The 72,089-nt window shown below is 45.4% G+C and overlaps 1 protein-coding gene across 1 annotated transcript; it reads left to right on the top strand.

Moving 5' to 3' along the window:
* Window positions 1–20,363: 20,363 nt before the first annotated feature.
* On the top strand, window positions 20,364–63,328 carry GPX3 (glutathione peroxidase 3). Its single transcript, XM_085617693.1, has 5 exons — window positions 20,364–20,821; window positions 49,660–49,813; window positions 50,706–50,823; window positions 57,149–57,248; window positions 61,981–63,328. Exons 1-5 carry the CDS (start codon window positions 20,735–20,737, stop codon window positions 62,221–62,223), a joined length of 702 nt encoding a protein of 233 aa, XP_085473819.1. The 5' UTR covers window positions 20,364–20,734; the 3' UTR covers window positions 62,224–63,328.
* The last annotated feature ends 8,761 nt before the right edge of the window (window positions 63,329–72,089 follow it).

Raw genomic sequence — 72,089 nt, 5'->3', positions numbered from 1 at the left:
ACCCCATTAGTGCTAATGAAAAAATCACAAAAATAAATCATAAAAGAAACAACCTGTTCTTCATTGGAAGTGTACTGAGTTTGCTCCTCATCCTACAGCGTTAATGCCTTCAAACAAAGTAGGAAGCTAAATACTTAGCTCTGTGAAGGGTCTTCAGGTACAAAAAGTGTACACCCTGCTGTAGATACCTTCAGGCGTTCAAACCCACAAGACTAATCCTGGTTTATGTCTTGTAGTTCATTTGAGTTGAAGTGCTGCTAAAGAAGGTGATGAAGCCATGTGATCAGAGCCTTTTGTCAGCCCTTGGTGCTCTTCAGCCCGTTCAAATAACAACAATATAAGAAAATGCAGGAAAGGAATGTTCACAGAATTCTGAGTCCTTCAGGCCGACTCCGTTCCGTGTTCCAGTGCGTGTGTTGGCAAAACAAATGTAATTGCCCTTCCTATTCCGATCCTTTCAGGCGGCTCTGAGACACGCTCCAGCACGTGTATTCTAAGATAAACAACAAAAAGAAAAGCAGGGGAGAAGATGTGATCCGAGCCTTTCAAACGGCTCTGAGACGCACTCCGGCACGTGTGTAAACCTGTCACAGGGTTTCTGGTAGAGTTTAGTTGTATGTTTCTTCTGAGCCGACTAACGGGCTCCAGGACGCGCACCAGCGCGTTTGATTCCAAAAGGATGAGAGTCCAGGTGCAGCTTCGTCATTGAGAAGCACCGAGCCTCCTGCAGGCGGTGCTTATATATGACCCAGATACAAAGCCAGTTGAGGCACCCCACTGGATTATGAGAGATGTAGTGCTGTTATACTCATGCATTCCTAGGAGCTGCATACATACATCCCTAAATGTATCCCCAACCTCTATCTACGCCGGAATGTGACACTTTTATGAGTCACCGAGGGCAGTAACCCACATACCCAGCACTTCATCATGTTATAGGCATTGTGGGTTTGTTGCAAAGTTTGGATGAACACATACTCCTTATAAGACTTTTGGTGCTCCTCTTTATGAGGTGCCAGGGTGACAAATATATGCTCAGAGGGGACAGGCGTCGTACCAATCAAAGTATGCACAGGATATTGAGATCAGAATCATTTTTACAAAAACTATTTTACTTTTAACAAACCAAGTGGACCAAACAGGCCCATCCCGGACAGAACGGAGGGCTGCAAAAGGCTGTTCTTCCTCCAGAATGGGGCACCCAAAGGGATACATTTCTCTTTCTTTCAGTTTTTTAAATTATTTTTAATCAGAGGAAAAGACTTTTAATGGAGCCCAGTGGGGGTAAAGCAAGGGAATGGAACAATATTACCAGAGTCCATCTGAGTCCCCCTGGCAGACTTCTAATGCTTATCTAGCGTAGGCTCTGTTGAGCTCCGCCGATGGTGCTGTTTGTCTAGCTCATATCCAGGTCCCACATTGCAGAGCAATGTTTTTCTTCCTTTAGAATCACAGTTCTGTTGCCCTGATCGTTCACTGTCCGGACAATGCACCAATCTCCCTTTCCCTAAACTATCGTTGGTACCATGGGCAGGGTACGTTCGGCCTATTCTTCATCAATGCAGTCCATCCCTACTAACCTGACTTTCCCTTTGGTGCATTGTTCCTCTGTCGGGCCGCAAATTGTACCTTGTCACCCCAGGCACAGAGGGGTCAGGAAAAAGGAGGTCTGGCTCAAGGGGACCAAGGGGCAGAGACTCAAACACAGATGAGCCCACAGGCTCAGGCTCAACGGGTTGGGCCTCAAGCACAAGTGGACCAACAGGCTAAGGCTCCTGAATGGCCTTAATCTGAGGTGGCACCACCTCAATCAGCACAGCGTGGCTCTCTTCTTCAGTTGGTACCCACATCAGGTGTGCATCTGAAAAGGGAATGAAGCATGGTACCTGCTCCGTCTCAGAGTCGCCGATCCCATTAAGTACCCAGTGGTCGTAAGGTAACGGCAGGGGCGTCTGTTTGTAGTGGGTGCTGTGTATCCAGTTTTTCCGGCTGTCGACTTTTACCGCTGTGCGGGTGGCGAGGAGGTCCTGGAGTGGTTCTCTCCAGTGCGGCTCCAAGCTGCTTTTCCTCTGATAGTTCCTCACCAGGTCCCAATCGCCAGGGCGGATGTCATGACCTGGCGCCTCGGGAGTTTGTGGCAGTGTTTCAGATATCTGTTGGTGAACAGAACGTACATTTTTAGTCAAATCATAGAGATAGTCCACAAGCAGAGGATATTCTTTTTCAGAAAACCTAAGAGGTCGCAGGTAGCCCCAAACATTTGCCTGGGGACCAAACACTACCTCGTACGGTGACAACCCTGTTCTAGAGTGGGCCGTGGCTCTTGTGGAAAACAGCGCTAGGGGAAAAAGCATCTGGCCACTGCAATCCTGTGCTCTCTTTGATCTTTGCCATTTTTAGTTTGAGAGTACCATTGTACTTCTCAACTAAGCCTGCCAATTGGGGATGGTTACCAGCCCATCACACACCAGCTCGATAACTTTTGAGTTAAAATAACTTCCATTGTCACTCCAAATCATACAGGGAAAACTGAAGCGCGGGAAGAACTCTTTCAAGAGTACCTTCGCCGTCACCATGGCTGTATTCTCTTTAGTGAGGTAAGCTTCAATCCATTTACTAAATGCACAGACAACGACTAACACATATTTCAGACTGCGGACTCGTTCCATTTCGATGAATTCCATCTGGAGAACCTCGAAAGGGAAGGAAGGCGGTGCAAAATTGCCAGAAGGTGTAGGGGTATCTTTCCCAGGATTGTGCATCATACATACCATACAGTAATTCACTGGGGGCGTGGCTTGAGCGCACGGCAAGATGGCCAATCTTTAGAGAGGCTCTGCCCGGCTGAGCCCTTATCCACCCAATATCCGGCTATTGCGCAACACATATATGCTGAAGACGAGTGCTCCTCACATTTGGGGAATCCTGCCTGAGTGGGAGCCAATTTTGGCACCTTAAACTGCCGGAGCGACCACTGACGCGGTGTGCTGCGTCCTGGTGGCCTCCTTGTAAAATGGCAGCTGCTGCGTGGCCCTGAGGTCGGCGCGCCTCGGCAGCTGCTGTGTCTCCCTGTACCCGGTGGGAATTCTCTTGTTGCCTGTGGGACTGGCCCGGATTACGGTGCACGCTCGGTGCTCGCTGCTCGGCTGTGCCCCTGCTGCTGGAGGAGGTGACAGACTGTGCCCCTGCTGGGTCGGGGCTCGTGGACCCTGCTTTGCCTGCCTTGTGCTGAGAGGAGGAACCACGCTGACCCATGTGCGCTAAGCGCCCGCGGCAGTGAGTGGGGGAGGTCTGGCCCGGGCCAGTGACTGTGGAGGCGGTGCGGGCCGGGGTTCAGGCCATGGCCCGTGAGCTGTGGCTGGGCGCTGGTGCACGCGGTAGGTGCAGGATGTGCTGGATGGTGGCTTGACTTTGCGGCAGGTTGTGTGGCTGCACAGCTGTCAGTACTCCTGCGTGTAGACATCTGAGGAGTTCGTCTGGCATTTTATTGGGGCTGCTGATGAAGTTCTTTGTGCAGTGCTGCAGCTTGGTATCCTTGGGCCCACTGTTGGATTGCTGACCGCCGCGGTGAATCCGCTGTGGTCCGTGGCTCCCCCTAACCTGCTGACTCTGCTGGAGATTTTCTCGTGAAAGGCTGAGCACCTCTATGAATCCCTAACCCTGATATAGACAGCACTGCGCGGGCCTTTCACTTGTTGCGGACTGCTCTGTGGCTGGGGGGCCTAAGCATCTGGCGTCACCGCGACCTGGTGTAGTTGCGGTGCATTTTTACTGCTGTGGCGGATTTCACCTTCCTTATTGTGGCTCGGAGTGCTAAATTGCAGCTTGCTTATCATCACTGGTGGCCTGCGCATCCCTGTGCCCTTGGACTGTGGGGATAGTTATATCTGGGTGCATTGGGCCTGTGGACTCACGTTTGGATTCGCTGCCACCATCATGGGGAGAACTGATAAAACCCAACCTCGCCTCACGTTTGAGGCCTGTAAATCCTCTAAATCTTCGCTAAGGGCGGCTTCGGACTCGGAGGCCGACGCCCCAGCTGCGGGGCCCCCCACCCTTGAGACAACGCTGTTGGCCATGCAGCGTAGTCTACAGTCCATAGAGGGGATGATGGCAGCCGTGAACCACCGATTGGCCCATATGTCGGCACAGCTTGAGAAACAAAATACCCATATGGGAGAGGTAGAACAGCGTGTGTCTGCAACAGAGGATGGACTAAGTAAGGTCGCCGGGAAGATGCTGAACATGGAGAAGGTCCTATCTCTCATCCAGGCCAAGAACGAGGATTTGGGGGCCCGTTGCCGGCGCAATAATATTCGGATTATGGGACTGCCAGAATCCACGAATGTTGGCAAAATGGAGCTGTTTGTGGAGAACTTGATCAAGGACATATTTGTCACTGAACAACTGTCCCCCTTGTTCATCGTCGAAGGGGCACATCGCTCCCTTGTGGTGAGGCTGGTCCCAGGCGCTCCTCCCCGTCCGATCATCGCGCGCCTGTTAAATTACAGGGATCGTTATGTTATTTTGCATATGGCCCCGGCCAAGGGTAAAATTGTACATTAGGGCAACTCACTTTCGTACTTTCCTGATTTTACAGTCGCTGTGCAGGCGGCAAGGAGGGAGTTTGGTGCTGTTAACAAGTTCTTACACTCCGAAGGGGTTCCCTATGCTATACCCTGCTTGCCTGCGTATTGGTTCTGAAGGGGCCGTGAACATTTTCAAGGCCCCAACCCCAAGGTTGCCCTGGAACATGCTAAACATCTGAAGCGGTCACGGTGAGAATCCAAGTTGCCGTCAGACAATGAGGAACAGTAGGGGCCTTGCACAGTTGCCTGATTGCCCGTCCTCTATAATGTAGCTGTTGACAGTCTCCGTACAATGCTGTGATATTGTCCCTAACCGTTCTTTTTTTTCATGTTGTCATTTATGGGCCACTCTGCCTAGACTAATTTCTGTCTTGCCGGTGATTAGGGAGACAGTGTTAAAGTGTGACAGGCACAGCTACTAGGTCTGTTCGGCCACCTCCTACTTGATATAGGAGTACCCCATCTGTACTTGTTTGCTTTATTCTTTTGGTTGGGCAGGACAGGGTTGGGATGTCTTTAGCGAGTTGGGGACGCTGAAGTAGGTGGGGGGCTGGGGTTGAGGTAGGGATGACTAGCACTTCTTTTTTACAATGTCGATGCATTCACTTTATCATCCATGTATGTGGGCACATGCTCCTGATTTATCCATTTAGGGAGTCTGTCATGACTGTTATACTTAATGAGTGGTAATGTAAAGTTGCTAACATGGAATGTCCGTGGCCTGAATACCCACCCAAAAAATTAGATCTGTATTGGCCTATCTGGATAGGATGGACGTGCAGATAGCTTTCTGCAAGAGACGAACCTCACCAAACATTCTGAGCAGACTGTGGGTGCACGTTGAGCTGTGGTGTGGGTGGCGTCCTCCTATCCTACCATTTCACGTGGTGTGATGATCCTGGTAAAACGTGGGGTTCCCCTTTACTGTTATATGGGCCGAGACGGATGAACATTTTCGAGTGGCGATGGTGCATGGCCAGCTGGGAGGAGTGAGTGTACTTTTGGTAAATGTGTATGGCCCAAATATTGATGACCCGGCCTTTTTTGTGGATGTATGGCGCCGCATTTCGGGGTTTTCTGCTTTGGAGATTCTCTGGGGTGGCGACTTCAATGTATGTTTGGATCTGGCCATGGATTGTGTGGGACAGGGGCTGGCGCGGCCTAAGCATGCTTCAGAGGTTCTGCTGGGACTGTTGGAGGCAGGAGGGCTGCATGGTGTATGGCACTTGCGACACCCTGGAGTGCGCAGGAGTACATTTGTTTCTTTTGTGCATGGGACGTGTACACGTCTGGATCTGTGGCTTGTCACTGAGGTTGCTTACAAATGGGTAGTCAGAATTAGCCATATGGCTCAAACGCTGTCAGACTATTCCCCGGTGTCTCTGGAACTCTGGATACCTACACATGAGAGATCCCTCCATTTACATGGCGGTTGCAGGCCGCTTCACTGACAGACTTCGTCTTTAGGCATACTGAGGCCATCTGGAATTATTTTCGTGAGAATGAGGGTTCGGGTGATAGCGCTGGCATCCTGTGGGAAGCATTCAAGGTGACTATCAGAGGGGGGGTGTATGGGGGCACAGGCTGGTGTGCTGCAGGATCTCCGGCGTAAAATTAATAAATTAGTGGCGGAAATCTCTACTATCGAGTGGGCTTATGAGACGGACCCATCTCCTACAACGTTGTCCGTGATACAAAAGTTAGTGACTGAACACAATGATACAGTGGATCAAGAATTGGTCCACAGGTCCAGGCGGTGCACGGCATAATATTATGAAGAGGGGGGCAGGCCTAGCCACTCGCAGGCACAAAAGCTGGCAGCCCCACAAAGTCAGGAATACATCACAGAGATAACGAGGGGGCTGCCCATTACACCCGAGATTAGCAAGGCTATCCTTGAATTTTATTCTAGACTGTATGATGGCAAGTCCAAAGTCCCCGAGGCCAACATACACTCCTACCATGATGATGTTGCCCTTGGCTGGCTATCTCTAGAATATAGAATATCTTACACAACCATTTGACGTAGATGATGTAAAACTTGCTATTATGTCCCTCCCTACATGCAAGGCTGCAGGGCTGGATGGGCTCCCCAGCGAGTTTTATAAAGCTTACATTGATGACCTGGCCCTGAGGCTTCGAGAAGTTTATGAGGAGGCTTATGATGCTGGACATCTGCCCCAACCTTGAAGGAGGCCCTTTTGGTTATGCTTCTAAAGCCTGATAAGGCTGCTAATTATTGTGATTCTTACAGGCCCCTTTCAATTATTAATATCGATGCCAAGATCCTTGTGAAGATTTTTGCTATCCGGTTGCAGCCACTGGTCCCCCTATTGGTACTCCCTGACCAGTCAGGGTTTGTGCCCGCTAGGTCTACCACTCACAATTTGCGCATGGCTTTTGCTACCTTACATTACTTTGACCGAGACTTCCAGGCAGTGGTGGTGCTGCTAGATGCAGCAAAAGAGTTTGATTCCCTTCAGTGGGACTATGTGTTCACTGTTTTAGTAAGGATGGGCCTTCCACCGTTCTTCCTTCAATGGATTAGGGTGCTGTATATCGCACCCGAGGCCAGAGTGCGGGTCAATGGCTGGGTGTCTTCAGCCTTCCCAATCAGCAGAGGCACGTGGCAGGGTTGCCCCCTGTCACCGATGCTTTTCGCGTTAGCGTTTGAGCCTTCGGCTTGCAAATTGCGCCAGCTGCATACGTCGGCTGCTTTGCGTTTTCGGCAGCGACCCATTGTGGTCTCGTTATATGCTGACGACATGCTACTTTATGTTCGCGAGCCAGCGACCAACCTGCCGGAATTACTCCACGAGTAAGTTAAATTCAAGGGCTACTCTGAGTTAGGGATTAACTGGGCTAAGTCGACGGTGTTCCCACTGACAGCTGGCACACGTGAGGTTGAGCTGGACTTCCCTTTGACTTAGACCCGGGACCCGGTTAAATATCTGGGGTATGGCTGCATAGGGATCCTGACCAGGTAATCTCCATGAACTATGGACGTGTCGTTACACAGCTCAGAGATAGGGCGGAACGGTGAGCCCGGCTGCCGCTGTCGCCTGCTGATCGTATTGCAGTTACAAAAATATCTATATTACCCAAATTGTTAGATTTATTTGTGAATATCACCATTCGGCTGAATATCTCTCTGTTCAAGACACTGCAATTGGCCTTACTATAATTTGTATGGGGGGTAAGAAGCCACGATGTAGTTGGAATGTTCTGGTGCAGCCATTTGACCGGGGAGGATTTGAGGCACCCGATATGCGCATATATTATCTTTGCGCGGAGGCGCAATTTGCCTATTATTGGTTCTTTCTGCAATGATTCCTGCCTCATACGTCAATTGAGTCTGATGCGGCACTCCCGATGACTCTAGTGGCGGCAACACTCTCTGGAGGGAATGGTGGCCCCAGGACGGAAATTAATCCGGTACAGTGCACTGCTTGGGCCTGGCGGACTCTTGCCAAGAGGGCACAGCTGGATTACCTATACGCCCCAAACTTCCCTATTGCTGCACATCCGGACATCTCAGCAGCTCAGGAGCGACCCGCTCTATACACGCTGGAGACTGTTGGTATTATGCAAATGGGTGACCTATATGAACGGGGTCAGTTTCGCTCACTTCAAGATGTACAGGCGGGTTGGGATTCCGAATTGATACTGGGATTCACCTATGTGAGATTGCGGCAGGCGGTCAGGGCCGTTTACCCTGACTATCCCACTGAACCACAAACACTGCGAACACTGTAGGAGGTGCTGGCTGCGAAAGAACGTAAGGGTCTGATCACTAGGCTTAGGGATATTTTCGTTTACCACACATGGTCTAACAATATACTTATCCCTTTCATGCTAACGTGGGCTGGCCCATGCCCTATGGTAACCACAGGAATGACATATATATTGGGTAGTATCCATCTCTGCTTTCCTGACTGCTAACTCCCCAATCATTGCCTCACTCTGTATCTCCTTGACATTGTCTAAAGTGTCCTCAAACATAGTGACTTCAGGTACACATCTAGCAGGGCCTGCCACAAACATTCTTTTCATTCGTGTTCGGGCTGTCTCCTTAGCTGTTAGGTCTGCAAATGCATTTCCCTTTCCTACATCATCAGTAATTGCCTTGTGACCACTGCACTTCACTATTGCCAACTTCTTGGGAAGTGTTAGAGCTGACAAGAGGCTGTGTATCAATGGGCCATTTTGAATCTTTGACCCATGGAAAGTCAGGAATCCTCTCTGTGCCCAGAGCCAACCAAAATTATGAGCGACTCCAAAGGCGTACTGACTGTTAGTATAAATATTGACAGCCAGTCCTTCACGCAACTCACAGGCTCCAAAAAGGGCAACTAACTCTGCAGCTTGGGCAGATTGATTGGAAACTCGTGATGTCACAGCTACTGTGTGTAGAGTAGTTATGGCATACGCCGCAGTTGTCATGCCATCCACTAATTTGAAACAAGAGCCATTAACATAGAGCTCCCCTTGGGGTTCAGATAGGGGAACATTAGTCAGGTCTACCTGTCCCTTCATCTCTTCCTCAGTGCGGAAAAGGCAATCATGCATGTCTGTTTCCTTACTTTCAGAAGGGAGGGGTAGTAACGTGCCTGCGTTCAGTGTGGCACACCTTTTGATGAAGACGTGTGGTGCAAAAAGGGTCAATTCGTAACCAGTCAGACATGCATTGGTGAGGTGCTGTGTCTTTGTTCTGTTCAAAAGTGTATCCACAGCATGCGGTACCATGACTGTGAGATCGGTATCAAGGACGAGCCCTGCCGATTGTCGAATTGAGACGGTCATGCCCGCGACCGCCCTTAGACAGCTCAGGAGGGCTCTCGCGAAATTATCAAGAAGTGCAGAAAAATAAGCACACGGCATCTGCTTACCTCCAAAGGCTTGTGTTAAGACACAGAGCGCACAGCCAGCCGTCTCGTGTATGCACAACACGAATGGACTCTGGTAGTCGGGTGTACCAAGCACAGGCACAGAGCAAAGCACAACCTTTAGTTGCTCAAAAGCTTGCTGAAATTCATGCATCAAAGGCAAGGGTTCATGCACATCTTTAACGGTTAGTTACAACAGGGGCTTTGTTAGTAGGGAATAGTTAGGAATCTAGTGGCGACAATACGAAGGAATGCCTATGAAAGCATGCACATCCGTTTGAGTCTTATGGATGGGCATTTTGACAATAGCACTAATGCGTTCAGGTGTTAGTCTCCTTCCCTCCTTCGACAGTAGGTGACCTAAGTAGGTGACCTCCTGTCGACAAGATTGGAATTTTAAAAGGGACACTTGTAGTGCTAGAGGCACTCTTGTCTCTTGTGGTCTGACACCTTGTGATGACCTTTGACTACCATTATTTTAACTGACTTTGGTTTGTTATTTTACCCTAGTCTGAATGTACAAAGTCCTACATATGCCTTACTTCTCTTACAGGTTTATTTCTTGTAATCTTGCATTCTTTCAGTGGGAGCTGTCACAGAGTAGGACAGCCTTGCCAAGATCAGAGCATGTGGGATGTTCATTTGAAAGCGTGAGAGGTAGAGAGAGGTGTGGAAAGTACTTTTTGGTCTCGAAGTGCAGTGTTGTGGGCAGTGATGCACACATGTGCTCGGTGTTGTACATTGAGAGATGAAGTATGTGATGCTATAGAACATTGAGAGATGAAGTATGTGAATCTACAAGCAGTTGTGCACAATTGAGCATTGTGTTGTACATTGATGAGAATTATGAAGTTCTTACTATTGGCTTTGACTTGGCCTCATGTCATCCTAAATTCTAACTCTGCCATGCTTGACCTTTTTCTGCATGCACAGCAGCGTTTGCAAGTTGTTTGGGTTAATCACGTTCAAGGATTGTTTTTGTGAGAGATTGTTTAATGTACCCGGAAGGCTTTATGAGCTTTTTCAAGATAAAGACTGGAAAATGTGAGATTTGTAGAAGGGGACGCGGGAACTCCTTCCTTGCCATAAGAATGCTTGCTTGGAGCCTGGCCAGTTCCGGTAAGATTCTTTTGGTGCGGGGCAGGTCTCTCCTGAACCTTCTAGTGTGTTTTGAGATTATAAAGCTGAGGGTTGTTGACTTAGAAACCAGGAGTTTGGAATCCGAACGGGGACGGACGCGTCTGCTTTGGAGCGTGGAACCCTGGTTGCTGAGGCTCTCAACCACGGCTGTTTAACTTCCCCAGTCAGGAGTGGGCTGAGATGCAGTGTTTGCACCAGGTGGAGTATTGAGTTTTGACCAGTGCCATTGTGATACGTGGTTCCAGTGGCTGTGGTCATTTGAAGTGTTGAGTTTTGTTCATTACCATTGTAATATTTGGCCAGTGGCTTTGATCATTTGAGGTGTTGTCTTTGTGATGTGTGAGTGAGTTGAGGTGCATAGCCAAAGTAATCATTTGATGTATATATAGCTTTCTGATCTCTTGCAGGACGTCCCAGTATATTTGCTTGAGTTTTATCTCATATTATTTGCTACTTGTTTATTCATCAGTATTACTCATGCATTTAGCTGTTATATTATTGCTTGCATATAAACATATATATATATCTCTACATTTATTGGAATGTTCTGCATTTGGTATCTGGGAAAGCCTTTCTGTCAGAGAGCATTGTGTAAAATAAAACCCCAAGCCTTATTCTAAAAGAGAGAGTCCTTGCATTTTGTAAAATAAAACCCTTTTCTAAAGGTGTTGTTTGTTTTGTGTTAAATTTTTTTGCTTCGCCGAGTGTTGAGCCATCGTGTGGGAGCTGTATTATCTGAGAGGCGAAAGCAAGACATTTGGCGTCACTTTTCAGGATTCGAAAAGAAAATTAAAAGGGGAAAATGCTCTGTAAAATGCCTATGTTTTCAGTTGCAGAGACCCAGATGCCAACTGAGTTATTTGAGAAGGAGATTGCCTCTCTTAAAGAGGGAATACAACTTGGTATTTCAGAGAGAAATAGTGGTGTCATTTTGAATGCATTGCTTAGCATGTATCAAAAATGTGAACATTTAGAAAAAGAATATAGTGAACTGAAAGAGAGTTGGCTGACGCTCAGTTTGAAAACAAGTCTTTGAAAAAAGAGTTAAACATGTACCAAGCTCCGAAGCCATTTGTTTTGACCGGCTGTTCAGATAGCCAGCAGGGTGAGTCATTTGTGAGAAATGTGAACTTAGAGTTGTTGCCAGTTAATCTGCCGGTCTCACAGAAGGTTTTAATGAATTCTTTTGAGGACGTTGCTCAGCCAGAAATGAATTTGAACCGAGAAAATGTAACCGTGCAGGAAGATAAAGAGACCAGTCTGTTAGAATTAGCGATCGTTGGTTGCAGGTATAAATCAGACATGTCAGTGAATGATGAATCTTGCTCTACATGGAAAGAGGCAAATTTTGAAAAAAGAAATGCAGCAATGTGCTTTTGAATCTGCACAACAGACTGCGCAGTGTGCGTTAAAAGACTGGTCAATGAGAAAGGAGACAGTGTATCATGTGTGCCAGTTCAGGAGCAGTGTGCTATTTTTAGTTATTGTGAAGAATAGGGAAAGAAAAGTATGCTTTTAAAGTTGTGGACTGAAACATTTTCAAATACTGGACAAATACAGATGTTTTTGTGCTTTTGCGGATTGAAAGACACTGTGCAGATGACGATAAGACATAATGTAATTTTCACTTTTGAATTTTTTCAAATGCAATGGGAAGCAGCACATGTTGTCAAGTGGCATATACAGACAGAAACTGCAGTTTTACATGAACAGTTGGTGCAGATCTCAATGGAAAGTCCAGGGGTGGTGTTTGAGAAACAGGATTCCCCAGTGAAGTGGCAGATTGTACTATAAAGCACAGCTACTGTGCATGCTCATGGTCCTAAACATTCACTAGACAGAACGTTTAATTACCTTACAGATGAAAAGTCTAAAATCTTGGAGACAGAGGTGGTGACACACGATTCAGATTTGGTATGCATCACTAAATGCGAGCACCTAGGAGAGAAAGACCATACAAACAGGTGGGCAGAGAATGAAGGGATGAATATCCCCCTAAATTTACCTAGAACTGTGATTCTTATGTGTCAGGATGCACAGCGCAGACCAGTCTCACAGAAGGTGAGGGACGAGTTCAAGAACGGAAAATTACCAGAGCAGACAAAGCAGATGGATTGCCTTGGGCATCTGCCAATTGATAAAGGGAGCACATATTCAGCAGTGAGTGGAAAAATAGTCAGGAAGGAGACTGCCCCAGCCCTTCTTACTGTGCATGGAAAAGGTGAGTTCATCCTAATATCAAGAATTCAGAGGCTATACAGTGGGTAGAATTCTCAGATAATTCCCCCAGAGCCAGCAGAGAACCATGCAGACAGGAATAATGATATTGCACCTTCAAACTCAAAACAGAGAATGGAAAACGTGCGCTTTTCGAAAAATGTTTTTTGCAAGAAGAGTGAAGCTTGTTTCTTTTTCCAGGTAATCATACTGCGACGTGTTGGTGTACCTGATGTCCCTGTCCATGTCTGTGTGCCCCGTGTGGGTGTGGGACCCCTCCCCTCCCAACCCTGGAGTGATCACCGGACGGTGCAAGCTGACATCCTGTGGCTGAACAAACCAGACAGACCTACCAAGCCAAGAATCATGAACTGATTTCATAAACATGTAATAAAGCACAGTTATAATTTTGAGTGCAAGAAGGCTGTGTGTCTTTTACACAGAAGGACAATAATTTGTCTGTTATGAAAAAGAAAAAAAAGAACAACAAAAATGTTGTGAAATTGAAATTGAAGACGATGTTTTTTTAGTTTAAAGATGATGGTGTTGCCTTTATTTTGTAGCACAAAATATATAAGTTTAACTGCTTCAACAGTAGAAATTCCAGAATTAGCCATTTGAGACATTAGGAGCATTACTGAGTTCATATGCTTGATTCTATTTGTGTATTTATTTTGTGTATCCATCATACATTTATTCTTGATGAATATCCAGATATGCATGAGCTATTTTACATGCTTTGAAATGATGATTACATGCTTTTATGATTTCACTGCTTTAACATGTGTTTCAATCATAGTTGTGCTTTCAGTTAAGAAGTTCAGTTTTTCAATCTTAGTTGTGCCTTCAGTTAAGAAATTCAGTTTTTGATATATGTTTGTGATAATAGTCAAAGGTCATGGGGTGGAATGTAGTGCTAGAGGCACTCTTGTGGTCTGACACCCTGTGATGATCTTTGACTACCTTTATTTTAACTGATTTTGGTGAGTTATTTTACCCTAGCCTGAATGTACAACATCCTGCATATGCCTTGCTTCTCTTACAGGTTTATTTCTCGTAATCTTGCAGTCTTTCAGTTGGAGCTGTCACGGAGTAGGCCAGCCTTGCCTAGAACAGAGCTTGTGGGATGTGCATTTGAAAGCGTGAGAGGGAGAGAGGTGTGGAATGTACTTTTTGGTCTCGAAGTGCAGTGCTTTGGGCAGTGATGCACACATGTGCTCGGTGTTGTACATTGAGAGATGAAGAATGTGATGCTATGGGACATTGAGAGATGAAGTATGTGAATCTACAAGCAGGTGCACAATTGTGCATTGTGTTGTATATTGATGAGAATTATGAAGTTCTTACTATTGGCTTTGACATGGCCTCATGTCATCCTGAATTCTGACTCTGCCTTGCTTGAGCTTTTTCTGCATGCACACAGCGTTTACAAGTTGTTTGGGTTAATCATGTTCAAGGATTGTTTTTGTGAGAGAATGTTTAATGTACCCGTAAGGCTTTGTGAGCTTCATCAAGATACAGGCTGGAACATGCGAGATATGGAGAAGGGGAAGTAGGAACTCCTTCCTGCCATGGGAATGCTTGCTTGGAACCTGACCAAGTCTGGTAAGATTCCTCTGGTGCGGGGGAGGTCTCTCCCAAACCTTCTAGTGTGTTTTGAGATTATAAAGCTGAGGGTTGTTGACTTAAAAACCGGGAGTTTGGAATCCGAACTGGGAGGGACGCGTCTACTTCGGAGCGTGGAACCCTGGTTGCCTAGGCTATCAACCACAGTCAGGAGTGGTCTGAAATGCAGTGTTTTCACCAGGTGAAATATTGAGTTTTGACTAGTGCCATTGTGATGCGTGGTTCCAGTGGCTGTGGTCATTTGAAGTGTTGAGTTTTGGTTATTGCCATTGTGATGTTTGGCCAGTGGCTTTGATCATTTGAGGTGTTTTCTTTGTGATGTGTGAGTGAGGTGAGGTGCACATCCAAAGTAATCATTTGATGTATATATAGCTTTCTGATCTCTTGCAGGACGTCCCAGTATATTTGCTTGAGTCTTATCTCATATTATTTGCTGCTTGTTTATTCATCAGTATTATTCATGCATTTAGCTGTTATATTATTGCTTGCATATAAACATATATATATATCTCTACATATATTTGAATATTTTGCATTTGGCATCTGGGAAAGCCTTTCTGTTAGAGAGCATTGTGTAAAATAAAACCCCAAGCCTTATTCTAAAAGAGAGAGTCCTTGCATTTTGTAAAATTAAACCCTTTTCTAAAAGTGTTGTTTGTTTTGTGTTAAAGTCTTTTGCTTCACCGAGTGTTGAGCCATCGTGTGGGAGCTGAGAGGCGAAAGCAAGACAATACTTTATGTCCGTGATGATCCAAATGTGGCAACAATTTATTTGGTGCGGCTTTGCCACCGTCTTCAGTGTCAGAAGTGATCAGGAGATCGTCCCCAGACTGCAACAGTACATTACCTGGGGGAAGTATGAGGGAATCCAATTAGCCTTTCAAAGCTTGACTATAGATGCAGGGGCTCTCAGGATAGCCCTGAGGAGCCCTACAGAATCTAAAGCTTGTGCCGGCGTGGGCGAATCCAAACAGATACCTACTATCTGGGTGTATTGGGATGCTAAAGAATGCATTTTTCACATCGATGGCAGAAAAGTATTTGGCAGAGGTAGGACTCATAGTCAGAAGGGCAGTTATGTCGGGGACAACTGAGAACTGAGAGACAACAATCTTATTAACCTCAGGCTAATCAATCACAAACCGATAGACATCGGAATGATCACCACAGGAACCTGAGGGTGTCCTCTTAAGAATGGAAAGAATAGGACTATTACACACATTCGCAATCAAATCCTGTATAATCTGCAATAGCGCTCGCTCCCCTGCTTGCGATATTTTGTACTGAGGGATACGAGGGAGAACAACGTTGTCCTTGACTCTAATAGAAACAGGGGCTATCTGTAATAGGCCCACGTCCGTATCAATTGTAGCCCATTACGTTGGTGGCACATCTTTGAACTCAGCAGGAAGGGGCTCATCATTTGACAAACATTGCTTGGAACTCACTACATTATGTCCTATTGTCATATAGACACCATCCAGGGAGCAGGAAATCGTCGCGTGCAACTTCTTTAACAAGTCGAAACCCATCTCCACAGTTAGGTGTCAGTAGAAATGGGGAGTCTACAGTAAAAGGACCAATAGTCAGGGCAAGTGGCTCAGAAATGAGGCTGATAACCGGTATACCTGAAAAGCCTACCGAAACATTATTTTGGCCGGACTGGGCTGCCCCGGGGACCAGTGAACAAGAAACAGAGCTATTCATTGCACCTTTATCCACCAAGAACTTTTTAGCCGAGCCCTGTCAATCAGCAGTAACATAAGGTCGACGCTGATCCACAGGGCTCTGAACTGATCCCTCACCCTGCCCCTGGCTGTCCTAACAATGAATTAGCCCCGTCACCTCATCCAAATCGTAGTAATTGTGATAACCCCTCCACCAACCGGAGGCCTCCCTGGACTCAGACCCATGCCAAGCCTTCAATTCCACAGGAGCTGCTTTGGTGGTAGGGTGACCAACTGTTCGTAAATTTCACGCACCGTCTGTCATTTTGGTGTGATGTCCGTTGTCCATAATCATTCCTTTTATGGACGCTTTTTGTCCATAAATGTGGACATTAATTACAGCGAGCTGTGCTGTTCCCCTGCAAGAAGCCCCAAGAGATTAAAAGTTCTCAGGGGCTAGCTTGCACTTCTCTGCTGAACTCCAGAGGCTGCAGCAGCCCCTCCCTGAGCTCTCACAGACTGTGGACAAGTCCATTGTCATTCTGACTGAGGCTGATTATCCCCTTTCGAATGACAATGCACCCGCCATCTGCCTTTTAGCATATCATGTGCCAGTGAGATGTCGCTAGTGATTACAGAGGAGCTTTCCCCAAACAGAGTGGGGAACTTGCTGGCTTTTGTAATTTGTCAATGTTGTACACAGAGTGAATAGGGCAGGAGCAGTGACGGGACAGAAGAGGCGACAGGAAAGGAGAGGTGATGGGGGAGGAGAGGTGAGCAGGCAGGAGAAGTAAAAGGCAGGAGAAGTGACGGGGCAGGAGAAGTGACAGGGCAGGAGCAGTGACGGGACAGGAGAGGCGACAGGAAAGGAGAGGTGACCGGGCAGGAGAGGTGACTGGGCAGGAGAAGTGACTGGGCAGGAGAAGTGACTGGGCAGGAGTGGTGATTAGGCATGAGCAGGAGCGGTAACCATGCAGGAGCAGTGAACGGACAGGAGCAGTGAACAGATTGGAGCAGTGAACAGGGCAGGAGCAGTGAACGTGGCAGGAGGAGTGAAGGGACAGGAGAAGTAATAGGGCAGGAGTGGTGATCGGGCATGAGCAGTAGTGCTGACCGGACAGGAGCAGTGAACGGGCAGGAGCAGTGAATAGGCAGGAGCGGTGATGGTGACGGGACAGAAAAAGTGACGGGGCAGGAAAAGTGACAGGGCAGGAAAAGTGACAGGGCTGGAGCAGTGATGGGACAGGAGAGGCAACAGGAAAGGAGAGGTGCCAGGCAGGAGAAGTGACGTGCAGGAGAAGTGTAGGGCAGGAGAAGTGATGGGGCAGGAGAGGTGACGGGGCAGGAGACGTGACGGGGCAGGAGAGGTGATGGGCAGGAGAGGTGACAAAGCAGGAGAAGTGATGGGGCAGGAGCGGTGATTAGGCATGAGCAGGAGCTTTAACCAGACAGGAGCGGTGAACAGACAGGAACAGTGAACGGGGCAGGAGCAGTGAACAGGGCAGGAGCAGTGAACGGGGCAGGAGAAGTGATGGGGCAGGAGAGGTGACGGGGCAAAAGTAACGGGGCAAGAGAAGTGACAGGGCAAGAGAAGCGACAGGGCAAGAAAAGCAACGGGGCAAGAGAAGAGATGGGGCAGGAGAAGTGACGGGGCAGGAAAAGTGACAGGGCTGGAGCAGTGATGGGACAGGAGTGGCAACAGGAAAGGAGAGGTGATGGGGCAGGGGAAATGACAGGGAAGCAGCGGTGATGGGGTAGGAGAAGTGACCGGGCAGGAGAAAGTGACAGGGCAGGAGAAGTGACTTGTACTTATGTTCCTTGACGATTTATTTATACACTATTGCATGAAATTCACTGATGTGTCTGCAAAGCATACCTGTTGTCCCGGATTTTTTTCCTGAATTTTGAACTCCTGTCCTGAATTTTTGTCTGAATTTTTACACTAACCATCCTGAATTTGCGCCCATGCCAGTTGGCCACCTTATTTGGTGGAGGCTTAGGAGGTGGTATGTGGCAGCCCCTCACCTCATTGTTCCTTGCTGCTCCTCCGTGCCGCTCCACTTGTTCTCCTGCATGCATCAAGCCTTGTGCCACCACACATCACTGTCTCACACTGTCAAATGTCACTTCTAGTGAAGTCACAAGGAAATTAGGGGCCCTCACATCTTCCCTGTTGCCCAGGGCCCCAAAAGTCCTAGGACCAGCCCTGCAAAAGAAGTTAAAAGCTGCAGTCTCTTGTGAGCTTTGAAAGGTTTGAAAAGGCACTGCTGTCTGTATCATTATTTGGCATCTATCCGTAGTAAGTAGAATGCATCTTTATCTGTCTCGTTGCGCCACCCCTCTCTGTCTTTCTCTCACTCATTCCAATTATTTTTATCACCCCTGCCTTTCTTTTCTCTGTTCTCGCTTCAGGAAGGGTACAGCTGTCTGTAGCAATGTGCCACCTCTAGATGCCTGTTACACTTCTATGTTTAGGGGAAAATTGTACAATGATAGTGTTGAGGTCTAACCCTCTTTTTCTATCTCTCTCTTTCTTGCTCCCTTTCTCTCTTGTAGTCTCCCTGATATTCCGTAAATAAAGAACACTCTCTGGCACATGCAGCTCTGTTAGATTACTTGGACCCTTAAGTAGGTGCCTGTGTATTCGACATATTTTCTTCTAGGACTGGAAACTAAGCTCATATTGGCCAGTGCAGCTCAATACGGACAAGCACACTCCCTTTTTTTTTAGTTTTCACCTACAGCGTGCATGTGCTGTCAGCAAAAGCTATTGTTCTTAAAATAAAAAAGCTTTATAGGGGCTTAAGCCCACCCACTACTTATCTTTACTTACCATTGATTGGGTCCCATGTCACTCTCATTTCCTTGCTTGCTGTTCGTTGGCACCTCCAGCTTCCTCCTGGGCTTCAGTTTTCGTACCTTCATGCATGGAGCATGGACCAAGTACTGTTTCTTATGGCCAGTTGCCTTCTACCACCCTCAGGCTCCTTAAGGTACTCCTTTTTTTTTTATTTACTTTTTGGCACCCACATTGTTCTCTTTACCCAATTCACCCTGACACCTTTGTTTTTTACCCTCCTCCCTCTTGTTGCTTCTTTTTTTTTTTTAAAGATTTTCCCAGGTTTATAGATTTTTCCAGGTTTGTAGCCAAACTCGTACCGAAGGGAATTGGAGCACTTGGCATGGGCACCATTTACTTTACACAAGGAAACATTATTTTTGGTATTTTTTGGCCCATGAAGTTTCAGTGATTTGCCTATAATCACGGCTTGTTGAGCTGACGCCGAGACTCAAATGAAATTCCCCAGTTCCGCTGGCGGCGGTTCTGGCTGTAACACCACATCCTCTTTTAAAAACATTAACAAAGCCAAATAACTCTCACAGAGCTGTTTGGCTTTGTCAATGTTTTTTTAACGATATCGCACAGTGGCTATGACGTGGTGAATCACTTTATTTACTTTGAGTCATCTTTAAAAAACATAGACAACCCCAATAAGTCTTGCGTAAGTGAAATCTATTGGCTTTCCCAATTGGGACAAAATGTATTCTTTTGGAACAAATGCCCTTTATTTATTTATTAGAGTTTTATATAGCGCTGGCTAGACCAGGAGTTATCAGAGCGCTTTACATAAGGTTCCACAAAATTACAAAATTACATCAGTTACAAGAAAAACATTTCAAGACGTAGAAGATGAGATAAATGGTGCTTAGAAGGGTAAAGGGGTGGGGTAAAGGGGTAGGAAGGAGATAGAATGGAGAAACAAAGGAGAGTCTGCCCAAAGTCCAGCTGGGTAGGTGACGGCCGAGGGGGAAGTCCACAGCCCATCTCCTCTATAGCTCTCAGGTAGCTCCACTGGGCATCATCCAGATAGCTGGTTCTCAACAGGAAAACATTTAAAGAGCATAGAGGAGGGAATGGGATAAATGAGCGTAGAGGAGAAAGGGGGTGGAGTAAAGGGGTAGGAGGGAGATTACGACGGAGAGACGAAGTAAGGTCTGCCTGCCCAAAGTCCGGCTGGGTAGGTGACGGCCGAGGGGGTAGTCCACAGCCCATCTCCTCTACAGCTATCCGGCCATCGGCCCAAAAATTTGAATTGAATCTAAATTGAAGCACCCTTTTGGGTTTCGCGATGGGACAAGCACGTCATCCACCTGCTCCCGTGCAGACCGCCCCCACCCCCCCTCATGTGACACATTCTTTGTTTGGAGTACTGACATCGCCCGGACTGCCGGCCACCACTGCTATCACTAACAGTGACTCGGGCACAGGACTCGGGGCTCCACACAGGTCAATAAATGGCACGGCGTGTTCTCTTCCGCACACTCTGTCATGCCTGTCCTTGAACCCTGACACTAGCGCGATAACTTACACAACTAGGACTGTTTTAGACCAGGAGGTGGTGGGTTAAGTTGACATCATTCCTCAAATTCCTGCCCTCCTCTGATTGGCTGCGTCTCCCCTGTTATTTCCCTGTCACTGAGCTGGAAGGTGTCAGAGCGTACGAGGCATCCGCGACGGGAGCTGGAGAGGCAGAGCCCGAGGCTAACGAGAGGGACTGTCACCGCCACAGGAGAGAAGCACCGTGCGCGGGCCCCTCCCCCCATCACCATGATGGCGGCAGGGAGAGCCAGGGCTCTGTGCCTGCTGCCCGTGCTGCTGTCTGCCCTCGCGCAGGCACAGCCTGACCAGCAACAGGTGAGCCTGGGGCAGAAGACCTGCACCTTCCCTCATCTGAGAGGACCCGGGTCGAGGGGGCGGTGGGTGTAACCAGGGGGCGAGGGTAAGGGCATGGTAAGGGGCAGATATGCGAAGGAGCGGTGAGCTGAACTGGTGCTAAGAGGAGTGAGTGAGGGGGGTATGACGGGAGAGCGAAGATGTGCAGCTATGGAAAGCGTGAATGGAGAAAAAGGGAGTCTAGATATTGAGGGTGAATGCAAATATGGAGGTGTGAAGGAGGGAAGTAAATCATTGAAATCAAGTTGAGGTTAGGGGCAATGCGCGGAAAGCGAGAGGAGGAAGGTAGGAGAGAGCTGGGGTTTGGAGGGGCTGAGTGGAAATGTGAATGATGGCAATGGAGCCATGACTAGGGCGACTAGAGCTAATTCGGATGAAATGAGTGAAGGTGAGTGATCGTGTGGATGAAATGAGTATATACAGAGAACAACTGTCGATACGCGTGGGTTCAGTTGAGATACAGAGATGTCGGATTCGATACAAAGGGGTGACTCGACAGCGAATGGTGAAAAGGGTGAGGGCAGGGGCGCGTGAAGTTATTCAGAGGGAAGTGGAAATGTGAGGCTTCAGTGGGGGTCAGAACTTGAGTGGGGGTGCGGGAAAGATCAGTGCAGATACGATGAAATGAGAGGAGATGTGAGAGTATTTACATTTTATTTATAGGGTTAAGTGAAAGTATGGAATTGTGGTTGGAGATACGGAGGGGAGTGGTGACCTTGAGGGGTGAGGGGTGATTTGGATGGAGACACTGAGGGGAAATACTGATACCGATGAAGTCAGCGGAGACAGGCATGGGTGCATGGGTGATGTGTGATCCTGGGCAGTGAGCGAAATACTGAAGAGTGAGTGCAGGTGATGTCGCGTGGTAGAGGTAGGTAGAGAGGTGCAAAAGTGAGTGCTTCTCTGGTGGCGGGAAGAAATGTGAGCACATGAAGGCATGAGTGGAGCAGGGTGACGCGAGGTCTGAAGATAGGGAGGGTTAAGTGAAGATGCGTGAGGTGACGGGTATGGGGGTGTGCTGATGAGAGATGGAGTATGTGGCAGGCAGGAGATGCAGAATGTGTGAGTGGAAGATGCACACTAGTTTTGTGAAGATAGTTTATCGCATATGGGATGCGGGAGAATATGCAGAACTAAGGAGGGCTGAGAGGAGATTTGGGCAGCAAGAGGTAGTCTGAGGCGACAGGCGATACTGAGGGCCGGGCTAATGTTATGGAGGAGGCTAGCAGAGACGGAGAGCAAGCGCTGATCAGGTGGGTGACTGTTACTATAGGAAGTCATTTAAGATATGGGGAGTTGTGTGGAAACATGGCAGCCTAGTGGAGAAACAGAGGGGTGATCTCTGCTGCGAAAAGGATCTTTGGGGGAGGTTGCCATTAGATTAACAGATATACAGTCGAGGTGAATGGAGATCTGGTTGGCATGATTGGTGAGATGGAAAAGGCAAGGACAGATACTGAGGTGTTGAGGAGAAGTGCAAGGGTGGTAGAAAATAGGGTGAAAGGCAATGAAGGGAAGGATGATACATTTCAGTATAGGGGGATTGGAATGGTGAGTGGGAATATGGCGGTAGGATGGGCAATTATATTGCCCCTGTTGAATCAAAGAGGTCAAATGTAAGTCCCCTTTGTGCACCACGTGCCACACAGTATCCATCTAGTGAATGGTTTTACTGTAGGTTTTCCATGCCAAGCTGCCCTCATCATACAAAATGGCATTCTGAAACTCTCGTGTTTGGTGATTGCTCATGACATGGTAGTGGGTAAATAGATGTTTCTTACTGTTCACTGAATGGCTCATAAGTGCATTTCTAGGAAATTAAACAATATTAAAACTGTTTCAACTACTAGAGAATACCGCATGAAGCCCGTCCTTCACATTCCAAACGGTCCGTTACTGCCAGTCTGATGAGCTCTCCCAAATGTAATTTGATGCTCGGGGCTTATTTTCTATCCCGGGCCGGCCCTGCAAATCACACTCGGAAAGATGGAAATGATGGGGATATTTATGAAATGCACAATAATTCGAACACGCACCACGGGCGTCCTTTCACTGCCCCTCTTTCCTTAGAGTTACTTTTCTAGTTTCCTGGCTTGTCGCGCCAGTAGCTTTCTCTTAAAAGAACCTCTACATGACGCCTCATCCTCGCGTAGAACAAACAGTGGGGCGCGCCACTGTGTGCGAGCGGTAAGAACCCCCCAGCCACATTAACGGAGGCAAACAGCGGACAGGCTCCGGGGGGCGCAGAGCACTGCCCTCACGGGTGCCAGCAGGGCACATTCTCGAACTTTCTGCGGGCAGTCGCCAGGCTCGCCGGGGTAGAGAACAGTAGCCGTCGCTTGATCTGTCAGCCAGTTTCCGCTGATGCATCTCTTCAGCCCTGGTGTCTGTGGTGCCCCCACTCCGGGGGGGGGAGGGGGGGGGCTGGTCCGCCATGGCGCTCCTCCGTGCCCGGCCTGCTTCTCACAGCGCCAGCTTTTTATCTGGGACACAGGTCCCTTAGTGGACTTGTTTGATGTGTGATTCGTGCGGTTCAGATGATGCAATACTCGTGGGCTTCCAGGTCGGGAATTCATTTTTTTCGACTTTTTGTGCTTGACAGGCCAGGTGCGCATAACCGCTCAGTACCCATAACCCTAAGCATTACTCCCTGTATTAGGCCCACCGTGCAAAACAACCCGCGTAGATATACGCGTTGCAGCTTCGTGGTGGGGGTACTTTGAAGAGAAGAGTCCCTCGACAGCGGGGCTTATCCCCCTCACCTGTCCTTCTTCTGAAGTTGCTCCCCAAAGTCCATTCGTTAGGAGATCGATATAGTAGAGGCCTGGGTCTCCGTTATTGATATGGGAGTTACAGATACGCGCAGCTCCTCAAAGCCCGCGGCTTTGAGTGGGCCGGGTCCTGCCGGTGAGTTCCTAAAAGCAGGTGCCAAGACTGGCCCCTAACAGGCTCTCCGCTTTTGCCCTCAGCATCAGGGCGAAAAACAAATCTTAACTCTGCAGCAGTGCCACCCTTCACTGCCTCCGATGTAACCTTAAAAGAGGCTTGTTAGAGTACTTTACAGTCTCACCATTTCAGAACTGAAGCATTTTCAGTATTCTATACAACGAAGCCATAATTGTTGCTTATTTATCTTATGCATCTAACAACCATTGACAAAGCCTATAGTCCTGGCTTGTTGTAGGTGGAATGTTACTGGTATTATATGGTTTTTGGAAGTGAGGGGTAAAGAGGTCCCAATCCCTTACTAGCCGGATATTAAGCGTAGATTCTTCTTTTTATGGTTCTTGCCCTTGACAGGGGGAAAGACCCCTAGCCCCCTAGTTTAAGCAAGATTCAATAGGTTTGTCTGGGCAAGATTCGTTTCATCTGATTTTTTCTGGAAGAAATTCCGATTCTGCACTGGTTTATCAAAAGGTGTATATCAGTTTATTTGCACTCTATTCGTAAGAGTGGGTGTCGCGTCGCGTCGGTCACAGTAATCACAGCGACACCAAGTAAGTTGTCGATTCTTTATTGTATGTGATGTGCAGCCAGCATGCTGCACGTCCTGCCTCGTCCCCTGCTTCCTGTGTGTGTGTGTGTTTCCCCCCTGACCGGAACTGGTGTCCGGTGACCTGTCCGGCACTCTGACCTCCTCCGAGGTCCTAGTGCCCTCGTGCCCCATCTCTCAGGACACTACATCTCCCCCTTTTGTCACAAAAAGTTACAACAGTAGCATTCGTTGGTAATCAGAAATGGGACGCTTTCTTTCGCATAGTCTGTTGCAAATGTGAAATGTCGATAGATGTTATTCGCGAGATGCTGCCTCGGGTGGCAGCTCACATTTCTTCTATTAGTCTCTTTGGTCTCACAATGTCTCTCCTCGGCCTCGTCACAAGTCCTTGGCCCTCCTTTGGCCTGGCGGCTTCTTCTGTACCTGCTTCTTGGCTCTCCCTTTTTGTTGTCTCTTCGATGCCTGTCACTTGCTCTTCGTCCTTTTCTTCTTTTAGGCCTTTGAAATGGGAGCTGTTCCTTGTTATTCGTCGGCTGTCGGACTCTGCTGTTACCATTGTTCCTTTTACCTTTGTTATCGTCAGCGGGTCTTGGGCGAATGTACTGTCCGACTTCCGTTGTTGCCTCTGTCGTACCACAACAGTATCTCCTTCATGGAGGTGTGATTTGATGGCATGTCGCCTTCCGTCAGCATATTCCTTCATTTTTTTCTTGGCCGCCTCATCTTTTGCTGCCACGCTGTCGTGCCCTGGTGCTGTCAGTCCTTCTACCTGCGGCAGCCTCGTTCTGCTTGTCCTCCCTAGTACTAGCTCCGCCGGGCATTTCCCTGTAGACCCATGAGGCGTGTTTCTGTAGTCTCTCAGTATTTGGCATAGTGCTTGGCCCAGGGAAATCTGTGACAACTTCGCCCTCTGAACTGCCTTCTTGATATTTCCCATGAACCTTTCGACCATGCCATTTGCTTGCGGCCATAGTGGTGTTATCTTTCTGTGCTGTATTCCAAGGTAGGCCATGAACCTTCGAAATTCCTCTCCTGAGAACGGAGGACCATTATCCGTTTTCAGTGTCTCTGGCGAGCCCCATGCTGCAAATATGTCGTCCAGAACCGGTAATGTTGCGGCTGCTGACGTTGAGGAGACCGATCTCACAATGGGGAATCTGGAGTATTCGTCTATGATGACCAGTAGGTACGTTCCCGCGTCTAGAGGTCCATAGAAATCGGCCGCCATTGTTGTCCATACAGCCCTTGGCAGTTCCGACATCTGTAGTGGTTCTTGTCTTGCAGGTGGACCTGTCGTTTGACAGAGGTGACAGGCCGCAATAGTATCTTCTACTAGACGATCTAATCCAGGGAACCACACTTTTTCTCTCAGCAACTTCTTTGTCGCTACTATGCCTCTGTGTGACTCGTGTGCAATGTTGACCACTTGTCGTCGTAGTGAGCTTGGAATGACTATCCTGGTGCCCCGCATTACAATTCCACTGTTGGTCTCCGACAGTTCCCCGCTTATTTTCTGTAGAGCCAGCATCTCCTCCTTCTTTACTCCTGCCTTCCAAGCGCAGTTGTTATTTACGTGCCTCCACCTTTGCTGTCTCATCGTTTCTCTGGCCGCTCGAAGAGTGTCATCTTTTGCCGTTTCTCTCTCTATTTCAGTTAGAGTTACCGGTGCCGGCGTGCTTTGCTTTAACACGAAGTTCAAGTATTCCTCTGCCATTGAGGCCTTGTTTTCAGCGTGCGGCAGGGGATGTCGCGACATGTAGTCTGCTGGATTATGTTCTTTCCCTGGTTTGTGGACAATTTTGAAATCGTAATCCATTAATCGGATGCCCCAGCGCTCGATGCGGGGCGGCATCTTTGCTGCTGGGTTGCCGTAAATTGTTACTAGTGCTTGGTGGTCTGTGATGATGGTGAACGGCTTCCCGTACACAAACATGTGGTAATGCTCGCATGCCCATACCACCGCCAAGCTTTCTTTTTCCGGCTGAGAGTACGCCTTCTCAATGTCTGTCAGGCTTTTGCTGGCGTATGAGACAATCTTCCTTGGTGACTCCTTTCCCGGCAGGTGTTGTGCTAATATTGCACCTAAACCCACTGGGCTGGCATCGACCGTCAGCTCGGTGCAGAGCAGCGGGTCGAAGTATGCGAGGTGCTCCACAGTCATCACGGCCTTCCTGATCTCTTTGAACGATTCATTGCATTGTTGAGACCAGACAAATTTCTGGCCTTGTTTCGTTAGTTCTCTCAGCGGCGTGCTCACCGTGGCAAAGTCTTGTATGTATCTGGCACAGTAGCTTGCCAGGCCTAGGAATGATCTTATTTCTGCCACATCTGACGGTGGCTTTGTATTCTTCAGCGTCTCCACTTTGCTGGGATCAGGCCTCATCCCTTTTTCCGAGAATATGTGTCCGAAGAAGATCAGCTCTCTCCTCCCTAGCTCGCACTTTTCTCCATTCAGTGTTAATCCAGCCTGCTTTAGTTGTTTGCACACTTGTCTTAGGGCACTATCATGTTCTCCATCCGATTTCCCAAACACTAGGATGTCGTCGCTGTAGTTGAAACTGTTATGTACTGGTCGTATCACCTGTCTTATTGTCTCCTGAAATATTTCGGCCGCTGACGAGATACCAAAACTGAGCCGTTTGTACCTGAATAGTCCTAGGTGGGTGGAGAATGTCGTTATGTACCTTGATTGTTGGTCCAGCTCTAGTTGGTGATACCCTTTGCACAGATCTAGCTTTGAGAATCGGCACGCCCCTGTCAACCGGCTGATCATGTCGTTCAGATGAAGTCCTGGATGACGTTCCCTCGATATTGCAGTGTTCGGTATTCTCATGTCCACACAGATCCGTATTTTGGACGTATTTTTCTTCGGGACTGCCACAATCGGTGATACCCACGGTGTCGGCCCATCTGCAGGCTCAATTATGTCTTGCTGCAGTAAGTTGTTTATTTCTTCTTCCACTTGCGGTTGTAGGTGAATTGGCACTCTCCTGTGATGCTGTGCCACTGGTCTCACTGCTTCGTTTATGTGTAGGGTAACCTGTTTGTCTTTTAGCTTCCCCAGTCCTTGCAGTATTTCTGGGTATTCTTGCAGTATGTTCTCTTTTTCTGTCATGTGATATGTCATAGCCAACAGCCCCATGACTTGTGCCGTGACGTTGCTCAGCAGGCAGGGTGCAGGGATGTCCCCTTTCAGGACGTGTATTTCTTCTTGATATGTCATGTCCTGATATGTTAATGTTTCAGTGAACTTGCCCATGTTTTCTACGGGTGTCTTTGAACCCCACGTGAACACATCTACTTTTGATGGCGATAACTTTGGCTTTGTTCTCATCTTCATGTATTCTGACATGCACATTATGTTGCATGTGGCACCACTGTCTAGCACAAATTTTGTTCTGTGGCGCCCGACGTCGATGTCTACTGTGGCCGTCTTTTTTATTTGCTCTTTCTCCACCAGCTGGATGTGTTCCTGCTGTCTTCCTTCCTTTGGTGTGTCGGACATGAGGTATAGCCGTGCTTCTCTCCCAGCCGTCGTCTGTCCGTCCGACTCATCCGACGATCCTCTCTCTTCTGTCTCCATGTGTCTGGCATGCCTGGTGCCTGTTGTCCTTGGTCTAGCTGTTCGTCCCCTCTCATTCCTAAATTGCCGGCTCATGCAGGTGCTTGCGAAGTGGTTGTTCCCGTTGCATTTTCTGCATTTCTGGCCCATTGCTGGGCAGGTGCCAACGTGTGGGAAGTCAAGGCCGCATCTGTAACATGTGACCGCTTGTTTCCTGGGATGTTGTTGCTCCCTGTTGTCGTTCCTTTTGAAATATTCCGTCATCCGATGCGCCATCGCTGTTCCTTTTTCTTTGCCAATTTGTATCTGTTTGGCATGGTCCGTGGCCCGTGCTTCTGTGCGGGCCATCGTCAGTATTTTTTCAAGTGTCGTTGGTTCCTTTAGGATGCGTGCTCTGAACTCTACTGACAAACACCCTACGATGAGGCGCGTTCCTATTGCTTCTTCATTGTCAAACTTATCAAATTCGCAGTACGTCACCAACTTCCGCAACCTTGTCGCGAAGTCGTCCATGCTCTCTTCTGGTTGCTGGCATGCTGTGTGGAACGTGTATCTTTCGAAATCAATGTTGCGTTGGGGGTCGAATTTCTCCGTGAGGCACGCTTTCGCGCCTTTATAATCTGCCGTTTTTTCACTCGGTAGTGTCATCATTAAGTCTTCTATTTCGTCTCCCGCAAGGTTGACCAGCAAATCTAGTTGTTTGCTCTCTACGACGTCCGTTGCGCGCATGTATCGTTCAAATTGTCGTAGCCATCTCTCCCATCTGATGCCTGCTTGCGGTTCCGATATGTTGAATGGCAGTGGCCTGCGGAACACAGCTTGTGTGCTCCTTGTCTCTTCGTCACCCATATCCTTCCTTTCTGTTATTTTGCTAATTTATTTATTAGTTCCTTTTTACTTCCTTCTTGTCCCTCTGGTGCTATTTTCCTTCTTTGGCACCTTTTTCTTGTCGTTTCTCTTTTATTTAGACCTTTTTTTGTCAATTTTCCTTTTTGCCTGACCTTAAAATGGCCTCCCGGCCTTCCTGTGCTGCTATTGGCCCAAATTGCCTGACTTCAAAATGGCCGCTGCACTCTCGCGCGATTTCGCGCTGTTCGGGACTTTGCCTGACCTTTCAAAATGGCCGCCGTCTATCTTGGACGCTGATTGGCTCAATTCGCCTGACTTCAAAATGGCTGCCACCTCTCGCGAGAGTTCGTTGAAACTCACGCGCGAGAGGGATTTTAATCTTTCCTTCAGTTGCTTGATCAGTTTCAGTCTCGCGCTGCTCTTACTTCTCTTAGCAGCGCCGGGGTGGGCTCCCGCAACGATGTTCTTTTCTTGCTGGGTACTTCGGACCAGGGTGGGCTCCTGGCTCCGATCTTCTTTCCGCGACCGGGTGGGCTCCGACAGTCGCCGCGACGCGTGGATTTCGATCCCGCCTCGTCGCCAGTTGTCGCGTCGGTCACAGTAATCACAGCGACACCAAGTAAGTTGTCGATTCTTTATTGTATGTGATGTGCAGCCAGCATGCTGCACGTCCTGCCTCGTCCCCTGCTTCCTGTGTGTGTGTGTGTTTCCCCCCTGACCGGAACTGGTGTCCGGTGACCTGTCCGGCACTCTGACCTCCTCCGAGGTCCTAGTGCCCTCGTGCCCTCGTGCCCCATCTCTCAGGACACTACAGTGGGTGAAAGGAAAAAAGGAAGAAAAAAACACAGCCAACACGTGTTTCGCCCCCTTACACGGCCATCCGGCCTGGGGCTTCCTCAGGGCTGTACATACATAGTTTTGTAAAAGGGAATATAGTAACAATCGGTTAATGTCGTGAACATGTAAAAGGAAGGTGGGGAGGGCAAGTGGGTCGGGGTTTTGGGAAGAGAAGAGGAAAAGGAAAGAGAAAGAAAAAAAGAGAAAAAGGTTAGGAGGGGAGGACGCACAATTGACAAAGGTGTGTTAGTATTGGGATGGTCAATATGCGAGGGATGATAATTAGGGTGGGAGAGGTATGAGTAGGTGGTCGGATAAAGAGTTGTAAGAGAAAGGAGAGTGAGCGAGAAGTGGAAGTACCACGGTTTAGAACGGTGAGTTGGGGATCGGGAGGAGGTGGGGTTAAAGATAGTAGAAATAGTGATATTTCAATTGAGCATATACAAATATTCGAATCATGTTAAATAACATACATTTGCATTGTATTGTGTAAAATGCACAAAGATTTCACGGATGGTTGCATGATACATTATTATAGTGTAAAACGTCATGCCAACATTTAGCACAAAGTCACGCGATCAAGGTAGGTCACAGTGGAAGTGGGTAGCAAATAGTGAGCGGAAGAAATATGGGGCGATTTCACGCATGGTTGCCAGACACATAATTGTGAAACATAATCAAAGCCCAAGCAACATCATTGAAGAAGGGTAAATGTTATACGGTCAGAGCATACGTGAGAAGACGAGAATTGGTATATAAACACGATTTGGGTGAGAGTATAAATATGCGCGCGTAAGCAAATCTAAGTAACGAAAGGTTCGTAAAAAGGGCTAAAGCATTCAACGTATCGCATGGGAATATTTGGTAGGTTTTTTGGCAATAAGGTAGAGCATGTGTATTTGTCATAGTGAAAACAAATACGAAGGTAGTAAGGACAGAGCATAGATTTTAACATTGTGCAAAATAATACAATCAGGTAGAAGTATGGAGAGATAAAGGAAATTGATATTTACAGTGGTATATTGTTGGGCATACGGTGCAGCGGGGTCCCAAGTAATAGAGGAGAAAAGGAAGCCACAGTTAATATATAAATCTTATGTGTCGATTGGCAAAGAGGTGAACCATGCCGTGTTTGTGATAGTCATAGAAAAAACGTATTAAGTCGCAAATGGGCAAGCTAATAAAGTTTTCAAGTGGGTTTCGTTGATGTTAGATTCATTACGTATTGTAGCGACGGTGGTTTATGAGTGTGCTCATACGTGATCAACCTAGTTGCGGGTGTGGCTAAGGTCTGTAATGAGCATAATTTCAGGAGCGGTGTCACTCGTTAAAACGCCGCATTACTTATAAGTGGGCTATGTTCTAAGATGACGCGGCGGCGATGAATTAGGAAAGAGTGCTCATATGTAATCAATCAAGGGCCGAGGGGACATCAACGAAACCCACTAGTAAACTTTATTAGCTTGCCCATTTGCCACTTAATACGTTTTTTCTATGACTATCACAAACACAGCATGGTTCACCTCTTTGCCAATCGACACATAAGATTTATATATTAACTGTCACTTCCTTTTCTCCTCTATTACTTGGGACCCCGCTGCACCGGATGCCCAACAATATACCACTGTAAATATCAATTTCCTTTATCTCTCCATACTTCTACCTGATTGTATTATTTTGCACAATGTTAAAATCTATGCTCTGTCCTTACTACCTTCGTATTTGTTTTCACTATGACAAATACACATGCTCTACCGTATTGCAAAAAACCTACTAAATATTCCCATGCGATACGTTGAATGCTTTGGCCCTTTTTACGAACCTTTCGTTACTTAGATTTGCTTACGCGCGCATATTTATACTCTCACCCAAATCGTGTTTATATACCAATTCTCGTCTTCTCACGTATGCTCTGACCGTATAACATTTACCCTTCTTCAATGATGTTGCTTGGGCTTTGATTATGTTTCACAATTATGTGTCTGGCAACCATGCGTGAAATCGCCCCATATTTCTTCCGCTCACTATTTGCTACCCACTTCCACTGTGACCTACCTTGATCACGTGACTTTGTGCTAAATGTTGGTATGACGTTTTACACTATAATAATGTATCATGCAACCATCCGTGAAATCTTTGTGTATTTTACACAATACAATGCAAATGTATGTTATTTAACATGATTCGAATATTTGTATATGCTCAATTGAAATATCACTATTTCTACTATCTTTAACCCCACCTCCTCCCGATCCCCAACTCACCTTTCTAAACCGTGGTACTTCCACTTCTCGCTCACTCTTCTTTCTCTTACAACTCTTTATCCGACCACCTACTCATACCTCTGCCACCCTAATTATCATCCCTCGCATATTGACCATCCCAATACTAACACACGTTTGTCAATTGTGCGTCCTCCCCTCCTAACCTTTTTCTCTTTTTTTCTTTCTCTTTCTCTTTCCTTTTCCTCTTCTCTTCCCAAAACACCGACCCACTTACCCTCACCACCTTCCTTTTACATGTTCACGACATTAACCGATTGTTACTATATTCCCTTTTACAAAACTATGTATGTACAGCCCTGAGGAAGCCCCAGGCCGGATGGCCGTGTAAGGGGGCGAAACACGTGTTGGCTGTGTTTTTTTCTTCCTTTTTTCCTTTCACCCACTCCTACGAATAGAGTGCAAATAAACTGATATACACCTTTTGATAAACTAGTGCAGAATCGGAATTTCTTCCAGAAAAAATCAGATGAAACGAATCTTGCCCAGACAAACCTATTGAATCTTACTTGTATTATATGTCTGGATGGAAAGACAGAAGCAGCAAAATACCAGTGAGCGGCACACTATGGTAAGCACAGATTTGTAGTTTAGCAGTTTTTAAGCCACGCCCTTAATTATATCGACCACGCCCCTTTGAGAGACCCCCCCCCACAGTTTTTTCATCCCACTTAAAGCCCTTCTCAAAGCCATACACTTTTGATATCTTTACATTTGGTGAGAATTTGGTATGGCTTTGTAGGAGTTTGAAGATAGTACCATGAGCCCTGGAATAAGATACTATGAGCCCCTGAAAGAAAAAGCAGAGACTTGCGCCTCATTTAGAGGCTGGTGGTAATCAGATGTTTGCTAGAAACTGGCAGTTGTCCCGTCCACTCACCTTTCAATACTTCTCCCTCATTTAGACTATGAGGTATGTGATTTTCCTGATGGTGACGCTACCACTGAATCCACCACACCATCAGGAAAACTATTGCATTGAGCACCCGCCAGTGGAAGTCAAAGGGGCCGCTCTTTTTTTGTCGTCGCGTTGGGCCTCCCCTCAGTATTTTTTATTTACCCAATGTGACAACCCGATAGGGGGTGACATGGCTGGTAGTTCTAGATTGTACAAGCCGGCCACACAGCTGAAGTAGCAGAGGCAGTGCCTCTTCTTCCCCCATTTATTTAATGTCCTTCCATGTGCTAAGTGAGGCTATGGCACTCTTAAGAACATCTGCAAGTGTTCCATAACCCAGCCATACACCATATTATTGCACTATTGAACCCACAGGACCCCTGCAAAGCATTGAAAACATTTACTGCAGGGCCTCCTGTTATTCAATAATTCACAAACACTAACTAAAGTGAATGCCACTGAGCTGGGAAACAATAAACTTCTGTTATAGGTTGTCAAGGAGCCCATTGTGAATGTGTACAAGACTTCACACCAAGATTATCAGTAAGCAGTTGTAGGTTTATTCAGATGAGTCCTTCATCCACAGCCACCGTCAGCTTCACCTCATTCACTTCCCTGCCGCTTCTAAAGGAGGGACATTCTAGGTCCCCCATGAGATATCAACATTCCTTCTCAGCAGTTAATCACACCCTCTACTGATAAATTACATCAGTGATTGCACACCCCTCAAACCTGGCATTAAGCAACCCTGCTACTCCAAGTACAGCACACGCAGAACTCCACTGATGATCCTCATCACTAACCCTGGGCGTAGTTCGCGAAGTAGCGCTACGCGTAGCTACGCAAAGTGCACTTCGCACTACGCGAGCTACGCGTAGCACTTCGCGAACTGCGTAGTACCCTGTTCGCACTGTGCAAGATGCCGTTTTCAATGATTGCACGGTGCGGACAAGCATCTGGCACTGTGCAATCATTGAAAACGGCATCTTGCACAGTGCGAGCTGTAGTTTTCTGCCGCTCGAGTAGATTTTTACTCGAGCTGCAGCTTTCTCAACGCGGACTGGTAGTTTCTCATCGCGAGCGGTCGCGAGCATCCGTGACCACTCACAATGAGAAACCTGACCTCCCCGCGTTGGAATTTCGCTGGGAGGTTTATTTTCCACGCTTGCGATCGGCAACTTGATGTTGCTGATCGCGAACGAGGAAAAAGACTCGCTGGGATGTCATTTTGCTTGCTTGCGGTCGCCAACTTGACGTTGAGGACCGCGAGCAAGCAAAAAATGACCGCTGCACTACGCTACGCGTGTTTGCACTGTGCTATGTGCAATTCGCGTAGTGCGAAGTAGCGCAAACTACGCGAGCATAGCGTTGTGCTTTGCCCAGGCTTACTCAACACTTCCCTGAGGTTATAAGACACAACCACGCATGCCTAAACCATACGTTAGTTCACAACACGGTCGGAACAATGAATTGGTCTTAACCACGCATTCCTTTACCACTCAAGTCTTTACAACGACTTGCCTTGGGGAAAGCTCTGGGCTTTGGAACAGTATAATTTACTATTCCAACTCCAGTCCGCACAACAGTAGGGAAAACGTTGGACTTTAAAGTCCAATGCCGCTTTACCTGAAACTTGTTGTTGTAATGACATTCGAGGTAAACGAAGGCGAGGATAAGAGGCATTCGTTATTCCGACCACGTTGCAAAGGTAACGCGTGGTTCGGCCGTCGTTGTAATTGCTGTTTCCCCTTCCCTGACAGCATCTCTTGGATTTTCACGACTCAAACCCACAAGCAGTTGTGCAATTGCACACACAAGCCTGATCTGCAGCACAGGCTCATTTTCCTTGAATGCATACGGTTCTCCCAATGCACCTCATTTTTAACCTGTCGGACACCGCTCCATACTTATCAATATATTTGTTTTCAATTATTCTTGAAATATAACTGTTCAAAATAGACAAAAAAAAACAATATACTCCATAAATAAACTTAAAATAAGCTTTATAACCACTTCATTCGAATGCAAAAACTTTTTTTATAGAAAAAATGTAACTACAACAGGAAGACCCACCCATTGCTAAGGTCAGCAATCACTATCAATTAAACCCTCTTAATTCCAAATGCGTTTAAAATGCTCGAAATTTTGTTTGTTTTACCTGAAATTACAACACTGTTTTTTATGCGTCATAAACCCACACCTGCCTTCTTTAATACAGCTTCAAATATTAAAAATGCACTTATTTAGATTCAGGAAAACCTAAACTAATTAATGGGCCTTAGTTTATAATTTACTGGCCCTAAGGTCAGTGGGACATTTTCAGTGGCTGGAAAAGGACTGAGAAGGCCCTTGTCCCACATGCCCAGCTGTTTCTGGCCAACTGTCCAATGTGGGTGGAAATGTCTCTGATGGCAAATGGTGGATGTCCGTTGCTACCCAACTTCAGGGACTCTCGTTGGCCAGTTCACGGGGATAACAGAGGTTTCTCTGAATCCCCTCAGTAAGTCACAGGTCTCATTAGTCGAAAAAAGCCATTCTAAAGCTTGGCACTGTCACATCTGCCACCTGTGGGTCATAATGCCAATTCAGAATTTGTTGCTGTCAGTAGGTGGGATTTCATTTGCCTGGAGAGACTGAATGCAAATGAGGTCCTATCCACATGCTGTCATCAATTGGTGATGGCCAAAGTCCCGTGGGACTACATTGCCGGCAGCAATCTTTGCCCATCGTGGCCGGCCTTGCTTAGAAGGAGGTTCATATCTCCAAGCAATATATATAGCTACTGCTGGTGAGTAAACGCCATCCATTCACCTACGAGAGGTAGTATCAATTAAGGTATGTGATACTTCATGCATGCAAATTAAAAAACAATACTCTTGAAACGTTCCCCCTAAAAGATACCTTTGAGATATAGTGTAATCAACAACCATACTTATGACCGTAAAAATATTTTCCATATATTTCGATGACCACAGCCAACTGAAAATACTTGCATGCCTTTCTAATACATTATAGTCTTGCAGTGTTGAAACAAAGACAATGTATTTAAACACTTTTAAATTTTTCTTATAGATGCTCATTAAAATCAGATTGTTATGATAACCAACAATTCAAACATGCTGAGCACATAACTAGTAGGTGTGCATGCCCTGAACAATGCGAACCTGGGACAAAATAAGGAGATAAAGCGAAGGCGTGAACTTTGAAGTTCTCTATGAGTACATATTTAATAGAAGAAGGACCTGGGACTCTCCTAAGAGCTTTAACTGAGGTACCTGGAGAAGGCCCACCAACAGCGGGCATACGTTCCACTATGTTCCCTTGATGTTTTTGTGTTTGGCCCTCCATAGCTTAGCCTCTAATGACCGTAGCAAAGTTACTACTTACCCCAAGTTCCAGCTTTCAAGGACACCAACTATTCGTGTATATGGGTAAGAGTGATAAACACCCAGAAGTAATGTCACAGTCTTTCTAGAGTTGCCATTTTCTCCACACGGTGAGAGAAACATGTATTGTTGTGAATTTGAAACACAAGCAAGCATATTCTCTCACTTTGCCCATAAGAAATTCTCAGTAAGTTTGATTAACCTACCTGAAGATGAACCTTTATTCATAACTTTTAGAAAATAATTGCTATTAATCCCGAGAATTTTGAAGTTTCATATTTTTCATTGTAGCCCACAGTTGATGATGGAGGTAAGCGAAGAACTAATTGATTGATCGACTCCTAATGACCTGCAAATCATTTCAGTCCGATCGATTTTCTAGCTCTGTGTTTATCACTCTCCACCTCTCCTATTGGATTAATATTAGATTAATATCTATGTTCCCTGTTGTACTGTAACAGTGTGAAATATGCATTTCAATTAAAAACACACACTCCACTACTCACTCTACTATTTTTTGGGGGCAGGAGTCCAATGTAAGACTGTTAAATGAATAAATAATGCATGAGCCGGCAGTTTTGCACAACCCTTTTTGAATATCGGGAAGAATGTACAACTCAACCATGACTGAACAGTCTGTATAGAAAGAAATGTTAAAGATTGTAACCACACATTGCGAGTACAATTATATTTCAAATGTCCACATATAAAACTGATTCACAAAGCATCTTGGGGCAGATTTAGCAGCACTATGTGCTGGTGCAAAGTCACAAAAAGAGAAGCAAACTGGTGCAAATTGTTGATAATGTATTTGATGGAAAGTAGCCCTAAAAATGAATCAAATTGTGTTGTGCGTTACTTTGTGCTACTTTGCACTAGGTGAAGACTCGTGGGTGTTAGATGGGCGACCCACCACTGCCACCATTGTTTTTTGCCGCAAGGCCCTGTGTACTAATAATGTTAGACCGGGCTTTGCACACAAAAAACACAGCTCCTTGAGGCAGGCACTAGGGAGTAGAATTGTTTATGTATTTCCTAACTTTTGACACATTGCCTTTGTGCTGCACTGTACAGCACACATGCAATGTGGGAAACGTTCTAAAGGATATCTAAGCACAATAGTTTGAATTAGAAGGGAACTCTTTCAATACAAAACCTACACTAGACATCACAGACATCTTTGCTCTTTAGAGTAAGGTTTGAGACTGGTGACAGGCAGCCTGAAGAAGCGCCAATACTGGGGAAGAGAGCAGCAGTGCTGTATCTTATTACATATAGTGCTGACTTGCTCTTTCTTTCTAATCTGTGTTGCACTATAAACAAATACATTTCCGCCTGTCCCCTTTATAGGCCTGGGCGGAGTTTGCGGAGTTCCGCAAGTGACGGAGTGCGATATGTTGCGCTGCTTGTGCTGACTTTGAGCGCTAGGTGTTTGTTCCACGCTGTAAAATTAGCACAATCAGCACCACCTGCTATTTCTTTTTGCCACTTGCGTAGATGTTCCACTCAAGCGGCAGCTGCCTCAACAAGAGCGGAAGGTTTCTCAACTTGAGCGGTAGCGACCATCTGCGACCGCTTGTGTTGAGGAAATATCACCGGGAGGTGGTCTGGAGTACGATTTTCCTCGCTTGCACTCGCCAACTTAACGTTAGTGAGCTGCGGGAGAGGAAAAGCTCCACGCCGCTACACAGCGTTTTTTGAAACTCCGTGCTCTACACGGAGCGCGGAGTGGGAACAACGCTGCAAACTCCGTGAGCGGAGCGGAATTTCATGCTCAGGCTTACCCCTGGACTCGTAAGGTTAAACCTATGCTCATGAGTAGTCAGGTGGTCCAACGCAAACCTAGGAGCTAATTCACAAAGCCAATTTATGCACACAGAGGTGTCGCATATAAAAATATATCTGTATTCTTATGTGTTGCCTAGAGGATGGTATGACCACTCAGAGTCTTTTTTCTGCGGGTCCAAACTCCAAACAGAAAGACACTGGTGCAGCAATGTTAGCAAAGTGAATTAAACACTAAAGTCCCCTGATTTTGCTTTGCAGCTGAAGTAAGATAGAAGTTTACACGGAACATGTTGTCTATGTACAGAAATAAAGCTCAATGTTTTCAAAATTGACACGTTTTATAGCCCTAAGCAAACAGAGTGTCTGCAATTCAGAACCTGCACAAAGAGGATTACAGAAAATAGGCACATTAAAGGAAATTTGTTCAAATCATTAATTTCCCCGGCCTTGGCCTCCGTGTGTGGTGAAATAGGTACACAGTAAAAGATCTTCTCAATGCGTAGGTGTATGTAGTTTACATCAGTTTTTTAACCTGGCTCAGCGTGTTCCAGTCTCTCTGCCTATCTCTGATTAGTTTCAAAATACAACTTTGTCAGAGTTGCGCGGAAAGGTGCCAGGGGTTGGCGATCACTAGGGCCCCAACATTACTGCATGCAAGTGGGCTTGTTAAATCTTGTCTTGTTTTCTGGAGATGATGCCGTCTATCTACATTATGAGCTGAAGAGGGTGAAGTGGGCTGGGACCGTTCAGGAAGGCAAAATATATCCCTTTCACCCCCAGGCTCTTTTCACTATTACTAAACACTGCCTTCTTCTCTGATAGAACTTGAGCATGTTCATAGGTGCATGAGCATTGTCTATGGCTGGAGGAGGGATGCATGTTTAGTTCCAATTGAAGCCCATCGTTGGCATTCATCAGACAGTTAGCAGTCACTGTCTCACGTCAAAAACACACATGCCCTATACTTACAGAAAGCAGATCTTTTTCAACATAACTATCAAGCCTACCGCCATATTGCTTTAGAATCTGGTCACCTCGTGTCACTTGAAAGATGAGCTACCCCATAATATGTGGGAAAATGTTGTGTGACTTCACAATAGGAACATTTACATTTAGACGTTATTTTCAACGTTATGTGTTTATAGCACTTACACAATCATTAGGCCTCTTCAGAGCACTCATAAAAATCAAACATGATCAGAAACGGAAAACTGCGCTCATGCCCCAGAAAGCAGGATACATCACCAATGATACTCAATCGATGAGCTCCATATATAGAGACAGACTGCAAAGGACTGCAGCCTATTAAAGCGTTCTTTGCTTTCCTTGATTTCTGTTGTATTGTATGGATGGTATGACTGCAAATTCTCATAACATGCATTTACCAAGCACAATTTCACTCCGAGAGCACTGTGGTGCAGAATAACAACTAAATGGTTCACATTATATCAACCTTGGAAGGATGAAAGGCTGAATGGACCCACCAAAATTCAAACCTATGAACATTAGTTAAAACTGAAATTTCTGAAACAGATGCAGGGGTCTGTTGAGCCATCATTCCCATCTATGTATTAGGGATGTGCATAATTTCGGGAATTTTGCATTGCACGTGTTATGCAAAATTCCTGAAATTACGCCATTACACAATGTAATGACAAAATTGTAGCACAATAGTGCGGGAACAGCTCAAACAGTCAGAATGCAAGCAGCTGCAGTTCCTGGTAAATGCGTTTTTCGTTTATTTTTTTTATTATGAAATGCATCTTGGCATAAAAAAATTTGACACCAGGATGCACTTTGCGATAAGATATAGCGTTAAATGACTGACTTGCATTTCACAGTTACACTTACTTTCGCAGAAATTTCCATTCAAAAGTAAATTATGCAATTTCGCACACCCCTAACATATATTGGGTGCGATATAAATATATATATATAATGAAAGCTTGGACCTCGGTTTTACCTGGAAAGTAGATCCATGTCCATTGACGTGAAGGTTAGCTGCCGGTATACATTTCTTCATGTGATGAAGCAATGCCATTACACATTGTCTAGGTTAATTAGAACCCTACATTTTCAGACCGGATCCACGTTGGATTTTAAGGGGCCAGCCCATGAATTATGTCACAATTGGTCTTAAAACGCAAAGAGGCAGCCTCACACATAGGGACATTCTGCAATATCTATTGGTGTGATTGTCAGAAAGGCTGGATAAAGAGAACTGATCTTTTTCTCTGCATTGGTTGGAACTTTTCAGCTATGGCACCTTGGGTGGGTGTCTCGGTCTTGGGGGCTGATGCTGTAAAAATGAATAAATTAATGATTTATGTGTGGTTCTGGGCATTCGGAGTATATGAACATCTTTTCTATTAGAATGTGGGCCCATTGAGCCCCACGAGGCACCTGGCTTTGGCGTAGCTCATTTGACATGGTATAGACCCCGCAATATTTTGGTGAACTTGGCTGACATGTCTGAAAGTAATCTTGTCACCATATTGATCATTCTCAATTTCCTTGAAACAAGAATTGGAGGGGAAATAATGTCATTCAGATACAAATTCCTTCTACACTAGGACTGGGCTCCAACAGATAAAAGCTGGGTTTTTGATTTTCCTAGCAATGACCAGAAACCATTAGAGCCTCTAACCACATTTGTAGTCATTATGGCTTCCCATTACTATGGAACATCCCTTTCGTCTTTGTAAATGTTTTGCTATTCCAGGATCAGAGGGTTCTGGAAATAGAGGTGCAGGGTTTGTTGCAGAACCCCCCCAAAATAACCATGCTGCAGTTCGATGTTGCAAGAGCAATAAAGATGCCTTTTAATTTTGTGTTTACATATTATCTTGTCACATTTTTGTACATTTAAAGACAAAGGTGAAGTGTCACGCTATGTCTTTCAATAAAGTGCTGCTTATTTTACCAACATGGAGATTGGTGTTTACTTTTGTTTCTAGGACTGCAAAGTGAAAGGAATTTGTAAAGTGAACTATGTGACTATTTTGAAGTTGTGAAGGGAAAGATCATAGGATGCCATTTTTTTTGTAACACACAACAGAATGTAAATACCTATAAATGAACAGTACAAATTTTTCAGAATATATCAGCTGTGAGGAAAGCATAAAAAGCGCGTTTTTGTATTTCTGAAGTGAAACAAAGATTTTAATAGGTACCAAACAAATCAAAATACTTTACTTGGTGATGCGTAAATGATTAATATTTGCTCAAACACAATTTCCACACATTATTATTTGTTCACTGTATTTTATCAGTAAAAACCAGGGTCGACTTTAGGGCGGTGTGACCGCAGTGGCTGCACCGGGTGCTGACCTGGCGGGTGGTACTGACTTCAGGGATGGTGTTCAGAAATAACTAGAATTTAAAAGCACCTGCTCCAGAGTTCCTTGTGCATCCTGCTTTCAGGCAGCAATAAAAATGTCATGGTAATTCTTGTGATTAATGTTCCTGCTAGAGTGAGAGAACTGAGTTTTGTCTGGTGGCAGTTTTGACTCTCCATAAAGTAGCGCAGAGGGTTAATATGCACGCAAAAAAGCACAGATCTGTATTTTGTGTTGATAGCCGAGTGGATTAGTAAAGCCAGCCTTTGCCGGCGCATTAAAATAAGTGAATTGTATTTGAGAGAGAGGCTCTGGAGATGTGAGGGGTACTTTTGCAGGGTGGTAGATGGGGAATCTGAGGAGGATGTCATTTGTGCGGGGAAGGGGTGCCAAAACACGATTGTCACACTGGGCGCCATCAGTGCTAAAGCCGAACCTGAGTAAAACTGTATGCCTGAGCTAGATTAGTGACCATTACAATGGGGAATGTGCTGTCTTTAAATGACAGTGCGCTACCACATCATGCTGTAGTAATATATATGTGTGACAGTGTGTACCAAAAGGTATCAAGAGCTACTTGTGTCCTATACCCTTACCACTCTCTTGCTGAATGGGCGTCTATCATTTGCTACCCTTGTTCTTTGTGTGACACTTCTATTTTTCACAATCCCTATGAGTTTAGTGATGTAACATTGATGGCAGCACCTCCACTCTGTAAAACACCCCATTTCTGAACTGCATCATCCCGTGTAGGTCACCACTCACAGAGCTTAGTAAGTAAATAACCCACCTCCTACGTGCAGGGATTAAAAATGAAATCAAGGCAGGAAATGACATTCATGAACTGTGTGGCTTGACGCTCTCAAGCAGCTGGTTTCCCAAGCAACAGGCAGGTGCGGAGCGATAGAAGGGATTTTAAAGGCAGGGAGACATCTGTCAGCCGGACACTGTGAATGTGAACCATAGCTGGCAAGGTTTCAGATTGCCACGTGTGACATTTTCATAACTTCAGTGCAATTGTGAGTGACATTTTAACAACTATGGTTGCTCACGAACAAACGCAAGCAATGAAGATGAGGGAAACATTTAAATATCAGAAATTACACCCATTTGCGGAACGAGAAACTCTGATATCTTAAAACTGTTGTAAAGCAACAGAAATGGAAGCCTAGTAAAAAGCAGTTACTCACAGCTACTTCTCATGAAATAAATACAGTTTTGCGAACATGCGTGGTTCATGTCAGTTGACAGCTACTGTAAAAGGCTATAGTGTCTACGTTCCTCTCGGTCAAAGGAATGAGTCCGGGTCCTTTGAAACCCCTGGTTTTGCATGGAATGCAAAGCCTTCCCAGTGAAGAGCCGTTGCGATAAGGCCTGCAGTCCTTGGCCCCAGACTACTCTCAAGCGGAGTCAGGAGCGCCCCATTATGTGGACGCTGGAACCCTGTCCGCAGGAAGGTGGGTAAGCAATGGCTTCTGCCACCTGGGTTTGGTTGCTGTCCAGACTGCCCCAAAACTGCCCTGAGCCTCCAACAGCCGGCCCCCTGTAAACTGGGCAATGCAGGGCAGATGCATCCCAGTTGGGCTGCTTAGCTGCTGCGAGCCCCTAGTTGGCCCCAACCGCGCTCCGCACTGCCTCTTCTTTTTCGGCATCTCTGAACGAGGGCGTCTTGCTTGTTGCCTACAGTCGGGCTCCCTCGCTTCACCACCCTGTGGTACGGGCCCTGCCTGTGAGAGTACCTTCAGCACCGACTGCCTCTGCCTGCTGCAAAGTGTCACGTTAAAAACACACGCCAGCAAAACACAGCAGCCGGCCTCCGCAACCCAACCCAGACCTCACATGCAGCAATGCCAACCGCCGGGCATGATTGAGGGTCGTGGCTCTGCTTAGCTACATAGCTGTAGTCAGGAAAGTTTTCTGGGCCGCTGCAAACCACTCCGGCCACCAGATCATGGTTCAATAAGCTGCCGTGGGGGTCATAATTCTTAGCGGCTGCACTAGCCTGCATGTTTGCCGCCAGCCGAGCAGGCAAACTTTCTAATTCAACTGCTGCCGCGGGCGGCTGCAGCAGGACCCACCCTCTTATCACTGTGAGTCTCAGGGACTCACACCTAATCTCACTGGCTGACTGTCAGTGTCTATCTATAGCCATTGGGCACTCACTGACATGTCAGTGAAATGGTAATGCCACGGCCGCACAGTTAATCCAGTCATAATGAGGTTTGTTACATTGTAACAGTATCAGTTGCCCTAGAGTTCTGGCAGCCCCCAAGCCTGTTGGGAACAGCGTACAGCACGCGCTGCCGCTCTGAGCTTTCACAGTAAAAAAAGGTGGGTTGGCAGCCAATGCCCCGGGCTCTTGACAGCCAAGGAGGCGCTAAATATGCGTGACTTTGCATTCCAGTGTGGTGATGCGGACCACCACACTGAAATGCGTTAGTCTAACGCCTGACGCGTGGTACTTGGCAGGGCTGGTGAAACAGTAAGGTGCCACTAAAACCTCTCCTAGACAGTCGCACACACGGCTCACACACACTTTAATTAATTTTGTGTTTCAGGTTTTACCTGGCATGATCGGTGCTCCAGCAGAAGGGGGCATTTATAGAAATTAGGTGAATGTTCATGTGTTCGGAAGGGCTGTTGAGAGTCATGTTTGAGCTTTACATGGACAGAACAAAGGTGTGTCAAAATTCTACCCCATGCACTGCTTAGGACGTAAAAAATCCTGGATGGATCCACGATTTTAAAAGCAGCCTTAAAAGTCTCCTGACATTTTCAAATTCGGCGTCCTATGGGCTCTGGACCACGAATGTGATCAACAAATTAATAACGTGCATGATGCATTTCTGACAAATGTTCCATAAAGAGTTCTCGGTCTAAGTGAGACCGTTGATGGAATTGGGTGTGCTGGAAAGACATAATTTAAGGGTGCATAGGCGGATGGGGTCCCCCCATTCCTCAATCCTACCGCCATGAACCTCTGTATCTGACAAAATGTTTTGCTGCCTAGTCTGGGGGAGAGACCCAAAGCATGGAAGTGTGGGGACATTATTGTTTTTTCTTCCCAAGAACCTCGTCCAAGTAGTTGTGGAAATTCCAAACCCTAACCTGAAGAGGTTACCCCAGAATGCACTAATGAACCAGCACCATCACCAGGACATGCAGTGGACCAACCGCATACAAACAGAGCACAGCAAATATAGTTTTCACATATGAGGGGAGTGGCTTGGCTGCTGAATAACTCGGACATTGGGAAGATTAAGTGTCCACCACAGAATTTGGCAGGTGTTATTTTGTGGGTCTACAACCAAAACAGCAGGTCTTCGTGTTAGCCTTTGTTCAGTGGGACCTCCAAGAACAGAAGGTCCAGACCACCCGGCTCCTCAGATTTTTCCCACATGCCTATTTACAACTCTAGATCATCGAATTGTACAATGAAGGTACAGGTAAAGATGATTCCTTTAAATTGTTAGAACAACTTGCCATAACTATTAAGTTAGTTTGGACAATCGAGGCAGGCAACCTATACTGCTTTTTTACATTTGGAGAATTAATGCCAAGGTTATTGATGAAACCTAAAGACACAAGAGGAGAAGCTTTTGGAGGAAAACTGTAGCATCAAGAAATGCTCGTTGCGTTCCTCCAGACAGAAAGGGCAGGCTCCAAACCGCTGTCATTGCTAAGAAGGTTTGGTCTAAAGGTTTTGAATTTAAGGGTAGCTTGGAACTCTTCTAGACCCAGATATGTAATGAGTACAAAGGCCCCTGTCAAGGATTATTAGTAGGTCTCATAGTAAAACTCAAAATTCGTGCAAAACATTTAAGCGGCCCCATGTTCATTATTGGACCACAGTGCTCTCCCTTTAACATAGGCCATTATACCATAGAGGCTAATACATGAGATGCTAAACTGTATTTGACAAATCTTCAGGTGGTAGATAATAAGCAATAACTAGAGTGGAAGGGAGGGCTGATGAGGCACCTATAATATTGGAAAGTCAGGAGCAGCAAGATTAGGGATAGTTCAGCCTTTATGTGCCTTTGTTGGGGAGATGACCAGGCCTTTGAATCACTGATGATGGGATAAACTGCACATTTTACAAAAGTAGCAACCAAGGGTAAGTTTGTAGGTCCTCAGCATGGCAAGGTGAAGAAGCAAAAGATGAAAGCTAGTGTAACAACTGCAGGGCAAAGGGAATTAGGATAGCGATGGCACAGAGAGAAATCCTAAACAATGCTAATCTCCTGACCTGGCAACCATCACCATTAAGTCAGGCACACACTATCCAGATTATTTAGGAAAACAATTTTTTCCCTCATGCTATTCAGGAAGGTGTGACTGTGGTAAAACGATAGTGCTACAATGCTTGGATTCCTCCTATTCCTTTGACCCTTTAAGAGGTGCGCAGAGCTGTCCAACAGTCCTGCGTGTGCCACACCCAAACAGTGAGCAATGTACTTGCAAAGCATCCATTGTAATAACAAGGAACGGGAAGTTCACCCAGACATGGCCACAGGCAATCATAGAGCCGATGCATTACACATTCTTGATGGGATACTGCGTGATACCACCCTCACTCCCTCCTCGATTGACACGTGGTAACATTTGATACATCATTCCAGTTTGATCAGGAGCGAGGCATGATCGCATTCTCACCTCTACATAGTTCAACATGTCCCTTCAGATTCAGTGGATGTCCGGATGGTGAATAGTGAGTGTTTCTACTGTTTTTATTCCTTCCCAAAGGCCATGTAATATGCATCTTCAAGTTTCAGACCTTGACTGCTTCTCAATGCCGTACTAGCCACCTATAAAATATTACAAGCAATTTGAAATTAACAAATGCTGGGCCTGATTCACAGAGGTAACATTTTTGAGTAAGTTTGCACTTTTGAGTACATTTTGTATTCATAAACTGCACTTTGGTAGTAACCTAATGTATTGTAGAAAGTCCAGCATTATAGATGACCAACCACCTGCACTGCAACACTCTCCCATAGGAAATAATGGAGGAACCATTGTTAAGATTAAATTAAGTCATTTAAAATAGTTAGAAATGTAAATAAATATACATGAATGTAAACACTATATAAAGAGTGCATATTTATTATTTCTTCTTGAATGCTACCTATGTTCTATGTTTAGTATTAAGTATTATTAACTTTAAATAATCAATATATACTATTTTTGTACATATTTAATGTTTAATAATAAATATGTACTATTTTTCAATCTTTTTCATCCCTGCCGAGACACTGTTATTGTACAGTTCAGGTTCAGTTACATACCAGTGGCTGCAGTGAGGGGCACAGAGAAGTGTGTGCCTGCCCATGTGAGCATCAGTCTTAAAGTGAGCAAAATATGTTTAGGTCTGGTGTTAATCAAGGTCTTTCATATTTAGTAAAAGGTATGTAATTGGCATACTTACACATGAGCCTGACAGGCATCCTTCTTCACCCATTGATCTGTTTAAGTTCCATTAACAATTTTCTTCTGCCCACCACCGTATACAACATGGGAAGGGCCAGCCCTCCCGAGACATTGGTTCCTTTCTCAGTGAGTGACAGTATTTGGTGGAAGCACAATGTCTTTAGCCACAAAGAAAGTAGCCCCTTTCAGTGACAGGGATTATTGAGTTATTGCATACTTTTTATGGGCTTGAAACAGATTTGAAATGGCCGCCCTTGCTTGTGCATGCGCTTATCTGTGGCTATCTTTTCTTGTAGTTAAAAAAAAAATGGAAAGATGACAGTCTGGATGAGTGCATGCATGCGTGCCCACAGAAGGCTATCTTCAAATGTTTTTGTAAAACTTTATTACGAAAAATATTGACAGATGGCCACTTATGTGTCAGCAAGTGTGCGCAGGCATCAATAGACATTTTAAAAAAAATGTTTTTGCAATAAAGCTTTAAAAAACATGAAAAAAAACACAAACAACATCATCAGCCAATCCCAGGTCTATTGGCTTTGAGAATGTTTGTTCTTTATGACAAACTCAAACAAACCTACATAAGTCCCTGCCTCAATGCAACAGGGATTTGGATAGTAAGTAAAGGTATGAGTCTGGGGCGGATAGCACTAAAGCATTGACAAAGCAGGTGTCTTAGCAGAACCTCACAGCAAATATGTCAGATAATCAGAGGAGTTGGTAGGTGGTGGTTGAACACTGATGCTTGCTCCTTTAGACTTGGTGAGAGGGCCTGGGCATGGTGACTCTTGTTTATATAGATGGCACAAGTGGTCTATTTTATGCTGTAGCAGTTTTATATTTGGTATTCACCAGGTGTAGCCCATGCAGGTAAGAGCGGCAGGGCTGTGCTTGGGGGGTGGGGGGGTCGACAGACGATGACAAGGGAAACCTAAATAAGGAAAAGAAAACCACTTACCTTGCGCTCACCACATCGCCGACTTGCCGATGCAGTGAGCGCAAGGTAAGTGGTTTTCTTTTTTAAATTGAAGTTTCCCTCGTCATCATATGTCGCCTCCTCCCACTGCACCCCTGCTTCACTGCTCTTACCTACACAGGTCACGCCTGTATCCAGGTGTTTTACAGTTTTTCATAAAATGTGATTTACCATATGCATTTGGAAAAGGATTTCCCAATAAGCTTTATTGCTGCTGTTGTTGCTTCAGCATTTTTCTACTCTGCCTCCTGCTGAAGCACGCTCCCAGGGTCAGTGAATGGCAGGTTGCTTTTCTCTGGAGACACATTTCACCTCCTTCAGACAGGGATGATTTAGAAGGAGGCATCCTGCCCTTCGCTCCTGGGAATGGGATTTGGCTGCTTCACACAAGACATATTGGGAAGCTTCATACCCTGTACTCGCCAGACAGGCCTTGATTTCTAACTAAACGTGTCGTTCTGTTCGGCTTGTTGCATAGACTGGTGGCATCTCTCAATCGAGACACTGGTCACTGATCTCTCCCTTGCCACACATCCTCGGTATCTAATGCTAGACAAATTCGCTTGGCACTGTGGTCGCACTGGAGAGCGTATTCTCGAATGCAGTGGACAGGCTGCTCTACTTGGGGCCATTGATGAGCAGTCCACCTTGCCAAGCATTAACCTACTCATATCATGCTGCTGAAGTCTGTGAAACACTCATGGGAGTATTTGTCAAATATTCAGGCAATGCAACGCAGCCAGCCGCCTTGCTGTGCTGTGCTTTGCTGCGTGAAAGGGACGGGACAGGAATATGCCATATTTAATATTGTGCACAGCATACCCAGTGGTGGCTCCTCCACTAAGGCAGAGAGGAGTAACACTCAACTGCTCTATAATCAGTGTAAAGGAAAAGAAAATGATAATAACTGATCCTTATTATCATTTTATTTTTACTATAATGGACTGGAGCAAAGTTAGAGCGCGGCGGGGCTGGGCTAGTTTCAGAGGGAGGACTGGATGGTGTGCCTAAGTGCACATTCTGGTTTGGCCAACCACCTTGGCCCGGCCAAACAGTCATGTGCACTTAGCATGTTTTCCACTCAACTGTAATGCACCACCTGAGTGCAGAACATGCACAGGCTTCTACTCTCTTTCTCACTCTTAGCGCCAAGACGCCTCGGCATTCGAGCGCTCTATAAACTGCAATCCTATCCTACTCCCTTTCTTAGCGCCGAACCTTGACATTCACACCAATCACGACACTGCTGTCATGGTGACAGCAGCGTCGTAATTGGCTAGGGGAGTCTGGAAGTCTGGGTGATGCTGGGATCAAGGAAGAGTAGAGGGCAGAAGAGAAGCTACCGGTGACAAGCAGGCAAGTCTTCTTTTTTTAACCCCCCTGCCCCCGCCACCGTTTCCTGCCTGCCACCACTGTGCATACCTGCTCTCTCTGCCTGCCCTGGCGCACAAACTGCTGCCTAGCGTAAATGCAGGTACACTTGCACATAGAAAGTGGGAACAAGGAGGAGAAATACACATACTTCTCCTCATTATGCCTCCCCTGGAGAGGCATGGCATTTTGATACATTCCCAGGTTTACCACTGATAGTAAATCTGGAAATGCTCCAAAATCCATAGGTGGATGTGTGGAACACCCACATAACGCCTCACTAGGGCAGAGTAACGCAAGGCAGCAGCTTGAGCTGCCTTGAGTTATGCCACATTGACCAAGTCAGGCAGGGTCATGCTACTTGGTAAATGTTATTCTAGATTTTGAATTCTCCTTGTGTGGCACAAGGACAACGCAAAACCATGATAAATATGCCCCTCAAACTTTGATGTTGTGTATTGCAGATAAATATATTTAGAGGAAGGAAAGAGGGTAGACTGACAGAATGTCCATTTTTTGCTGGTAAGAATAGCCCAAGTGGGAGATGGAGCACAGCTTTACAAACACTCTCATCTTCATGTTTCAGGTGGACTGTTACAGCTCTGTGGATGGAACTGTGCATAACTATGGTGCGCTCCCCATCGATGACGGGCAGTTTGTTCCGTTCAGGCAATATGCTGGGAAGTTTCTTCTGATTGTGAACGTTGCCACCTTCTGAGGACTGACCCTGCAGTATCTAGGTAAGAATGTATGCATCCTTCTGGCCATATATGCATACAGGTGGACAATACAATGTTGCAATCGATGTGCATAAAGTTGTAGGGCCTCATTTACAATAGAATGGAGCACCGCGGTGCCGCAAGCAATTTTACAGAGCTGCGCTGCGTCATTCTAAAAGTGCTTTAGTGCACCGTATTTACAAGAATACGGTGCATTTCTGCACTGACCCCTGCTCCAGTGCTAGAAAAACAGCGTAGCGCCAATGCAGGAACCCTTGTGCCATGTTGCAAGGGTGATTGTGTTGCGGGGATGATTGATTTTGTGCAGGTAGGGACACCTTTCTGTACAAAATCAATCAATTGAGGCGATTTCCTCCTATGCGTGCTGCAGAATGCAGCACACATAGAGGAAAAAATGAGGAGAAATAGGGATATTTCTTCTTGTTGTGCTTCGCTAACACCACCCATTCCTCCTTGTAAATCTGGGAATGCTTCAGATTCCATGGGTGTTGCATGGGAATAATGCATGAAAGGGGCCCATATTTACGAGCCCATGAAGCGTGGCCTTGTAAATATACTGCAGCACTTTCCACCACTTGTGTCACTTGCTCCAGTGGCACAAAAGTGCCACTAGGGGCTCGTTAATAAGGCTGTGGCGTGCACTTAGTACATCACTGGGGTTCGAGCATATGGAAACTGGAGCCCCTGCTAACAGAGGGGTTGAGTTTCATGCTGCATATGATAGGATTTGCCGGCCCCCAGAGTTAAATCATTCTCATAATGTTACCCTGCGTAAGAAGGCTCCCCTCAGCACATCAAACGTCTGGCGTTTCATTGGGGCAGAGGATCATGGGTTTGAGTCCCTCTTGGAGATAAGAATGCCGTCAGCAGTCTGCCTCGCTCTCTCTTACAGAACTGAATGCACTACACGAAGAACTGGGACCCTACGGCCTTGTCATCCTGGGCTTTCCTTGCAACCAGTTCGGGATGCAAGAACCCGGAAGCAACGACGAGATCCTCCGCGGGCTCAAGTGAGTATCGCACGTCAGTTACTGACGGGGGTGGTGGGGGCGGCATCAGTGTGAGCGCTCTACCAATGGCTGGGACCGCTGAATGTGGAGTTTGAGTGGCTGTGGTTGGAGGAAGAACAAAGACTGCAGCTGAAGGCCTTGCCCCATCACATTACTTCTCGTTTGCATCTCTAAAGATAAACCTTTTGGCTGATCGCATGACCTCTTGATGCAGCAGCCCTGCCTCCATGTAAGCAGGGTTTGCTATTCAAAAGGTATGTTATTCTATTCACTTGAAAGTAATGAAATTGAAATCAACATTACTGTCACTAAATTACAACTAGAGCAATAAATTCAGCTATGTTAATATGTGGTGCAGACACCATCCCCCTCAATAGAAACCAGGAACACGTTAGTCATAGCACTGCATACAAGTTAATCAAAACATTATTCGGACACCAAGCTCTGCACATTTTAAAATATGTAAATCCCAGAAGAGTAAAGATAAATATTCAAGGAGACGTTCAGTACAATCTGGGAGGTAATAGTGCTGCGCAACATGTCACACGGGGTACATACAATTACGTACTGTGAAATGCATCTGGAGAATAAACTACGCAGCCATCTCAATGCAGCCTAATAAAGAGCTTAAGATAGGGTAACAAACACACGGGAGACTGTCGCAAGGTGCATAGAGACATGTTGTCCCTCTTTGCTTGTTAATGGATGTGTGCATAAGGCGATGTGCCTGCCAATATACACCTTCGCAATGAAGTGTACTTGGTGGAGCTTCTGCAAGAACATTCTACACAAAATGATGTTTAAAACGATCTATGCACAGCTTTGAGCACTCCAGTCTGTGCACTGCAGACACGTGTGCAAATCTGTATATATAAGACCATTGACTCGTGTGCAACGCATGCCACATAAGGTCAAAGGATGCACGTTTTGCACCACAATGTACAAGAGGTTCTGCAGACAGGTTTCAGCAAAAACAAAAACAAAAAAAATGGGATTGTGCAAGTAAATCCTGTGCACTGGCGGTGCTTTGCAACCGTGTGTGTGTATGTGAGTATGTAAAAAAAAATGGAAGGTTAATCTGCTGTTACCTAAGGTGTAACTTCACTATGTGTGAGTGGCGCTTAGGCCGCTCACGGCCATGAGGCACCTATATCTTGCGAGTGTGAGGTAAGCTTGAATTCTCACGCCTGCGTCTGTGTGTGAGGAAAGATTTCTATTCTCACGCCTGCGTCAGTGTGTGAGGTAAGCTTGGCATTCTCTCGCCCGCATCCATGTGTGAGGTAAGCTTGGCATTCTCACACCTGCGTCTGTGTGTGAGGGAAGCATTTGTATTCCCACGCCTGCATCAGTGTGTGAGGTAAGCTTGGCATTCTCATGCCTGCGTCTGTGTGGAAGGGAAGCTTGGTATTCTCACATCTGCGTCGGTGTGTGAGGAAAGCTTGGCATTCTCTCCCCTGCATCCGTGTGTGAGGTGAGCTTGGTATTCTCATGCCTGCATCCATGTGTGAGGGAAGCTTGGTATTCTCACGCCTGCATCTGTGTGTGAGTTAAGCTTGGTATTCTCACACCTGCATCTGTGTGTGAGGAAAGCTTGGCATTCTCTCGCCTGCATCCGTGTGTGAGGGAAGCTTGGTATTCCCATGCCTGCATCAGTGTGTGAGGGAAGGATGGTATTCTCACGCCTGCAACCGTGTGTGAGGGAAGGATGGTATTCTCATGCCTGCATCCATGTGTGAGGTAAGCTTGGTATTCTCACGCCTGCATCCCTGTGTGCGGGAAGCTTGGTATTCTCACGCCTGCATCCGTATGTGAGGTAAGCTTGGTATTCTCACGCCTGCATCCTTGTGTGAGGGAAGCTTGGTATTCTCACATCTGCGTCTGTGTGTGAGGTAAGCTTGGTATTCCCACGCCTGCGTCAGTGTTCGAGGTAAGCTTGGCATTCTCTCGCATGCATCCGTGTGTGAGGTAAGCTTGGTATTCTCACACCTGCATCTGTGTGTGAGGTAAGCTTGGTATTCTCACGCCTGCATCCCTATGTGAGGAAAGCTTGGCATTCTCACGCCTGCATCCGTGTGTGAGGTAAGCTTGGTATTCTTGCACCTGTGTCTGTTTGTGAGGAAAGATTGGTATTCTGAGGCCTGCGTCTGTGTGTGAGGTAAGCTTGGTATTCTTGCACCTGCGTCTGTGTGTGAGGAAAGATTGGTATTCTGAGGCCTGCATCTGTGTGTGAGGTAAGCTTGGTATTCTTGCACCTGCGTCTGTGTGTGAGGAAAGATTGGTATTCTGAGGCCTGCGTCTATCTGTGAGGTAAGCTTGGTATTCTCACGCCTGCGTCTGTGTGTGAGATAGGCTTGGTATTCTCACGCTTGCATCCGTGTGTGAGGTAAGCTTGGCATTCTCACACCTGCATCCGTGTGTGAGGTAAGCTTGGCATTCTCTCGCCTGCATCCGTGTGTGAGGTAAGCTTGGTATTCCCACGCTTGCGTCAGTGTGTGAGGTAAGCTTGCACTGCTGCTGACTGTGCTTTCCCTTATGTGTGTGAGTCCTGCTACCTTCCCTATAGTGCTTCTGTGTGTGTCTGGGTGCGTGTGTGGTGGGTGGGCTTGCCTCTAATGCCCATTGTCGCTCTGAACATGCGTGCTGGAGCATTGACGTGTTTGTGTGAAGCTTGCACTGGCTTACACATAAAGGTGCAGCATATCTGCACATATTTGAGAGGAAACACAAAGTTTTTCACACTAAGATCATTTGCCCAATTAATGGTCCAAATTGTGTAACTGGATCGAGGACGCGCTCGAGTCTGACAGCAGTCTTCATCTTGGCGGGGCTCTTCAGCCTCTTATCTATGAGTCCCCACCTCGAGCACCCCTCAGATCTGAAGGCTCATTCACCATCATTACTCACACAGTGGCTCCTCAGTGCTCTACACTGCACACACAACCGAGAAGAGGGCACCTGTACACATACTGTTGGGGCACACAAAAGAAAATAATCCGAGAGAACTCTCGCGCTAACATTAGACATAATGAGTAGAAATGATGCTTTGGCTCCCAGCCCTATATTCTCTAACCTGTAAACATATAATGCTTGTTAAAGGGCTATGGGATCCTTTAAAGGTTCCAAATATGGGGCTTTTTTGCCCCAAGAGGGTTCCTTGAAGACTTTTCAATTTGTTTTTCAAAACATGATTAGAGTCTTCTGACCTTGAGAGCTGTCTTCTGACCTTGAGAGTTGTCTTCTGACCTTGAGAGATGTGTTTAGGATTGTGTTGGTCTTTGCAGTTTTGACACTTTTGTCAGGTATTTGCCTGGTCTGATTGTATTTTTGCCCTGTTCGCCCACTATTCACAAGAAATAGAACCGCTGATGCAGGTTTATGGTAGTAAATTAAATGCCTCATGCATTCCTAACCATAATCACTCCTCGCATTTTAGTACCAGTGGTTGGTTCCACACCCAACATGCCTTTCTTGTTGCATAGCCTGTTCCCTTTCAAGTTGAACCCAAAATTGGCCCGTCAGACATTTTTTACCAGGGATAAAGCTACGGTGATTTCCAGACCCACCTTGAAGTTTGCCTTCATTGATAGCTTGTACCCCATTTGGTCACTTCTCGTTCTTATCTTTTTCTCTTTTTAAAGAGCTTGTGAATTATTTCACGCCTATAGATGAACCCATGCCCTCCCCCTCTGCAAATACTTCCTACAAAGACATTCGGCTGGCTGCATGGCATACAGAGGTTAGAACATTGAAGCAACAGCTAGAGCTGTGAGGTAAAATGAAGAAAGCCCCTATTATAGGCTCCACATAAAATATCAAATAAAGGAAATGTAATTCTTTTCGAATAAATTACTTTTGAGTCAAATGCTTCTATTTCTCCTCTCATATTGTCAAAGCCAACTATCACTTGAAAGTCTTTGTTGACACTGTCTCGAAGCATTGGTGCCTCCAAAATTTTGGCAGCGCAATGTCTCTGTGGTAAACTGAACAGTGAGTGAGCTTCATGTAAAAGATCATGCCGCAAAATATGGAATCATCCGCACTTGTAGATTAAACCTTTTACCACATGTCGAGACTGCAGACTCCGGGCCTGCTCTTCTCTCAGGCGTCTGGCCCACTCCAAGATCAGGGCCACCGTTGGCTTCTTACAGACCGCTCCTCATTGGTTGCTACCTAAATTAAATATTTGTAGTTCGCCGTCATTTCAGTCGCAGGTACAATAAAAACATTAACTGACATCGACTCGTGGAAACTCCCTCATCCCATGATCATGGCATTATTTATTTATTCAACTTAATATAGCACCTTTATCCAAACTGCATAATTACCGGTGACATACAGTATTTTGCAACAGCCAACACTAGGTCTGACGACAGAGGGACAACAGTTGCGCCTTTGATGTCAACAGATTAGGAGCGGTTCCTCAAGGGAAAGGAAGCTGATCCCTGAACGAAAGGGTCAAGCAAGGTAAGAAGTACATGGAGGACAGACCACAGAGGACGATTAGGGTTTATGTCGAGCTCAAAGAGTATGGTTAGGGAGGATCCAGAGAATGAGTACAGAGGTAACAGAGAAGCCGAAGAAAGAGAAATGCAGAGAGAAGACAAAGAACCAGCAGATCATTTCCAGATCCTCGCTGGTCTGAGGTTGAACCTGCAATGGGTCCACGTTCACCAGTGGCTGCAATGGCCGGCAGTGCACTGACGCCCTAACCATGTTAGACCTCGTCAGAATCCCCTTCACACCACTCAATAACCATTTTCATGCGCTGCACTCAGTGCTCCGATGATTACAATGTTTGTGGCAGCACAGGAGTCATCGTGCGAGACTTGGCCCATTTTCTCCAGGCGCTCATATGTAGCGCCACAGGAACGGGACTAGGAGTCCCAGGTGCAGGGTGGCTTGAGAGGTGGTATCAGACCTGGTGATCAGCTCACCACACTGGAAAAAAACAGAAGGACATTGTGATGAACGTTCAACTTGGAGTTCCGGGATATAATAATAGTTTGCTATATTTAGCGTTCCCACTGATATATTAGGCTGCAGAGCCGTCATGTTATTGAACAAACGGTACCAAGTAAAGTGTGTGGGGGAAAAGAGGGAAACGACGGTGACACAATTGGGATGGGTCTGTCCTTACTGAGAGATCTACAGGATCTCTGGGCTCTATTTATGAGCCAGTTTGCGTCGCACTTGCACCATGCAACATGATGCAAGAGCAACGTAAACCTTACATGTGATTTATAAAGCCATGCAGGGCCACTTTGTGTGGCTCCATAAATCTGGAATAAGGCGACACAGCGCAAATCGGTGTGTTGGCTTTCTCTGACCTGGGACGGCGTTCCATTGGCATTGAGTGGTTCTTCCCACGCAACTCCCATGGTTTTTGACGCATTCCCAGATTTACCAAAACTGTTACACCTGGGAATGCACCAAAAAGATACGCCTTCTCAGGTGAGGCGTACCAAACACTAGATATCATTATTTTTCCTCTCTGTCTCTACTATTGTGAACTGAGGCGAAAAAGCAACTTTCATATCAAAGCAAAGCAGAACTTTTTTGGGCCTTGTTACTCGGCTGCTATTTTTATGTTTTCGTCATTGATCTGAATGTTGCACAGATTAGAGAAAAAACACACGACACGCCTGATAAGGTTAGACAATTTGGTATTGCCTGAGCTGGTTTATTTAGTATTCCTGTCTGCCTCCTCGGTCTTTTGAGGGTGAACATGAAGTATGGGGCGGAATTTGAAATCATGGGAAGCAAAGCAGGGAGGAGTGGAGAACAAGATAGCAGTAACGTGATGACGGCTTTGTGTAGCGTGCTCGGTGCCTGAACCACCCAAGACGTAGCGGAAAGTCCTGACACCTCCCTTACAGCTCCGCCCCAGCCATGCCCGGTTCCGCCCTCCCCTGCAGCACCCGTGCCGGGTGATAGTCAGGGGAGAGGCTGGTGGAGGCCTGCAGCGGCGGGAGAAACACATATTTAGCTCAAACGGACGGAGATTGACTGTTGTTTCACGAGGCCCTGTTTCCTCACCCAAGCACCGAACTGCCTGCGGTTCTCTGTGTTTCTGTATGAATTACAGCTCGCGTGTGGGCGCAATTCATGCTCTGGGTGTGTTTATGCGCGTGTTCGTGCGTCTTGGTGTGTTGCAATGAAATAAGGTGCTTAATATGTTTGCGCGAGCTCTGGACATTCCTTCATTTGTACCGCATAAAAATTGTGTGTGAGGTTGTTTTGTATGCGTGTGTACGTGTTTGTGGGTTCAAGGCCTATTGCAGTGTCTGCTCGCAGACTGGCATTGTTCCTCTGCTTCCCTTTGCAGGTACGTGCGGCCCGGAGGAGGGTTCGTCCCCAATTTTCAGCTTTTTGAAAAGGGAGATGTGAACGGGATGAAGGAGCAGAAGCTGTTCACCTTCCTGAAGGTGAGTTAAATACACACAGGGGCCTGGGCACCCACCAGTCCTGGGGAGGCAACAGCGGCTCCCACTTGTGTGGCAACTATCAGGCCGCCCTGGGACCATCCTCCTCTCTCTGCCTTTGCTAACTCCACCCGCTGTTGCCCAAGGTCACACGATTTAAGGCGTGGATCAAGTACGGGAAAAATAGGTGGCAGAAGAAGTTTCTCTCCGCTCACGCCCACCATCACACCAAAGAAGCGAAATAACATGGAAGTTATGGAGGAAGTTTATATATATATATATATTCAGGGCCCTATTTAGGAGACGCTAACGCAGCGTTAGTTTCAAAGCACAGGGATGCAACATATTTACAACAATACGTCGCATCTCTGCTTTTCCCTGTGCTAGCGCACAAGCAGCTGCCATGCGCCAGCATAGGCACCCTTGCACCATGGTGCAAGGATGCCTGCGTCGTGGGGACATTGTTTCTGTGCAGGAAGGAGCGCCTGTCAATTGAGGTTATTTCCCCTTCCAATGCGTGCTGTAGAATGCAACATGCATTGAAAGAGGAAAAAAAAACGGAGGAGAAATGAAAACATTTCTCCTTGTTGCAGCTCGCTACGCCACCGCTAAGGTGGTATAGCATTCTGACGCATTTCCAGGTTTACGATTGCTCGTAAATCTGGAAATGCATCAGTGGACATGGGTGTTGCGTGGGAACAACCACAGCAACACCCCTATCACTAAGTGTTACGTAAAAAGTGGCAATATTTCCAAGCACACGTAAAGCCATGCAGGGTGGCTTTGCGTGCGCTTGTAAATATCACGCAGCAGGTTGCGCCGCCATTGCGTCACACAACATGACGCACTGGTGTTGCAAGGGGCTTGTAAATAAGTCCCTCAGAGTTTTCTACAGCAGCGTGTGCTTGCTCTAGGTTACACCAGAGTGCTAAATGGAATACAGAGAGAGAGAGAGTTAAACTCTGGAGCTGCTCAGACCAACGCTCAGCAGTCACTGGGGAGTTCCATTGAATGCACGCTTAAACACTTTCGTTTTCAAGAATGTGGTTGTGTGCTTAGGCTTCGTGCAGGGGGTTCAACAGTCTTTGGTACCTGGAATCCAACAAATCTGCCTGTATAGTACACTCTCTTTGAGAAAGCCCTTTCAATTGCCAAGCAGAAACAATACATAAGACAGGCCAGAAGTTTGTTGGTATTAGTTGTAGGCTGTAGCTTTCTTTACTTCAAATGCAAACTCCAATCATATTAAACTTTGCACATCATTTCTTTGCAGATTTCTTTATGACAGGACACTGGTAGACATCACCAAAATCTGGGCAGCCTTAGACAGTCTACAGAAGTCTGCGTTGCTGCATTTATAATTCATTACATAGCACATCTTTATGCAACATATCAGAATCTCTTATTTACAAGTCTTTTTTAGAGCAGGGCATGTGCAGGTGGGGTTTTTGCAGCCTCAGCATGGTCCTTTTCCAAAGGTGGTGATGCCAAAAGAGGGCTTTAGCTCTGCCACTGAGGCTTGTAAGCTCATTGCCCATCCCCTTAACTGTTGTCACTCAGGAAGACTAGGAGCTGTGCTTTGGCAGTGGTAGGAAATGGGACAAAGGAGCATAGGGGAGATTGCCCACAATTCAAGATGTTGAATACAGCTAGCTCTCTTGGATCGATTAATGACACACCTTCACTAGTTGCAGGGTGCTCTTTCCAGACTTCTTGCACTTAATGGTTCATTGAGAGGTAAGGTTTGCTGTTGTTGCAAACTGGTGGTTTCTGTTGGGCAGAGAGATGGTGGCCGTTCTCAACAGATATATTGGCTACATATGCCCAGTAAGACTGATGCATAAAGAATAGAACTTTAAACTTTATTCTTGCCCCATCTAGCGGACAGTTAGGCGTTTCAAGGTTTGTTTTATATGGTCACATTGCCACAGGATGTGACACATTCTGGTCCTTGACGCCTGTCTAAGTTTGGAAGCTCATTGTAAACCATGATTACTGTAGCCTAAGCAAGCCTTTACAATGGCTCGCTCTCTCTCCTTCCCTCTCTCACTTCAAACCTGTTGCTACCTTGGTACAGTGGAAGGATTCTGATAAAAACAGAAGCGTTGCAGATTAATTAACACTTCATTTACTTGATAGAAAGAGGAAAGTTCAGAATACTGACTTCTGTGCTACTCCTACACTGAAGGGCCACTCGAATCGGCAGTGAATGCCCCTGAGGCAGATTCTTGTGCTTTGAAGATGAAGGCTGCTAATATGGCTCTGTCCAGGCACATGAAATCTATTTTAATCCAGAAAAATGCATGCTCTGTAGAAGAGGACATGTCGGCCAGGTTTGCTGGGCTGTTGTCTGGGTGGAAGTGAATATGAGTACCATTGGTGGACATCTGGAAGTTACCCGGTACTGCTCTAGAAGCAGTACCAATGGGCGCATGTGGATCTTGAAAAGAAGACACGGCATGGACGATAGCTGTGGTACACCACTTAGTACTTTATTGAATGTCATTTAGAAGTAACAATGAAAGGATTAAAACACAAATTACAAAGCTGGTTAAGACAACCAATGAAGCATGAAGGATTAATAGTATACAAGCCAAACAGTGAAGTAAGGATTTTCTAGAGAAACGAAAGGTGAATTAAAGAAAAACAGTTATAAGGTTACTGGACTAGGAAGGAAAAGTCTGAATGCATAATGGATTGAACAAGCTAATGAATAGATATAGAATATAAGACAGGGTAGAGTGAAAGGGTGTTACTAGGGAAAATGAAATATAAAGTATATAATCAACATTTGTGTTTTACCGAAAGAAGCACTAGAGTCCATGACTATTAGCCAGTGCCAGCAAACGGATCTAAATGTTGCAAAAACAAGTGAAGGAAACAATAAGAAAAGTAGAAAGGGCCATCAAGAAAAAAGGGGTGATCGTAGTGTTTCGAGATAAAACATGACAAGACTGGTAAAGTGAAAAGAAGGGTGCTCCAGTGGAATGGAAGTGAATATAAAGGGCACCACTATATCAAACCAAGCCATCCAAGCACTCTGTGCTACTATCTAGAACCTCACCCATAGTGCAACTAATACGTAGCAGTAGCCAGTGATAAGATACTCCATATCCTGTGTACGCAAAAGAAGGCGCCAAGATAACTAACCTCCTGAGTCCAATGATGGTATAATACTAAATGATGCAGAAAAGAAAAGAAGAGAAAGTGGAGCAAGTTGGATTGCGTTATAAATTTACTAGGAGAAAAAAGGTCTCGCTAGTATGGATGAAAGATATAGGATCATATTAAAACTTACTTATAGTTTGGTGATAATTAAAACCCACACAATATGTGGGTGAGGGCAGTAAAATAATACGTCCCAAAAAGTGATAGAGATCCAAAATCTTAATCTGTCATCTATAAATTATAAAGAAGAGAAAACCTATTGTGGGTTATTTAAGAAAGAATAATATAATCGAAGTCAAAGTACATCCATAAATAGACGGACTAGTACTTCAAAAATGATCTTGACTTAACTATTCTCACAGTCGACGTATACACTGTGAAGCCCCTATTGTCTTGGTTTCAATTTAGAAAGAAAGAATGTGCATTCAGGCGCTAAGCACATCGCCCCGTGTGTCCAAGACATAGATCAATGATGAATAAAAACATATATGAATAGTCCAGTGAAACCGGTATTCTAATTAACCTCCTCCGCGCCTCACAAAAATTTAATTTACAACTTCCTTAATTATTTTAAAGTTACCGTAAAGCCTATAACGTCTTAAAATGATAGCATCAGTTTCCCTTCTTTAAGCCTCGTAAGTGCTAAAACATGAAGTACACCACAAGAAAAGCTCCGGTTTACAAAATACGGCCCCTTATAAAGTGAAAAATAAAGGGCGCCATTTTCAATAAACTAGTGAGGGAATTCAAAATATCTCTAAAAGAAATGTGTGTTATGTGATCAATTGAAATCAGATAAGGTGTTCACATATACATGTAACGAAAGATAAAAAGTCCTATGTATAAGAATGAAAACTCTCTGCGACGTTCTAATAGCCATTTGCGTAAGGTAAATCTAAAACTCCTCTGTCCTTCCGTGACCAACCACTAGTCTTATCAATCTCACCTTATTCGGCAGCGGTGGTATCGTTCCTGGTGTTCTTGTCTGATCCTCGAGTACGAGTGTCAGTTACACCCATCTTGCCCATTAAAAGCTTGTGAGTAATACAACAATCGCGAGAGTTGTGTCATAATTCAAGTGATGTGCCCAAAGCCCGTCAATGCTTTAGGCGCCATCTTAGAGTGTCTTCTGGAGGATTACTTAGATGTGAATATATGCTTAAATCATGTACATTTTGGTCAGGCATATATACATTTCCTGCTTAAAACATCAATGCAGAGAGATGATGAGACAGCAGCAGAACGCATGTAATATGCAGGTTTCTGAATCATTCCCTCCAAGGAGGCGCAGAAGGGCATTGAAAGGAAGCTAGCATCCATGTCCACATATACAAGAATCTTCTCACAAAACACTGCTTCCTTTGGTTAGGTTTTAAAACAAGGTTGTACTTACTAAAATATGCAATGCACAACATGGAGCACCAGGGTTCCTGGGCCCACTTTGGCCCAGCAAAGCCATCAATCAGCAAATGCAACACTGTAATGGTTTAAACAGAAGCAAACACTACTTTTAGGTGGCCCACAATGAATATATTCATAAACATTCCTTTGTTTTCCTTCCTTGCAGAACGCCTGCCCACCTGTTGGCTTCAGCTTCGGGAATCCCACCAATCGTCTCTTCTGGGATAACCTCAAGCTCAATGACATCAAGTGGAACTTCGAGAAGTTTCTGGTTAACCCGGACGGGAAGCCCGTCAGACGCTGGCACCCCCGAACCAACGTGTCCGTGGTGAAGCGAGACATCATTGAGTTTCTGCGGGCGGCGCGCAGTCCACAGAAAAATATTTACAATCAAGCAGAGCAAAAGTAGAGACCCCGAGTGCAAGAGGAGGGAGGGGGCGAATGAGAGAGAATGTGTGACGTTCAACAAGGAGCACTTATTTGGGGGGGAAGACCTTCAGAGTTCTCTTGTTTTTAAATGTGGGCCTCTGTGCCATTCAAGTGTTTGCCGTAAACATTTCACATGTTTCCCAATTTCCAAAATACAGAAAGATGGCGACCAAAAAAGCAAATCGGCATAAAGTACATCTCTGCTTCTCTGCCACCGAATAGCCTATGTGTGTGTGTGCCTGTGTGATAGGCATTGTTAATGGAAAAGTACGAGCTTGTCTATAAGCTGAAGTAAAAGCAGGTTTTTGCTTTTACGACTGTGTGTTATAAGGTAATTGAATGGTTGTATGTGTTCCAGCGAGTTGTTTCCTCAGGTGAGAATTGGAGATGTTGTTCTAAAGGAAAGTGTTGAGAGATAAATTGTACTGTGTAAAGGTTAGGAAGAGCGAAGAGGGTTTATGTAAAAGTGTACCAGAAATAAATTCCATATACGTTTGTATCACGGATGGAAAAGCCAAGAAAGAGAAGGCACAAAATGTGTGATTGTGTGGTGTGTCAGAGGCACTGATAACCTTTGGGTGACTGAGGAGCAGAAATGAGGAAAAACCTAGAGACCATATCTACTGGGACATTGTTATCCATTTACTGCAGTCAGGAGCCAAAAGTTGTGATGTCCCCAAGGGACAACTAAAGCAGAACTTGAATGAAAAATGCTCAAATGTGTTAGGAGACCAACTTTCACCACAATCCCTTAATGAATACACCTGTTTTTAGTCTAAAATTTGCAGGGCCCAGTGCATGTGTAACACCCTCTAGAACAAGGGTTCAGAGGTGTAATCAGAATGTAACGCTGTGGAGGAGATGTCCCCGGAGAGCAGAAGAGAGCACCAGCATGAAGGACCGGTCCAAAAACACGCTGTGGAAGGACCAGCCCAGAACCCACTCTGGCCTCAGAGCAGTTCTTTTAGTGCATTCAGTCTGCTCTGAGATCCCATTTTGGGGGTGCACTGCTTCCAGCCCCTCCAGGAATCTTTTGCCAACTTAACTGGTTACTGTTAATGCAAAATAAAAAGCAATTTCTGAAACATGTGTCATATTTGTACATGGGTGCTCGGGAGCATAAGTGTGGCGTGACGTGTGTTTGGGGGAGGGGGGCTTATGGCTCATTCTACCTATTCAGAAGTACAATATTTACATGGTCTCGGGCCAGTATGTGAACACGTGTGCGTAAGAGCATGTCAAAGTTTGAACTAATCCTGGCTTGTTCCCAACACCTTTAGGCAAGATAGTGACTGCTCTATGCAGAAGAGAACCACAGCTTTATGATAAAGACCCACCATTCTTTACACTGACACAGTTGGAGAAACGTCCTGTTTATTATCCGGCTGTATTTCCCTTGGGTCAACTTATCGGAATTCGATTACTGAATGCAATAACCTATCTTGGACACACCCATGCACAGTGACTGGACAATGGATTCAGCAATTTAATATCTGAAACAATATAAAATAAGCATTGAAAATGCAATAGGTCTCGCCTGAGATTAAGTTAAAGCCATTTGCTTTGCTAATAGTATTGTATAGCAAAGCAAATGGCTTTAACTTAATAAAGTTTACCTCATGACTCCACATTGTAGACACCCCGACCCCCCCAGCCCCCCTCCCCCTCTAGCACTACCCCCTGTGGCCTCTCAAAGGTGGCTTTGGCTCAGATGAAAGTAAAGATAACATGCCCTCATTGGTTAGTAAAAGATAACATTAGGGTTCAGTGGGCACCACACATCACTAGGTCGCAGTGACTGCACGAGGGCAAAATGGTGTACAGAACACACATTGTGACACAAAAATAATTAGATAAGACTCCTGGGTGGGCAATAAGTGGAAGAACATTTCTTCGGCATCAACAAATGCTTCGACAGAACTACAAACCAGTTTACCCCATTTGCATAGCTAGTGCTGACATCACCCTACTTTCTCCAGGAAGATCAAGGGCAAGCATCTGCCGAAAGGAACATCAGCTCAGCATTTAGAAGCAAACATGCTGATTTTTAATGGCAGTGCTTTAAATGGTGGCAACATGCTGAAGGGGCTATGTGATATGTAAACTAGGTCAGGTAATTAAGAAATGACTTTGTACCAGATTGCTGATAGTTCAGTGTGTCAAAGCTGCAACTTGCACGAATGCAGTACTTTAATTGGTATCTCATGAGGACCTCTAATTATTTCAGACAAATAAGCTTTGACAGGAACGTAATTAAAATATGATGGTCCTCGCTCTTGCATTCTAGCTCACGACTACTCTCCGTAACTGTTGCTAGGTGAGATGCATGATGCAAAAAACAAAACTCAGGAGCTAATGTTGGAGCAAGGAACTCTGATGTATTAGGCCATGACAGCTGTGTCGCAGAGAAAAATAAAGGAAGTTCAAATATGCAAATTATAGCGAAGGAAGATGGCAGGTGCTGACTACTGTACAAATAGTGTGATTTTTCCTACTCAAGCAAATGCGGCCTCCCAAAAAGAAAATCCCTGATGATACAGCCAAGAAATGCAAAAAGACAAAGATAAATAACTCAGGTCACAAACATTGTTTTACGGCTCAATGAACATCAAAGGTTTTCGAGCTTTAGTAAACGTTAATCACATCGACATACAGTATACACGTAAGAATGTGTATTTTTGAAAATTAAAATTAATTGTAAATGTAACTGGCAAAATTGCATAAAAGAAATGGTTAAAAAAAGTAATATTCTAGGTTTCATGTGGAGAATACTTTCCGGCAGTGCTAACCCGCATGGTTTGGGAAGCAGGTTATTTGAAACCTAAGGAGCATGCGGTCATTGCAGCTAAGCACAAGGCAACTTTACTTTCCAACAGTAGTGATAATTAAGTACTTTTAAGGAGGCAGACTTCGAGCACAGCGAGAGCACCCTAGTGCCCAGTCTCCGACAGCACTTCGCGTAACAGTACGAAGCACGTGACGCAGTGCAATTTTAATTCAAATCACAAGCATGCAGATTTTTGAACTTGTCATCCAGTCAGAGTTAGAACTTTATCGAGTCTCGGAAAATGTGTTGTTCAAGATGTCTCCGTTGAGTTAAAAAAAACACAACAACAAAAAAGCCCGGCCCGCGAGTGGTCGGAGGAGGGGCCTTCGTACGCTATGCGAAGAGCCCCCACCTCACGGGAAAAAACATGGCGTCGGCCTGTCCACATGGGCCGTCTTACAAGTGAATAAGGCGGTAACCGAGAAGCCCGCTTTCCAATCATGCGCCATCGTTTAACATAAACGATGACGCGCGGCAATGGAAAAAGGGGCAGGGCTTCAAGTAGACTTCTGGAATTGTATTGATTCCAAAAGGCACTTGCAATGGCGAGTGCAGCGCATGCGTGCTGCTAACGCCAGGCAAGACCAAAAAAAAACAACCAGTAAAGGAGAGTTAAACCCATGATAATTGGATTGCATTTTAAAATAGCCCTTATTTCCTTATTTCAAAAATAACTTATTTAAAAAGAAAAGATTTACTTTTCCCCTTCACTGTTCATAAACTGAATTCTGTCTTATGGGCTTCGTTAATATTTTTACATGGTATTGCATCAGTTTCTTAAAGGTTTTCTCAATTCTAGTCCTTCAGTATCTAAAGAAGCAAATCACGAATGCCAGTTCGTATTTTAATTATAATTTAATGAAGTAATGCAGCCCAATAATCATTCATTTTCTCAATATCTTTTTCATTTTCATGTTTAGAGGCCTTTCCAAAATATGCATTCTTTAATTTGTACAGGGACACACAGAAAATGCAGAGTGTACTTTTGGTTTTCGGTTTCAAATATTGACATGCGGCACACCCTTTTGTTCAGCCTTTCTGATATTTTATGACCAGTTGACATCTATTTTGCCTGTTCACCATTTCAAGGAAGTTTAGGAGAAAAAAAACGTTTATTCAGTTTCAGAACTTATTATATGTGGTGAGGAATAACTCACACAAAGTTGGATTAATGTTGCCTGCATTGGTGTTAGATTAGGGTGAAACAAAATGTTGGCAAAATGCCCTCATTCTTCTATTATTTGTCTGTACTTTTCCCCCTTGCATTAATGAGGAACTCATATTTCACATTCTTTTGAAGCTACAGACAGATCAGAAAAAAAGCTAATCCGATCAGTTTGAACTGACTGAAGTTCTATAGTTTGTTTAAATGATAAACTTCGTTTTTGTTACATACAGCAATAGACTAATTGAGCTTCTTCATAAAAGCGATTACGACTATGGGAATCAGTACTACAGGAGTACTCTCTTATGCACTCTTATTTGCCTTTGTGAATTGGTCCTGAAAAATCCAACTCCCTCTTAGTAAAAGTGCAAAGAGGACACAGTCCTTTATATTTGTACTAACGGTATGGTAATATACCATGAACATTTCCATTTTAGATGTTTTGGGGAAAATTCACAAAGGCTCCAACATTTCTTTGTGAATAGGGCCCTTTGTTTATTACGAAATCTACTATTAAGTCACTGTGAATCACATTGAAGCAATGCTGGTTATCAGCGGCGGGCGGCATGGCTAGCGGGTGTCTGGGAGGGCGTGACTCGGGTCGCTTGAGGGCCAGGGAATCGCACATAATTCAAAAAAATAAAATGAACTTACCTTCCCGCCGGGTCCTGTGTCTCCGATTCTGCTCTTCTCTGGAAGTACAGCCAGGCCCCACTGACCAATCACAACGCTGCAATACAGCATTGTGTTTGGTAGATAACCAGGGAATAGAAGCCTGGGCTTGTTCTCCATACAGACTGTAATGCACCCTGCATGAAGAAGGGGAAAGTGCTTATGACTGGTTTGGGCAGCCCGCGAGACTTCAGCTTACTAGTTCCAGTGGTGGATGATGCAGTGACAACCCTCCTCCAAAACTTGATACTGGGAGGAGACCCCAAGACGCCAATGCAAACCAAACCGGAGAGCACCTGAGGAAGCAAGACAGAGAAAGACAAGATACCTGAAGGCACCAAGAAAACATAATATTCCAAGGGGAAAAGGTAGGTGGACTAGTGACTCGAAGGGACCAACACAGGGGAAAATCAACACAGAGGAGGGACGCAAGGAGAGGTGCAAACTAGTATGAAAAGAGAGCCACAATAACTAATGACACATCGGCAGGCATCACGTAAATGTTAATTAGTGCTCTAAATACTGACTCTGTCCCTTTTACACAGGAAGTATCTGAGGACCAGGAAGTGTGTGCAGGCTTCAGGTAAATGTCTGGTTAGGTGTCTAGTGTTTCAGTCCTTCCAGATACCATAGACTCATTCTCAAATTCTTCAGCACTGATTTGTCCTATACATAATCCGTGCCTCTACGAGACTGAACCCTGACAATTATGGGAAGTTTTTTTTTTGTGTGTTCGTCTTTCACTTTCCTTTCCTTTTCGCAATTAGGTTTAGAAATAAAGAGATCCTTCAATTTAGAATTTCCGTGAACTCATATGCCTGTGGAACATTCATACTCTTCATATTGGGGCTAATGGTAATTGTATGTGGTACTATATTTGTGCTTCAATACATCATGCATGTTGGGTTTTAATGAACAAGGAGGGACTTTTAAATTTTTATTTACCCTAGTAGCAAATAATTTTTCAATTTTTGTTTGGATCAATGATGTTTTCACTCGTAGACAATAACAGGAATTCCATGAAAGTGCAATTTAGTTATTCTTTATTTATTTATTTAATCTGTTTTGATCATTTCCACTTTAACAGTAGATCATCCTTTAAATTGCAATTATTTTTATTTTTATACACAGTTCAATGAACAAACAGCATAATAGTACATTATATGATGTAGTAGGGTACACACAGAAGTCAATCGATTTTGACAAAAGTCGATAGATATTGACAATCACACATTTTAAAAAACACAAGAGCATATCAAATATATGCCAGGTTACATTTGCATTACAAGCAAGGGTCATATTCCTTCAGTTGGTTTAGGTCACCAACATAGAGGTAAGACCTCCACAGCCAGCCCAGGCCACAATCAGAGGAGTGGTATACAACATTGTCCATGTACAGCAAACTGAGGCCGGCTCTAAACAAGAGGGTATTTCCAGGACAGCCACCAGGCTCACTGCGAGGATCTTTTCACATCACAACTACAGTCAGACCTCCAGAGTGGTTTTGTAGTGTAGTTCCTATATCCCTGATAGGCTCCGCGCATTGGAATAACATACACTATAGATTTGACATAGGACTAAGGTCAGTATGTCTCTATCGAGTATATTAAACTTAATTACTTGTGTGTGCCAGCTAACTCAGAGGTCACTAGAAACTTCTCGAATATACAAGAAGGGATTAGTCTCTGACAACCGCATAAACATGACAACTTTGTTTCCTTGTAGAATCGGAACGGTCTCAGAATCGTGGAAACATTATATAACAGTTTTACTCAGTCAGTCAGTCATGCTTCGTTTCTACAGAGTTGCACAGAAATAGAGAGACGGGCGTTTCAATAAAAGGGTTTCTTGAACAGTCTTATTTCTCATGCAAGAGATATGAATTTCTACAATTGTAAGACAGACTGCGAAGTAAAATATGTACGAGGTTACCAGTAAGATAAAATAATACTCCAATAGCATGATTTGAAGCTATGACATATATTAATCAAAATACATACATAAATAACATAAGCTAAAATGTGATACTCATCTGATGCTTCTAAATTGTTCTACCGCAGTGTACCTAACCTAAGTGCAGTACAAGGTTTGAAGTAGGTGCCATTTCTAAAGTATAGTTAACTATATTTTAGTTTAGCCAAGAGTTGCCAAAAATTTCTCTAATTTCTAGTCAGCTCCATACCTTAGAATGAGAGAGATTGGAATCTCTTTTCTGGACTCGATGGTCTAACCCCCCGCAAGGGAAGTCAGAGAGCACTGGAGCTGGATTCTCTGCGAGGAGGATGGCAGCATCAGGTCAGTGCATCAGGCTGGAACTCGATCTCCTTCGGAACTTGCCGTGGTGAACCGCGTAGTCTGGGTTGGATCGAATCCTCCGGGAACCGCAATTTGCCAGGGCAAGTGCTGGTATATTTATACCTTGAAGGTGTCTAGGACTGCCAGTATTGACGTAAAAGTCGGGTAGAGGAACGTCATGAATGAACCCCTAAGGAATAGATGTTCATGCATACTTAATGAGTTCTTGGAGAAATCAATATTCAAGGTGAGGGAAATTCCTAAAGGCTTAAGGGTCTGGTTTTTCCCCAGAATTTGTTGTGACGTGGATGGACGGATGTAGGTAGCCATGCCTGTATTTGGTTTGTACGGACAATGTCTAAATAAGGGCCGGATTTCTATGTCCAAATAAGGGCAATGTGAATTGTACCTATATAAGGGCATAAATCGGGAAACCTATATACGGAATCTAAATCTGCACACAACACCCACTCCAGTTTTGTATAAACGACGTTACTAAATCCTAAACGTTCTAAACATATCTTAAAATCAAAATCTTAAAGAGCATCACATGGGTTTGCTAAAATAAGCTAAATACATATGCCCTAAAAACACATTACAAAAACATTGCTATGCATAAAGTGTTGTACATATTAAAGACAATGTTCCATTCTAAGCATCGGATCACATTGGAATGCTAAATGAATGAACAAAAATATATACATGTGAAGAAAAAAGGGGCCAAAACCATTTCATAACAGGTTACACAAGTCAACCTGTTATTCATGACAAGATGGCATACTGTCCCTGGAAGTGTTATCAAAGAATTCTGTTCTCTATGAATAGTTCTACTATAAGCAGATTACTGTGCCAAAAAATGAAAAAATAAAAATTTTAGGACGGGAAGAGAAAAAATATAATTATAGAAAAAGTTCTTAAGTCAGTATCACGTTTAAAAAAGAATGAAGGCCAAATTCAGAATCTCTCCGGAACACTGTGTGCTTGAATCAAAAGTCAGTGTGTGGGGATTGAGAAAACATAAAATGTTCTGATCCTGTAGACAACAAGTCGCCTAACGTTGTGTGTGAGAGTTGGAATACCTCGTGTAGAAGATCAACAGCACATAGATGCGAACTATCGCCTTCAGCATGGGAAGCATCAGCAATGTCCGGATTGGATGTTACCTGCGCGCCTGGCGTTTCCTCTCGTACCTCAGCAGTAGCATGTTGCGTTTGTGAGATCTCAATGAATGCCGCCATCAGGATTGGTAGCCGCTGGGGACAACACATAGCATGGGCCGTTATCGGGTCCAGCAGAGTATCGATATCCGTAGGCTTGACTGACGGGAGTGTCAGACAAATATCCAGCACGCATTCTTCACCGCATAGCAGGCAGCATAGAACAGGTAAGATGCAATCTTGCCAAATTGATCTGAATGACAGAAACCAAGTGGTGTTTAATTCTCGTAGACGAGGTAAACCCAGAATTTGGACAATGCGCTCACGACACTTCATCTCCAATAGATTTCTTTCCATGGTGAACTGGGTGTCGCTGGTGATTTTGCTTGCCATATCGTAGCAATAGGAGCGAAAATAGTATCCCTGCAACGAGTGCTAAAAGGAGCAGCAGTCCACTAAACACAGAGTGTACGAAGTTTGGAAAAATTCAGAGGACTAGTTGAAAAGGTGCTAACGTCCTGCACACACGTTCTTAAATACGTGTACAATACCGCTAGTTTCAGATATGTTTAAGATACGACTTAACATTTCTGAGAAATGCACAGGGCAGTTTGTAGAAAAAGGGTATGTATCTCTGCAGAAGTCCTTGCGACTTGAAGATCATAGGTTTCTTTGGCAGAGGTCAAAGGCACAGTTTTTTGTAAAAGAATGGCTTTCATTCTGCTTAGAGTATCAACTCATATAGAAGAGATATTGAGTGAAGGCCATAAAGGCGACTCCCTGACTATGTCTATTTGGGGAAACAAGACTTGCATACAGCAAGTGAGCCTGGATGTACCCGTTACTAGATATGGGATACCTGGCAGCATGCCACAGCAGCTGTGATCATTCAACATAATGTAACTCTCATTTGAAAGTTGACCAAAGATTGGATTAATCACTGCTGCCGGTGAACCGTGGAGGTGGCAGGATAAGTTTGTAGTGAAACCGTCACAGGCCCCGTGTATGTTAATACCCTGACAAAGGAGAGAACCGCTTAGTGCGTGTTCACAGTTTTCACCGCTAATAAACACTTCACGTCCCCCACTCCAACATCTGTGTGTGTAAGGTAAATCCCAGGATGTCTTGATGTATTCTTTACCTAACCTTTCATATTTGCCTGCTGGTATATGTTTTAGGCAATACTGAAAATGGAAAGTCGTAACAGGCAGAGTAATCTTACCATGTATAATCCACTCAGTAGCTCTGTTTTTCTGCCACCGTGAATGGTCATTTCTCCAGTTTTTCAATGCTCAGCACCGTATAGTCTGCTCCCCTTTGTGCCAGTTTGATTTGTCTATCAGTGAGACTGAATTCTGCAAACAGTGACGTAGTATGGATTAAACGCCAAGGCACATAGCCAGAACGCAGGTTTTGAAGCGTCCAGCCTAATAGCATGATAGCTGTGACTGACCATGTTGCAACATAACCTAGTCTTGTTCCATGATGTCTATGACAGAGGATACAATGCTGTCCAAAGAATATATCCTGGACGACAGAGTTGTTAACCCATTGTCTACTACAGAGAGAGATTTCTCTAAATTAATACGATGAATTTCTCGTATTTGTTCTGCAGTCTTTGCTTGGGTGACCTTCCATGCTTCATTATAGGCAGCGTAGATACCGGCATATATGAAACGTTTTTGACGCGGTTTTCTTGGTCCTAGCAAGAATTCCCTAAGGTCTGCGCC

This window comes from Triturus cristatus, chromosome 7 (genome assembly GCF_964204655.1).
Source record: "Triturus cristatus chromosome 7, aTriCri1.1, whole genome shotgun sequence".
NCBI classification, from domain to species: domain Eukaryota; kingdom Metazoa; phylum Chordata; class Amphibia; order Caudata; family Salamandridae; genus Triturus; species Triturus cristatus.
Note: the sequence above shows the minus strand (reverse complement) of the source record. Positions and strands in the feature narration are given on the sequence as shown.